Consider the following 72,089-nt stretch of genomic DNA (forward strand, 5'->3'; position numbering starts at 1 on the left):
TGTTATATTTACTGTAGTACTGTCATTGAATTTTCTTATATTTTAACAGGTTCTACTCGATATACGGAACAGTTTACTCTTGCAAAAATGATTATATTATTGTATATCTCAAATAATATTTAAATTAACGTACAATATTTCTATGGTAGTACCTATGCTAAAAAAATTGAATGCATACAATGATAGCACAAGAATTGAGCAGACAAATAAAAATATTCTATAACAATGTGTACATAAAATGTCATTAAAAACGAACTGTATGTACTAATTATGTACCACGTGTCTTATAACTACCGTAGGTTTTTTCTGAAATCACAATAGGCGTACATACTGAAGTACTGAAATAGAATAGAAAATAATACACACTACACGAAACTGATATACGAGTAATTATACTCACGTTGAGATTTCTTATATTCCCATAATATTATTTCTGTACTATTGAGCTATAAAGTTAAAAAACAAACAGATTATATTATTGTGATCGTAAAACACAATATACATATTATTATTTATGAGTATTATGTATGGTTAAATGAAGTCATTATTAATCTTTGTTGAGATCGTGTTGGACAGATTGTCACATTTACTGTTGTCTTCTTGAAAACGACACGCTCACAAAAACGTAGGTATATCTTAAAGATATTTATAAGATAGTTACGTATGTCGAACAAATGTATGTAAATTATAGATATATCTATATACACTCGTAAATTCGTGTTTGTTCGTAACGTACCTTTTATGAAGAAAAAATACAAACCTTAATTAGATTTTAACAGTCGAGTGTTATAAGAGACAAATGGTGACAAACTTAGTGGCTCGTAAAATGATAAACGATGATCGATGGCTGAATACTACTTTATATACAGTTTAAACGTCAAACGGCCGTAAACAATGTATCGAGCGAGTTTGGCTTGACATACCTTAACGTGTAAGTTTTCTATGGTTCTTATTTATATTTATAAGGCACATAATATTATATTCCAAGTTTATTATAATAGTGCACGACACTTCAAGGGCAAGGGCGAACGCAAATATATTGTTAGGCGATAATAACGCATAAAATGTTTACGCCACACGATTGTATCGAATGTATCGTAGATGGATCGACAAACTATGATATTACGACCCGTTGACGTTTTCAAATATTGACGATTAACAAATACTTCCTCGGTATGGTCGAACGCGTTGTTGTGTCCGATACCCGATACGAACTATCGTCGCATATACGTAATTGTACATCATCATAGGCATCAGTGACTAATACATCGTCCGAGATGGTGATGCTCTTGTATTGTTGTTAATTTTATCGAATCTGCGAGCCGATAATTGAATCATTTGAACAATATTATTATTATTATTATTATCATCATTTCTTTTTTTTTACAAAGTCACAATTGACATGCATATATTACTATGACAATGTTTATGTATGAATATTATTAAAAACACTACAGGGAAAAAACACTTCAATTTAGTATAATTTTTTTTATTTTATTTTTTTTTTTTTTTTGGTTTTCTATACACAATTTTATTATTACTCTAACAAAGGATATACGTTACGACTATTACCACTATAAAATGTAAATTAAAAGGTTCATAAATATTAATCACATATTATAATATGAAGGACGGAAAGAATACCGAAGAAACGGTTTACCTACTCGTTTTATAATTTTAAACATTCAAATGATTATTTTTTTTTAAAAACGTTAAAAAGTGACTTGACTCATTTTCTATACATTCAAAGTTGTTTACGACGTAGCTTTTTTCCATTATATCTACCGGTGTCTAGACACTAGCATAAAAATATTTAACATACAATTATATTTTAGCGTAACCGTTGGCAATAACATGTTTTTAAAATCTCCTTGTGTTTGAGAAAAAGATGTTGTTGGATAACATCAACTACGTACAAAGTTAATCCATCTTAACCAACAGTTCCCAAAAATAAAAGGATAATACAAAAACGGTACCTAAGTGGCAACTCGTATACTTGGACATGGCCAACGATAGATTTGACTATTCCTAATTCACTCGTTTGTAATAACCGAAATAATAACATAATTATCAGTCAGAAAAGAGTGACCGCAACCTAAGCAAACACGTATAAGGGTAGAAAAGCCGCATCGCCCTCTCGTCGACACTCAATACCGGAAGCGGACGTCGACCGTACTATGTCCATATAGTCACCACCATCAGCGTTTCCGGTGTCGCCATCTTCACTCGACTGTTGTGGGCCACCGGAACACCGGACACGCGCCGCGTCCGTCGAACGTGCCTCGCAGATGGCGCTAGCCGATATACTGTGCGACAACGACCGTAACCGCGTTCGTGGTCGGGCGGGTTTTCCACTCCCACTGCAACCTTAGACCGACCGAACGTTCGCGTTTACGAGAGACGGTGTGCTTGTACGTGCGTACCCGTGGTAACCCGTTAGTACTGTTAGTAGACGATGTAGATCAGATGTAAAAGCACTGTTAACGCTGTTGCCGCTGTTATTGTTGTTATTGTAGCGTCGATATCACACTAATAAACAATATAATTTTTATAATAATAGGCTAACAATCGTTTTATTTTTTGTTTGGTTTTGTTGTTATTTTTATAATACTATTCGATTATCGCAGTGAACGCGGTCCGCGTACATTTCCGAGTTTCCGTGCTGCACGTAACTACCAAAATATCGTTGACCATGCTCCCGTCGAAAGTCTGACGTTCGGTGGTATATTTATATACATACAACGGTTTTATAGTAAGTACACGCAAAGACGTATAATACAATTCACTTAACAAGTACATAAATAGCTATATATATATATATATATATCAAAATACTATCAATACACGCTCACGTCATTAGACCGAGTTTTACGATCGATACGGCGCCGCGCTAAAACCGAACTTTGCCATAGGAAACGCACACACGGCTGACGTACGGCCGAGTCAATGGCGAAAACGAAGACCGATCATCGTTGATTGTGTTGTATTTTATATTTTCGTATAACAATAACTCAATGCCAGAGCATATGTATATAGTAGGTATTTACATTCGTATCGGTCGCATACAATAACATTATCATATCGATTCTGCGTGTACCCCCGCAAATTACGCAACAGTGAACAAACGAACAACAACAATAAATAATAATACTCGGGGGGCAGTATCGATTTTTGTAACCCTATACATTATTGTTGTAATACATGGTGTTTTAACTACGCGTGCATAATAAAATATTATGTTATCGTTGTTGTTATTATTCGTATTACTACTATTGTCGTTTCTTATTAATAGTGTGTGTGTGTGTGTGTGTGTGTAATGTATATGATACCTGAAGCACCTGCAGCCTTTCGATATTAGTATAATATTATAGGTAACGATCGCCCGCAGTGTATCTGTGATCTAATTTTCGAGGCCGATACACGTGTTGTGTTTGACCGTCAATTTTCGCGCCGACGTCATCGAACCACTCTGTAATATCATACAATCGCATAAGTTGACTTACGTGTATCGTTCCAAATCCCGCTTCATATTAATATCGAAGAAAACGTTTTGTCGTAGTCAAAATGTGTCGTGTATTGAATATTCTATGGATGTGCAATTTACAAATTAAAAGTTATGTCGCTTAAATTACCTACGTAGTTCAACTATTTCAAATAGCCATGTTTTCTGTTTTTAATTAAATTTAATAGATCCATAGGGGATATATTATATGAAGGGCGAAATCTACCCTTTTCACAATCAGATAAATAATAAATTGCATACCAGCAGAACTTGCTCAGAATAATATTGTCGGCCGGCAGAGATGTAATCGACGTAGATTCTGTGTGAGCTTTTGGCCATTTTTGTTTTATAGTTTAAAATTTTACGAAATAAGTGCGGACCATACAATGTTATCGTATCACTTAACAGTAACACATTTTGAACCTCTACTAAATGAATTTAACCGTTTGACAATCATATTTTATAATATTATTTATTAATTATCATATCTTAAAAACTGAATAACATATAATTTAAGGAATGAGTTTTTACAATACATTTTCTAAAAATAAGCGATTACTATTTAATAAATATTAATAGAGAATTGATTAGCACATCAGGTGAAGTCATGTCAGTTTAAAGCTGGTATACAGACATTATAAGACATGATAGGCCATCCAGTGACACGATCGTAATTAAAAATAATTAATTTTTCTATTAATTAACAATTCTATATTTACAACGACTACAATCAAAACAAAAACGAGAGATGAATAAAATATTTTCATCATAACTGCTTGAATTATAATTTATTTTATAACTTAAAATAAAATATTTATGATAGACGAAATGTAGTGCGTACGAGTATGTATGTTACTTATTCTTTGCATAGTAAAATATTTTAATTTACAACGTAAAACAATACATCATTTTTTTATCTTCTAAATTTGTTCGGTTGTAAAGGAAAAATAATTAATAACATTTAATTGTAAATTATAATATGGTAGAAAGATAATATTAATATTAAATAGAATAAAATAAAATATAATAGATTGTTTAACTATTTGATATAAAAATATTAAAAAAATAATATTTATAAGTAGCACAAATGTACAGCGTTATAAACAATATTTGAATGCGTTGATTTGTCAAATATTTTATTACGATTATTTCATGGTGAATTATATAACTATTATACAATTTGTATGTAGGTAGTAAGTTAATTAAATTAGCAGTTCAAGTATTAAATCGAGATATAAACAACAAGTTAATCTGTAACCACCACACGATATGTGTAGTACATGATACTACTAATTTGTTTTCAGTATGCAGTATGGGTACCTATAAAATGTTTGTTACAATTGTTTAAACGTCAATCTGGACAGGTAACTCAAAATATAGTAATCACCAAGACAGTTAAATAAAAAAAAATATTTTAACCTTTAATTATTTGAAACTTTTCAAAACACAGTTGTTCAGTTTCTAAAAAAGAAATATTTAATATAACAATAATTAACAAAAAATTATAATATTATCTCTAAAACTAAATTAGTTATAGTAATTTAAAGCTTTAAAATATGTTAGAACCTTTTTTTCGTTTTTCTGTAAAGTAGAATAAGTTGCTAACAACAAATAACCTTTTAAATTTCAAATAATAAATTATTATTATGCAACTAGTGTATTTTTATTATTATTATTGTTATTATCATTCATTACTATTAAATTGCGTTGGTCCTAATTATCGATAGATTGGACCCAAATGTCGGAGACAATTGAGATGACGAACTGTTTGTTTGTTAAAAGTCATCAATTATCTCTAGTGCATATAATAATAATAATAATAATAATAATAATGATTATAAAATGTTTTCTCTGTACTCAATAAAACCAGGTCTTCGAAATAAAAATGTATTGAAACAATAGTAACGAAATCGTATGAAGAGGTGGCAACAAAGAATATTACATAACATAACTGATTTCTTTTCATGCATGAATAGCGTGTTATCTATTAAAGTCACAGTAATATCCTGGCGAAAATATCCGTTTTTATATTACCTCTATTCTTAAAACACTACGGATACTTATAAACCAATTAAGATTTTATTTGTAACAAAGATGTTACCTGGTGAAACTATTTTTCTATATATAAATATGCCAATATAATAAAGTACAATAAATTATTCAGTCGTATATAACTGCAATCGATTAAATTATCAGATCAAGATAAAATTATAGGTACCTACCACACATAATATAGTAAATACCAGTGACAAGGTATTGATTATTGGACATTCAAAGTTGCTTTATTTAATAAATAAAAATTGAACTAAAAATAATCAATAACAATGTAAAACGTAGTATATAATTTTTTTTTTAAATCCAGACGATGTACATGTTGATGTCGATGGCCTTCTCTCATGTGATACGTTTTGTTATTGTCGATTTGGGTTAATTAACGTTTTTTCTTTCTTTTTACATTATTATCGTCTCGTATCTGGAATAATTAAACCACTGAAACTATAGATAATCAAACGACGAAAAACCTATCGTGGACAATATGTAATTTCTTATTATCTTCTATGTTGCGCGACAGTTTATACGCAAGTTTGTGTTGTACCTATTTAATATTTTAATATTAACTTTATTGCTCAATCAATAATCACTTATTTTTTAACGTGGAGCTGCAATGATAAGGGATCGTGGTCCAAATTATATAGTATGCGGCGTACGTATAAGATATATTGCTAATAGACCTATAAATGTATATCGATGAGAGCTCATCGAATTACAATTAAACTATTTCTATATATTTTTTAATAACCGCACAACCCACGACGATTGTTAATATATATATTAGTATACATATATTTATAAATTTAAACGACGAAAGCGTGTATTAAAAACACGGTCCATTTTAAGATTTGATTCTGCAACTGCTGTTTAGTCGGGAAATGTTCGTGCTATTTTTCGTCATCAAATCGTGATATTTAACCGATAAAATGCATAAAATAATATTATACATAAATTCCTCAAAATTTGCCGTATCTAATATATTTTATACTATAACATAAATTGGCCTTAAATAGCCGTCTCGAAATGTCGGTTGAAACTGTTTATAGTTTATGTCATATCATATTCCATTATACTTTCTACAAGACAAGTGTCGGAAAAATTGTCCCGTAAATATTTTTTATTAGATTAACACTCGATTTGTTTGCTATGTTGTTATTATTTGTATGAAATTACGATTTGTCATTTGCAAATTCGTATTGCTAAAATAGTATTTTTACAAATTATGTTTCTAAAATAATATTTAGGTAGAAAAAATAAAAAATACCATATTGACAGTAAAATAATCTAAATAAATAGAAAAAATTAAAAAATTACATATCTACTAAATGAATAATACTGTATTTGTGTGAATGTGTTTCTATTGAGAACGTTGTGATTCGTACACACAAAAGAAATAGGTTATGGCGCCCAGTCGGACTATGATGAAACGAAATATAAATCACGATCTTGTAATTAGGTGCACTAGGTCATGTTTTGCACGAAACGATAGTGTAAACATCGATTTTCGTTATTTTGTCCATACGAATGAATTTTGACTCCACGCCAGACATTTACACGCAGAGACAATGCCCTATAAAAAAAATAAAATCCAACTGGCAAAATTATGTTTTTTGAGTTTATGTTACATACGTAGTTTTCTACACATGACTATAATAGTGAGTACGACACAATACTGTATTGATATGTACGGTAGGTATCATGAGTAAATAGTAATTTAAACTAAAACAATGTGCACATGCGACGCGTGTTATGTCATATGTGTTTCGTAAAAATGTTGATGAAAACAAACTCCCAGGGATATTTTTAATATAATATTATACAATATAAATTTAAGAAAAAAAATCCAAACAATGGAACGGAAATTTAATTACCTAAAAATAAAGATTCGTGTGCCTGCGCTCGTCACGTACAATTTAGCCGCCAAATATCAAAATCTGTTTCATGCGGTTGGCGTTATTTATGCGTATATAGTATGTGTATATACATATATATAGTATCATAATTCATAATATTATAAAATTGATATATGCAATACGATTGATGCGACCTACTCCAATCATATATTTATATAAACAGCTAATAACATGCTGTAGGATACCAACTGAGCTATTACCTGTATTATTGCTGTGCTTACATTTTTTTTCGGAATATATCACACCTATGTGTAGGAAATGGATAAGAAAAAAAAATATATTATATCAACACGTACATCGTCGTATTACATTGTTGCGGTTACGACGACGGTTTTCCTTCTTAGTTTTTTTCCGCCCCGTGTCTTTGTTCGCAGGATACATATAAATATCTATATATCTATACATATATGTCTCTATTATTATTGTGGCAATAGAAGAGAACGGGAAGATTCTGCAGTTGTTTCATTAAACTATTATTATTATCATCATTATACGATGCGTACAACACGTCTTACGCGGAATCGTTTCACGGTGTGTTGGCGTTGGACAAAAATTGCACACAATTATAATGTTATAGGTATATTTCAACGTAAATAGCTGTCGTCACGATAATTTTACACCCCGATGACCACGTGGAACAAACTACATCTTTGCCGTCAGATCGTATCGACTGTTTTAGCATCGTGAAGAATATAATCGGTGTACCCATATAAATGCATATACAGGGTGATTCAATGAGCCGACTCACTCCGTTTTTTTTTTAATAATAATAATATGTACTTATTAAAAATCTGTTTTTTGAAATTTTTAAACATACTTGAAAACTGTATTTTTGATTTTTTTTACTATACATGGAGTTATTTTATTTATTTCGTTTGCCCTAACCTAACCTAACATGGAGTGTACTGTGATAATATACATTTTCGTTTCTATACGAGAACTACACTTAAATTAAACTATAAATTATTTAACAGATATTTTTTATTTTTTTTAAATTGGGATGTATCTAAATTTAAATTCAAACGAGTAGTTTCTGACTTATTAAACTTAATGTACCTATACTAAGGATATTATAATAGCCCATGGTAATTAAAAATCAAATAATCTATACTATATACTATAATTTCTGGCTTATTGAATCTCTTATCAATTTTTTTTTTTTATAAATATTAATAAATAAATATTGAATAATATTGAATTTAATGTTATGTGTATTGTATATAGGCATATATAATATATTAATCTTAGTATAGAACTATAGGTATACTCTTTAATAAGTCAGAAACTGTTTGTTCCAATTTTGATCACGTAATTGTTAAAAATGTTTAAAAAAAAATCATTTATTATAAAAATAGAAAATTTAAGTATTAACATGTTTCTCCGCCGTATCAATCAAAAGTTGGCATAACAGTAATCTATCATAAGCCATGACATGAGTACATAGGTATTACAAATAAACCTAATATAATTCGAATTCAGCACTACACAGTAGTTTTGATGTCGATGGATATAGTTTTCGTATATTTTTCTTGATATACTACAGATCACAGTTAAAAAAAATAAAAGATAGTTATCTTAGCACTTTTAGCAACACACATCCCTTAAAATAACCGAAGTAGGTATAACTATTGTATAAAAATAATACTCGACAATCGAGTAATTGAGCCGTTGCATAACGTACTACAATAAACGTTATATTATAGTGTGTGTTGCGTCCGAAATAAATGGAAGATTTTGACGATGATATTGATATTTGAATTTCTCTCTTATAATAGTATTATTATAATATTTTTCGATATTTTTTTACTTCCTCGGACACGCGCGGTGACATTTGGACAAGTCGTTTAACTAGTCATCTTGTAATATTAACTGCCAATTTAATTCGTACAAACGATTGGTGTCTTCTTCAGTTCTTCCTGTGTCATTAAGAATAATGTATCGTTTTTGTTTTGTTATTTTTTTTTTCGGAATCTTACTAAAATGACCACGGTAACCGAGCGTATAGGCCGGTTCCAATAACCACTACGATCGATGTCTTGTAACGGATATATTATATGTATAGAAAAAATAAAACGATTCCAGTCTATTGAATAACCGCTTCCGGCGGGCCTGTTATGGACGCGCGCGGAATCGTAGGGCAGAGCAACTACATAGTACATATATTATATTATTATCATCATCCACAAGCAGGAGTACGATAGCGCAGCACTCGGCAGCAGTGTGCGTCTGGTTTCTCTGCGCGCGCGATACCGCCGAGACTTTCCATTATTCTTCGTAATTTTTTTTTATGATTATTATTTATTTACGAGAAAAACAACAAAATAATATACTGTTATGTTCTCTTTTGCCCGTACAACGACTGCTGACACAGCTGGTATCGAGACCGGTTTGCTTGCGATCCGATAGAAAACAATAATATGCTTGCCTATAATAGGTATAGCAGTGTATAGGGTTAACGATACACGCTAACGATATGGAAAATTATTCTGTTGCCTCTTTCACGAGCACGTTTGCATTAGTTTTGATATATTTTTTTTTGTCATTTTCTACGTCGCGACTACGACAAACTTCGAGTGATTCAATTTCGACTTACCCAAAAAAATTGACATTTACGTATAACAAAAATATTGATTGAAAATTATATTAGTCTAGTACTCTTTTCTATAACAAGGAGGTGAAGTTTTTGTTATGTATTTGAGTGTTTTGAGTTGTCTATTATTATTTACAAATAAAATTTACATGACTAAATTAGAACTCTTAGACATATTTGAATTTGCTCCATTATATAGTATTATTATTTATATCCTCAGAAACAATTTAATTAAAAACCTGATTTTAATACGATCATAATAAGTTGAGTGCTTTGACAATATTTATAGTACTAGCTAGAAGTCATTAAATATTATGTACATAAATAACATATGCTTTATGCTTATAATATTTACATTTTTACTCGTCAGTGCAAATCCACAGTATATTCATATATACATATCATTATTATATGTTTATTATGTGTAATGTATACTGTATAATGAATAAAAAATCTAGGAATAAAATAACTTTCAAATCACTGGAAAGGAAAATAATTTCTTCCACTCAAAAATTATATCCATTATATTATTATTTTTGATTATTATGTTCAGTGTCAGTGTATATTAGTTTAAAATAATATATAGTTATATATTATATTGGTGCCTATAATATATAATAACACGGTTATTAAAATGACGCCGCGTATCTGTAAACGAAACGTATTCAGTTGCCGTCAAACAGAAAGTATCATAGCAACACAACGATGTAATAGAATAGATAGCGGAACGGTAAGCAACAATAACCTTGGCATTGATAATGACTAAAAATAATACTTTTGTATAATAATCAAAATTATTGTGCCACTTTTTTTTTAATTTCCATGCTATAGTATAAACTATATTAATTTTCCTAAACAACAAATTTAACTAGCATAACATTATAATATTTTATAATATACCTACTTGGTGAGACCTAACCGGTCTATGATGGAGTCCAGCAGATTGACTCGTATTTATAGTGTTACTAAACACCGGTCAATATCTAGTGAAGTACTAGAAAAAGGCAATAATTACAAACCGCTGTAACTATTCCTAAGTTACGCAACAGTTAATTTTGTTAGATATTTGTACAAATCAAATTGAATACTTAAATCACAACAAATGTTAACATGAATTCCACACCTTAGTCCGTCGAGTTAAGATGTTTTTGAATAAGTAGAATAATACATATATATATATACAAAATCTAATCTAATATTAATAATATTCAAGCTTCATAAACGCAAAACAGTACACGCCTATATTGATTTATATATCATTTGAGAAATCAATTTTCTTGCAAAAATACTAAACTCTTTGCAAAGGAGCAGTTCGTTTTAAGTTATTCATTTTTCCGTAAAAATCTGTACTTTTCTAGGACTTTTAATTCTTTATATACTAACGATAATTAACTTAAATTAGAAATGTTATTTTAAAACTATGACTACATGAAATGTAAATTGCAAGATGAGGTATTTCATCGTGAAAAAAATTTAAAAGTAAATATACTAAAAGTAAATATTATATTTATTTATTATAATATTATTATTTAAAGATGTAATTATAATACGATATATGTAATATGATATAATAATAATACATAATAAAATAAATAATTTTAAATATCATATCTCGCAATGTGTATTTCATAGTTTTTAAACATTTTAAAATTTCATCTCTGGGGGGTTTAATTATATTGGTCTATGCAAAAACCTAAACAATTGAATGCTGTTTGGAAAAAAAATGAATATTTCGAAAGAACATTGAGTTTTCGCGAAAAAGCTAATTTGTAATAATTATGTTCCTAAATAATATCATACTATTTTTTGATAGTATATCAAACTGTTTAAAGTTTAAAAACATTAATATAAGAGTACATTAAATCGTTAATATTGTGAAGGTAGATGAAAAAAATTGCAGTAATAATGGTTGAATTGAAATAACTTTTGCTTGAAGTTTGAAATCTAAATTTAATGAACGGGAATTTAAAATTTTAACCACCCTATAGGAATATTATATTATAACAGGTCTTGTATGTTTTACAAACAAAACGTTATTTTAATAATAATGCGTATACATACGTACCATCATTGTTGTTGTCCAAAATACGTAAATACAATTTATGCGACTATAATGATATAAAATAATGTATCTATACACCTGCATAAATTGCATACATTGATACATAGCAGCAATAACAGTTTCGTGTAATGGAAAACAGAATTAGAAAATTACAGACACAATAAAATAATAATAATAAAAATAATCTGCATCAAGTCCGTTTTGGCAATTAAGTGCAGTACGTCATTGTTACACTCAATGAATTCGGCCTAATAAAATAATATGCGAATGTATGGATACGTTTCGAACCCCGCAGAATTAATAATATTTAAAAAAAAAAAAAAATAAAATAATGCGGTTGTTTGTATCGTTTGGATTTTATTATTAACAGTTATAAAATAAATGTTATAATAGTCGTACACTGATGAAATGAGGTTTCTGGTAGAATAAAATAATGGTACTTTAATAATACCTATACTGGCTATACTATATACCCATTACTCACTCTACAGAAATAAATAATAGATATACGCTTATAATGTCATTCCAAAGGTTAAACACGATTTTTACTGCAATTTAAGTAATATACATTTTCTATTTATAGGTTACTGCAAACTACGTATATTTGATGTACACATTATTGTTTTAGGTTAATTTAAGTTATATGTATTTTATGGACATTGTTTGTAAAACTATGTTTTAATCTTAAACAGTTGCGTAATCACGGTTTTCGTACGACATGCAAAATTTAAAATCAATGTCCCTATAGCTTCCTATACATAACTGATTATTTACTAAAATATAAAAAACAGATTTTAAAATCAATGATTTGCATTTTTGTTTAAAGTCTGAAATATGAAATGTAAACACCGTTATGTTTTATAAACAATAATTATGATCGAATGTATAAACATAGAAATTGTAAAAATCATTGTAGTTTTTAACCTAAAATACATAGGTAAGTATATAGTTTGTAAGAACTTTCACGCAAAATTTGTTGAAACATATTAATTATAATTCATATAACTAACTTTTAAACGTTTGTGCAGGAATTTCATTTTTACCACAAAATATTTGTACATTTGCATTTTATTTATTTGTTTATGTTTTGTCGTACAATTATGATATTTATTTATTTTTATAGTAAGATTTCTGATGAAAATAACAAAAACACAATATAGCATATATCGCATGATAAAACCTCGGTCGACAATATTGCAGCAGTTGGCGCCTTCGTGGTCATAATAATAACTATAATTTCGACCATTATTATTATTGCGTATACTTAATATTATTATTATTGTTACGATAACGCGTTTAGTCGGGATAGTTGTCGAGTTTGACAATATTTATTATGTGGCTGTATATTATTGTATACGCGCGCGCCATGGTTACGTAATGATTCATTCTAATATCGCAGTCGTGAAAAAGTTGGCGCATAGCCCCCCGAAAATAAAAACTAATGGTTCGTACCATAGAACGCTCCTGCTTAACGAAGTGTCCAATCATTATTTTCGGTGGTTTTTTTAGAACGAGCGGATTTCGATAAATACGTGCCGCTTTGCATGTTATAGGTAAATACCGTGTAGATAAGCTCTAATTTACAATCGCATCATCTGCACGGTGAGGAGCAGCGTCTGTTCGTTCGTACGTATTACGTATACGATAATATATCCATCGACGAGTCGAACGCGTGAAAATGTTGCTAGCTCAATACACTTATAATAATATATAATATTATTTGTGCATGTCAGGTAGTCCAGTAATCCCAGTAATCATACATAAAATATAAAGCCCCATATAGATATATGTATTATATGCTTGTCATTATAATAATTTGTAACAAGTAATTAATCTACAGCACACATCCGACTACTGGTTCTGAAATACAGGTTTGCACGTCACAAATCATATATTATCGAGAATATTGCTACAAACTGCAATAATAAAATGGTCTGTCATTTACTCTGAAATAAAATCGGAAAATATAATTCTTATTGCGGTGGATAGCGTCTATAATAGTTGTGACTATAGGAATTTTTTTTTTTGTTTTTTCCGTGATGATTTTGCGGCGACACATCGGTAACCGTATTCGCGTGTTATGATACCGCGGTGTTTACAAAAGATTACGGAAAAAAGAAAGAACGAAAAAAATTTTTTACTGTACGGTACTTGCGTGTATCATTACTATTATTATTATTATTATTATTATTATTATTAGTTATTACTACGTGAACTGCAATGTAATAATAATTACAGTCGACCGGTTTCTCGTAAATGGTTTTAATTAAAACGCGTTAATGCACATAATAATAATATTATTATGGTACAGTGAAATTGCAACGATTATCAATTACGAGTTTTTTTTTCTTTTTTTAGCACATGTCTATGATAATACGTAAGTACGCTTATTATCCCGTGTATATTAAACTACCCATATTTAAATTGTATTTGTTATTATAAAACATCGCGCGTGTAGCTTGTAATAATATTACCATGTCCTCAGTCCAAACTTGGTGAAAACCCCCGTGTTTCGACCGCCACCTACAGAACGACAACGGAATATAATCATATTATAGTATGTAATCGACGTGATTCCGGTACACGATTTTCAGCCGATCGTAATTATTATTCATACATCGAGTTCCGTCGATATTTTGCATCGAACGTAACGTTATACGTATAGAAAGCCGTCCGAAGACCGGAGGAGCTGAAAATCGTTCGATACGTTGCAAAAATAACGGCGCCCGTAACAATATATACTTATATACTTTAGTATATTCCACAAGGAACGTTCGCATGAACAATGCATATTTCGGAAATATTCTCAGAGCCGTTGGAAATATTTCTTTGGGAAAAAAATTCAATTTATACGAACACGACAGTGCCTTTTATAGCTGGGGAAACTTTATTATATGGCACATCAATTTAAAATCTTATCTTTATGCTGACAACTGTCATTTAAATATACAAGTTGAATATTAGTCTTTTAGAAAAATATGTCATGTATAATTTATTTTTGTTTTTGGAATCATTGACCTATAATATTTTTGGGCATAACTTAAATTATAAATAATTAAACATACGAACAAAGTGTAAAAACAATTGAAAAATTATAATTTTCCTAAGAAACTTCCGGTTTAAGGAATACCTAACCTTATACTATACCTTTATACGTATTTACATAATAGGAATTACAATAAATTGCATTTAAAAAGCGTGCGTTTTTCGACTCCATCATTGATGGACGCTTGATCGCAAAATATTCATTAGGCCGGGTCGATACCAATTTTATTTTTCTTATGCCCAACAAACAGTTAATGTAATGTTCGATCGAAATGAATCCACTAACCTGCAGCGTATCTAATTGTATAATATATATATATATAGTATATTATATATATATATATAGGTAAACGTTCGAGTTTGAAGTAGACCGATATCGCCTGCATGATACGTTGGGTGGTAAAATCGAAACGATTGAAGGCAGCATCGTCATAATATAGTTTCATTCGGTAAAGCCTCTTTTTTGTACGAGGTACGATTATTTGTATATCGTTTGAATAATGATTTAAATAACGAGATGACATCGTTTTGGGTGACCAATTGTCGGTACTCGGTCGGGTCGAAGTATTTATGGTTGTTTTACAGAAACCCGCAAAACATGTATTTATTTATTTATTTTTATTTTTTTTTCAAGAAGATAATGGTCGCCACTGAACATGTTCATGTGGGAACCCATGAGTTTACAATTTTAAATATAAATTTATTAATATTAGTTGATATAAAATTAAATAATTACACTTTGCAATAAACATTTCTCACATTATTAAAATATCAATATAAATATTTATTTGTTCTTTATTTATATAATATAATATTTTAATTTAGTATTGTGTAAAAAATCGTCTGGGGTAAATAATACAATATTTGGCAACTAAAAAAAAAAAATAATTAATCAATAATAACTAATACAAGTAAATAATAAATTAATCACATACATTTATTATGAGTCTGTCTATAATTTATTCTTGTAGTAGCCAAAATATGATTTTTTTTTAAAGAAATTTCTAACGGTAATATATTGTAAAATTTTGGACCTATATATAAGTATGTAGATTGTGTTACATTTTGTACATAGTTGGTACTTACTACTTTTATATCAAATATTAACAATAGTAACGTATACTCGACAACAACATATCGGTTATCTGAGTTATCTCACAAGCACAGCCTAGCAAGTCAACCACTTTTAACTGCAGTCCTTTCAATGCCATTCATATTGAGTAAAAAAAAATCGTATGACACGACTCCACTTGCAGTGGCTGCAGCTTTCCTACATAAATACGTCAGCAGACGAATAGAACCGCTGACGCCACGGCCGTTACAAGTTACATAGAATATAATATTATAAGCTGTCTAATGTAACGAATATTAACAGTGTTTAAGACAAAATCATTAAGATAACAAACCGTATTTTATGCGATTTTTTTCCAATGAAGTTTTAAATATATCAATATTTGAATATATTTTTATTTTATTGATTTTTAATTAAAAATCACCAAACCTTAAAATAAAATATAAATTAATAATATTGAACAACATAGCAGGATTTACATTTAATTTTTATTAGGTACTTTTTAAAGTTTTAAATAAAATAAAATAATTTCTTGGTTATATTATTTAATAATTAATAAGTAATCGGGGTCAAATAGTGAATTTTAGCAGTCAATAAATTGTCCAAATCATTATAGTCGATAGTAGTAATAATATTAGTATGCATTTTATAGATATTAATAATTGAATTAAACAACATATAAGTACCTAACGGTTATTACCATCACAACCATATAAAATCAAGTTTATGTGGGTAATCTGCACGACTGCGCTGAAAATTTATTTTGTTTCGTTCATATCATTTAGCTGATTCCGAATTTTATTTATTTTTTTAATACTACAAAATAATAACAACGCTTTGTTTTCTCTGTATACTATAAGTAGTATACACTTCATATTTTATGTTATGCTCTTAGAACCGGCACAGTTATGTATATTTTTTTTAATAAATTAGGTGCGCGCGTTTCGTCTAAATCCGTTTTGACTTTCCGGTACTTTACTCCACATGGTGCTTACCTTTATAAAAAATAAAACAGTTTTTAAATTACAATATTATTATCATAATGAAATACACACACCGCTGTTGCGATTGTTTCATGATTTTCCCTCCAAATAATATAAATCAAAATCACTCACATGGCTGCAAAGAGCACACACGTTGCATTTCGATGAAACCAAAGTTTAGCATGTGTATTGTGTATCTATATATATAAATATTTAGTTTAAAAATAATTATATTATTTTCTTCTTTGTTTGGACCGACCTACATTCGTAACTTCGTTACACGAAATCGGTAAATAATAATTTACGAGTGAAGGGGAACGCGCCTGTGAGTGTGTGTAACGGTTCACGATTTTCAGCCAATGTTTTTAATATGGACCTTGGAAACAACGACCCATACACGGCATACGACGAGTCTTTCGCGAGATTAAAAATATAAACCAATCTTTACTGCGGAAAATCACCGATGTCTTCAGATAATTACAAATATTTGTGTCTTTTTCGTCACTCATGATATTTTGTATTATTCTAATATTGTAGTAGTTGTACGTCTATAACACGCCATCTGCACACAGAATAAATGTATGTCTATAAATGCGAGTATTATATAATATAGTATACACGAAATGATTTATAGTTTGATCGATTCGTGGAGAACTTCAATAATAATAATAATAACACGAGTAGAGCATTAAACTATCGATAATCTCTCAAAGGTGGAGGTGGATAATATATCGATTGATATCAAAATCATTTTTCGTTTATAATAAAATATTATCTTACCAATAATGATAATAATAAATATTGAATTTCAAATAACTGTGTTAAATTAATTTATTAATATTACCACCCACTTAAATACTTTCTTGTAATTGTACAAGAATTGTATGCGAATCGTCGCATGCCAGGAAAATATATCCATTATAATGTACAATACTATAGTGTATACTAACGTAAATAATAGGAAAATTCTTGTTAAATTTCGACAGCTTTATTTTCTTTTCAATTTTCAGAGACATATTGTCGTATTACTATTATTATATTGTTATATGATTTACTCGAGTGTTAACACCGATCGCCCACGAACATCTATCATCCTCAATTTCTCATCATACCTATATTATTTGATTTAACAATTCCTCACGCTTAACTGAAATCTAGGTCAAATCATTTTCCGAGATTAACATATTTTAGTGTTCTATATTTTTTTTCATTCATTTTCTACCATACAAATTTTTCTATTTTAAATTTTCACACACATAAATGATATTTCTCTGTCCAAGTTCGCTTAATTTATATAATACAAGCACAACGAAATCAAATTATTTACAAAAACAAAGTTTTATAATTTAGTGTTTTTTTTTTCTGTATAAATATTTCAATCCATTGAAGAAACCTTAAATACATAAATATAATTTTATTTACATTATTTTTGAACGTTTAATTTTGTTCTTTTTTTTATTATCATTATTTATTTAAGCTAATTATTAGGATGCTTTATATATATTTACGTGAGAATTTCTTTTCAGACCTCATTATGAAATATATTTTTTGTTTTGCATCGTTTTGATAAAATATTTTCTCGTTGTATACTAATATTACTGATAAAGTCTTTAAATTGTCATTTGTCGTATAGTTTCTCACGTTTATATTAAAAATAAACGAAATCATTATTCAACGAAAAAAATACATCTTCAACCAATGAGGCCAAGTTCTCTTAGTATATAATTTAAATAACATTATTTTATGTATCTAATAATAATACAATTAATAGTCAGGCACACAGGGTTAGAGAAAATCGGAAATGGCCAATTGTGGTCCGAATTCAGGTAAGCATATCGTGTCCCAAATAAAAGTATCCCGGTGGTTACGTCCTAACACATACAGTTTCAAAAATGAATGTATAAATAAAATATGATCTCAATACAATATCACGGAAAAATAATAAAATGCTGTAAATTGTACAGATGATTAAGCATAATATCAATTAGTAAATATAATATGATATTATTATGAAATTTAAAAATGCGTTTCTCATGGAACAATTTTGTATAAATTTACAATTAATAATTAATTAGGTACATATTATGTTTAAATAATTTAAAAAGGCATAAATAAAAATATTTGTATCCATTAAAGCGACATTTATCAATTTTTAAGTTTTTTCTTTTGAATTTAGATAACATTATGTTTAGCTTTTCTTTTGAATGTGCTCTCTATATATAAATATACAAATATGTAAGACGGAATCGGGATGTTAATTTAATTTCAAATATTTTGTATTATATAGGATCATGTGATTTTTATTAAAATAAGTCGTTTATATAACATGATGTTATACTATATAATAATTAAAAAAATTATAATATCAGTACTTTTATCATAATATTTGAATATGATATTATATATTCAAATTTAGTCTAAGATAAAATTAGAATAATTATTGGAATTTTTTTTTTTTGATCAAGACTAAAAGTTTATTTATTATTTTCAAGTTTGTTACATTCCCAAAAGAGCTCGTATAACAACAATATTTTTTATGTCTAATATCCCTGATATTCTTTATGCAATTTGTATTTAAGTAATTATAATCACTTTAAAAATGTACTATAATCTCGTAATTAGGAAGTTAAAAACATTATTATTATAATAAACAGTTGCATAAAAATAAGTGATTATTAATATTAGTATAAAATAATATTGTATTTGTACATTTAATTCGTTGAATGATAAAAGTAAGTTATATTATCCACAATGATAACTTCTTATCGTGGCGCTAGACCGAATATTACGCAATATATGTGAAACATAATACAGATTTTATTTTTCTAATATTACGAACACGCAGCGTTTTTCGCGTTTTATGCAATCCGGCAATCGAACATAATAATATTATTATTATGTGGTGGCGTCGCTGCACATGTATATACATATGGACCAGCTGTATTACCTAATACAACAGTACGCGACATTAAATCGATATAATATACGACATTATATTATTCGAATAAGTTTTCAGGTCAAGTAATCATTAATTTTCCAATTTCCTCTACGACTTACTTAAGACTGCTTACAATACACTATAATAATTATATTATTCGGGACATTGGGACATAATAGTTTAACAAGTACCAACGTGTTTCGTATCGGAAGACGAAAAATCGTGCATCGGCCGATTCGGCCGGAAGGCAAACACGCAGGAAAATAATATAATATACTACGACTGAGCTGTAGGTATAGTCATTTTTCTTTTAATTCTTTTCGGACACATTCGTAAAATCGTAAATCATATAGACACATTTATATTATGCACCGCTATATTTGTTTACGCGTAAGTATAGGTGGTATAATATAAAATTATAATAATATATAATACCTGTTATACATACCGTATACCGTATATATATATTTAGGTACACTTGACGTCTTGATGGTCGCATCGATTTAAATGTCAAGTCGTTAATATCCGGCCTGGCGTGTCCGTCTTGACCTAAATATATATTTTATGCATTCACGGTGTATGCATGTATTCCGATCCGTTTGTTGCCGCGATGTGCATGCACGACGATAATATTATTATAATACGCACACTGGGCTGACGTGTCCGAACGACTGAATTCGTGATCCACGATTGTCTGTTTAGATGCAATAGGCAAAATAGTAGAGTACAAATACGTAGGTACCAACTATAAATTGTACATTCGAGTCGCGTAACACTCGTGGGCCTAACATAAAAACTTTTTCACAGTCCTACATATTATTATAGTATGCTTTGCTTCAAAAAACACTCATTAATTGTATATTAGGTACAGTCAGATCTTTATAAAGGTGCAATTTTGTTTGCAACTGATATCTATTATATTTTTTTTATACGATAGTTTTTATCGAGTCTAAGTAAAATAAAATATTCTATAATAATCACATTATATATTTATGTGAGTATAATTACGAACTTTTATAAACTGACGTATACATTTTCGAAAAATTCCACTTATTTAGACCATCGATTTTTCATTTAATATGCGAGCTAAAATGACTGTGAAACAACTTAGTCTTAAATTATAATAACTAATATTATTATATTATATCATGCGATTCGATATCGATTTTCCTATTCTACATGACTGTATAATAATAATATTACATAGATGCGTTGTCCGACTGACGAGTTCGCTTTTTCTTATACGCCGGTGGACGTGGCACGTCGATTTCCATTAGACTTTCAAAGCCAATACCATGGGATTATATAATGCGTGCGACGAGTGTGGCTTTGAAAGTGTGTACCTATTATGTATAATAATATTATAAAATAATATATATACCGTCTGATGTGACCTTGAAATAACGACAATGAATAATTTTCTCTACGATATAACATAGACGATCATTCGTCCAATACGAAAAATAATACTATTAATACTATATACTTGTATATATATATGTGTGTGTGTGTGTGTGTAAAAAAAAGTCCCAGTAATTTGGACGGTCGAAAAAGAATTCCTGTTTTGTACACATTATACCATGAAGGCGGGATGGTTTTTTCTTTTCGTTTTGTGCACCATTAGTATAGATTGTTTCGGTTAGTTCCAATGCCATGGAAAAAAATAATAATAATAATAATAATAGCGCAATGCACTATAACGACGTATTGCCGCGCCACCGATGGAATTCGATTATAATAATCGTCGGCGTTTTATTTAGATCCAAAATCGACGTGAAAAAACATCACTTGAGAAACGTCGAAAGCGAACAAAAAATGTACCGTAAAAACAATATTACGGTCTCGCTTGGAAAAAATAAAATGCAGAAAACTCAAAATATTATCATCAAAAGGCAGTTCTGAAGACCTAGTTGATGAATCTACCTTAAAACTAGAACAACCGCTAATTTATTCAATAAAATATAGGGCGTATATTTGCATGTCATCGCAGTTATAGATGTTATAATTAAAGTTTCAAGGAACGTGACTAGGGCTAGGTAATAGTATTAGCAATATGATAACTAGCAACTATTCTTAACCTATTATACAAGTCGATATAAATTTAAAATTTCACAACATATTATTCTTTATTGAAGTTGAAATTTATAGTTAATTCTTATTATATTATTGTCCATCTATTTGTTGGTTTTTTAGCAAAATATATAAAGAGATTTAAAAAATGTATCTATTTATTTGACGTTTTATTCTATTAGGAAAGGTTTTTTTTTGAATACGTAATGTAGATATTAAATTTATAGTAACTTTAATAACAAAACAATTTTTGAGCTAAGTCCACTATGAAATTCAAAATTTGTCGTTACAGTTAGTTTTAATAATCACACAACTATATAATAAAATAAATTATTTAAATGCGATTTCCGTATGATTGTTATTAAACAATCAAAACACAGAATAATTGTAACTATACGTATGATAACACATTTATTTGTTGGTGTCTACAAATAATACTCTAAAGAGGTATTTTAATGTGACATTGTCCCTATTTTATGTGGCACTCTATTGTAGTAAATTTAAAGGGTCATTAAAGGATAATCATATTATAGCGCGAAGATCGTTCAGAAAATGTTGTTAATATATTATATAATAAAAGTATAATATCTATGTCTATCTATCGCATGTTGAAAAATATTTATCTATAATAAAATTATATCTATTGATAGTGTTAAAATTTACTTATAAAACTATAAGCAGAATAACACCCATTTTTTAAAAAAAAATCTCAAAATCGATCGAAAATTTGAATGTGATGATTTTCAATTAATATGATCTGCTCGTACTGCGATAATTTATATTATAACATTGATAATATATATTAATATTACGATATATAGTGCTGCGCAATAGTATTTTAATGTTATAGTGTAGGTAATAACGGTACGCTAGCACGCGTTTAACTGCGTTACGTCACTTATACGAGAAAACCTCTATACGGTTTGTCGGAGAGCGCGCGCGCGCTAATTCGACAAGACGTGGTCGTAGGTCGTATGACACTGCATTGCGGCTTATCGATTAACGAATGTTTGCTGTTACCGAGTCGTCCACATAAACGCAATACGGTGATAATAATAATAATATGTACAGTATACTATTACCTACCGTGTACACGCGCTATGGTCGTATACTCGAACAGCTGATGTTTATATCATTATTATGTGCGCGCGATCGACTATTATAGGAGTCTTAAAACGCATATATATTATCATATTTTCGTGGTTTCGTTACAGAATGGGCGCCTCAGAGGCACTGGAAGAATTTCCGCCGCCCGCGGTCCCGGACGACGGGTCTCCACGGCGGCGGGAACAGCAGCCGCAGGAGCAGAATCAGCAGCACGAAGACGGAAATGATGCACACGACGATGAAGACGTGTTGACCATCGAACAGGCTCGGACCGTGATAAAACAGCTGCGAGACAGATGCCGGTTCCAGACACACCAGACGCTGTTGTGGAGGAAAAAAGCCAAAATACAGGTACTATAATTATGGCGTACAATAATAATATGATAATCGGACACAAGAAAAAGGCTGTTTCTTAGGTCGCGGAAGTCACCCGCATATTATTTTGATTTTGTGGTGTTGCAGAGGAGTACGGGGAATAAAATTTGTCTCCGTGTTAACCGTTAGAAGTCTTGTTCGATATCCAACCGGGTTTATCGGTTTATTTACATATTAGATTATATATTGTTTTTTTAAACACTAAATATTAGACGAACCACGTAATTTCAACATAACTCTCATTTTATGCACTGGTGTATGCGTGATGATGTATTCATTAAGCAGATACCCAATAAACTGGTTAAAACACAATCGGTTACGTTAGTTGTTACTTGTCTTATGGCTAGTCGAATATATAATTTATAATATCGTTGCAACGTACGGTTAAGTCTAAAGATAAAAAATTGTAGAATAAGAAAAAGATTTAATTGCAGAAAAATAGTGAATTCTTAGTTTACAAATATTCACAAAAATCAACCTTTTCAGAAGTTCTCTTTCTTCCTAGTCTTAATATTACAATTAAACTATTATGATTCTCGAAAAAAATGAATAAAATTAATGTTGTTGTATGGCTTACAATGACTAAACTTGAAATTAAATTATACATATTTTACCATTTATTTATCCTCTCACGGGGTGGGAGAGCACTTCACCTTAACCCACCCTTGACACTGCTGACCAAAACTTTCGATTGTAAAATGAAATGGCATCAGCTGTGCTCAACCGTATGATACCACAGTCACTTGTAAGGCGGTGCGTGCAACTCGAACGGCAAATTGAAAACACATGATATTTATAGACATTAGAAATTATCGTTTTTACTTCACGAGTTGATTTCTTGTTCGACATAATATCTCGCGGCGTTTTATATACCGCGCTCATATTATTATAATATGTAATAACAGTCACCGGATAAAAATGCTCATGTCTCCCGCTCGCAATACACCGCCACCATTGCAAGTGGTAGCTAAAATAATCGCTGTGCACTGCTATTAGTAAAAACATTTTGCTTTAATGACTTGGCGAGGTGATCTATTTATTTGTGAAAAAATTTCGTCTTCATAATGATATATGTGTCATATCTCATAGCTAAGTCATTTATGAGTTAAGTGTATTAGTAAAGAACCAGCCGATTTGATTATTTTGATTTCCTTGAATCAAAGAGCCAGCTGAATTGTTGACTTATTGCAAAAACACCACATTGGTTTGACTCTTTATAACATTTAGTTATTGATAGTACACTATAATTTTTAATTTATTTATTACAACAAAACAAGTAATTCAATTATTTATTATAATAAACTATATAAAATATTAAATTTTACTTTCTATAATATTATAGTAAATACAGTCAATAAGTTCTTTATTATTTAAATAAATTTCCTCTTCTTTCTCACTATCTGCGCTAGGTTTAAATTTACTTGTATAAGTGTTTCGCTACTCCTTTAAGATATTTTTAATCTTAATTGATTGTAACATATTTTACGTAAATTAGTACTAGAAAGTCCAACTTTTGGGTCACCATCAAATTAAGTCCTTCGTAGGCTTATATTAATTTTACGGTGTTTAGATTTTGCCGTTATGTGGTTATTAAGCTATTCTTTAATTTCCCGTTGTACAATAATTTTATCATAATATTATTAATATATATATAATTAATATGACAATTAATAACGCATTGTTGTAATTATTAAAATGTATAACCCGATAGTTACGCAATTATTTAGATTCGTATTGAATTCATTGCAAATAAAAAAAAAAAAAAAAATTAAATAACATCTAACCACCGTCACGTTTGACCTGTAATCTCAATATGCATCGATGTATTCCGGAGTTTCACCACTACCCTATTTACTATAAACTATTATTGAACACAATGTTTGTTTAAAACTGGAAATGTTACTATTATTTTTCTTTTTTTTTTGGCACACCGCTGTCGAAGCAATCGCCAATCACTTTGCGGACCACTGTTCAGCGGTCTGTCGAGTGAAATGCGCGATCACCAAGCCGGGTGCTAGCGTTTAACCTCCACCGCGACAAGTTCAAGGCGGGCGCCACATTATTATTATAATACCAACAACTCTCAAGTTGTGTAAAAAATCGTGCCCACTTCCGAGGTCGTCGCTAAAATCGTAGGCGTCTGTTTAAACTATGAGAATAAGCGCCTATAGTGAATGTGTCTACTCTGCTATTATTACCAACATTAATAATATTGATTGATAATACTGTTATTGTTATTAGTGATTGACTGTATAATTATATTATAAATATTAGTATAAAATAACAATCCTGTAAATGTAGCTTAACTGTTTATTTTTTCAACGCTCTCGTGCTTAATAAAAACACAGTTTTCATCCACATTATTTTATTTTTTACCCATCGCTTCATATAATTAATTATAATTTATTATTGTAGTCAAAATAGAGACATTATTTTCGTTGAAATATTAAAACTAGTTGTGATGATCAGTACGAAAAATAATCGCTTGCAGGTACTTACACATAATTTGAAATAGAAAAATTACAAAATCGTTTATTATCTTAATGCAACGGTACTTTATGTGTATTATATTATTATCATTTATTATTATTATTATTGTTAGGCGTAATTGCGTTGTTATAATAATATATGAATCTGCCAAACTCGAATTACTTTTTTGTATTCTAAGAATATTTATACTTATATAGTATATATATGCATCAAAGCAATGAGTGTAGGACGTAAACATCAAGTATTATACGGACCGAAACGGCTGGCAACTGTACGATGTCGACGGTGTACCGTTAAAAACCCGCACACGACTACTGAGGAACAAAATAAAACGAAGAAGAAAATAAAAAAAAATAAACTCTTCAAAACGTAATTCAGATTCGTTACCCCGCGTTTTTCCCAGTTAATGTAAAAAAAAAAAAAATCTTCAAATAACCACTGAAATTGATTGAAGATCTAACGGGAAATCTTTAGTTGTTAATAACCGTAGTACTAATGATAATACTAATTATCGTGTCGATTTGACTGGTGCAACAGTAGTATTGGTTTGCACCATTGCCTTTTTCCATAACAATATGTCATTTCAATTGATTGTGTTTTCTTCGATTAATTTCCCTCTCCTGACCTATCGTCATTTAGTAGCGATGGCGTACACGTTGGTTTTCTCTTATCTCGTTAATTTTATTTTTTTTTCCATTTCATCCTAACCTTATGCGGTCGTTAATAATCCCGTTTATTACGCACATTACCTAACTTGGATACATCACAAATCGACTTGATTTACTTTTAAAATGTGTCCGTGGGTTTCCTGTTTTCTAACATGTTTTAAACAATAAGGTATTATTTTTTAATATTACCGTTTTTATTTTTTGCGAAATAATATGTTCTTACATAACGAGCGGACGAGTCAGGAGCGTACCACTAACATAATAGTATAGAATAAAAAGAAGATTCTCTCAAAACGACAAAACGTATTCTTACACAAATAAAATAAACAAGCCGCGTAATGATAACGATTTCCTTAATGCTGCACCTAAACAACCTTCTTGAACGGGTCACGTAACAGCAACGGAATGATATAAGTATAACTATTACTATTGATAAATATCAAACGTCATACGAGTTTAGTATAGGAAAATATTGATATATTTCATCGCCATCAGAGAGTTATAGTTCGAAATCCGAAGTCGTAAAACAAATAATACGTGGTGAGAGAAGTTTCGCTGATGATTGATATAATATTATACCCATAATATAATAAACATTAAACGCATTGCACGTATGTACAATATTATTACACCGTTTTAATGGCACTGCGGAAACTTAATTTACAATATTTAATATTTACTTTTCACTCGTATGTTGAACGATCACGATACGGCGCCGCGAGACCGGTAAATCGTTTAACGCGTTATTTCTCCGTAGTTTGACAACTGCTAAAATTCACATTACCTACCCCGGTTTAACATGGATTAATAGAACATTTACTACACACAAGTTACACGTAGTAATTTCTCAGAAATTAATCGAAAGATTATAGTATTTGTACAAATAATATTTTTCATACGATATCTCAAGATTTAATTTAACGTGTACGGTAATATATTATTCGAAAAAAAAAAACATTAAAATATAAGAAAAGGAAGACTTCTTGGTGTTTCCAAAAATATATATAGTTTCATGCAAGTTCAATTTAAGGTACAGGTGCATACAAATATCAATCATCAATGCAGAGATTATGGTTATAAATTAATGGGACACGAGTTAAACGGTTTTATGTATATCTCCAGCGTCGTATAAATACATATATAAATGAAATTGCTTGTTTGTAGGAATATTTCCAAGAGGAAGAGAAATACCTCCGAAATATTCCTCGTTCTTCGCAGTAACGTTCTTCGAGGAACGGGTATACGTATAGTGTAACACGCCATTTAGCGAAGGGAATGAAACTTTATTTTTCTCAATACTAAATTTTACCGTTGTTTTAGGAAGAACGGCTGAAGCAGATGAGTTCAGAGTACGGGTCCCGGCTGGAGTCGTTGACTTCGGACCTGCTGTTGTTTGAGTCTCGGCTGAGCCGCAAGCAGCGGGCCATCAGCGAGCTGCTAGACCAGCGCGAGGCGATCATCGAGCGGCAACAGCACGCTATCAGGTGTTTGCACTCGAGGCTTGCCGACTTCGGCGTGACCGCATCGGTGCCAGGATGCTGTGGAGGTGGTGGCGTAGGCGGCGGTGGTGGTCCGACGTCCGACGACGGCAACGTGGACGACAGCGACAGCGCCGTGATCATGGAGGAGGACGAGTCGGGCAACAGCCAGGAAGACGCGTCCGAACAGTCATCGCATTCGCGGATGGACCGGCGGAGGACTTCGGTGACGTCGGCGTCGGACTGCTCGGCGGACGGTCGTCTGCCGACGGAAGACGGACGGGAGACGGACGGCCGAGGTGCCGAGAACGAGACTGCGACCACGTACAATCGGGTGATGAGCAACCACCGGTCGGTGACCAAACCGAAGGACGTCAAATACAAGCGCATCAATAAGGCCAAGTCCAAGTCTCTGGAAGAACTCCGGGGCCGACTGAAGAACTGGGTGGACCGCGGACAGCGCATGTCGCTCACAGTCGACCCCACGTACGGGTGACCGCGGTGGCCGGCCGTCTCGGGCCTTTTGGACAGACTGCGGCCAGCCCGGAAGACTGCGGCAGCGAAGACCTGCGACGAAGTGTGACTTGGCGCGGCACACTTGAACTAACTACCAAACGAATCGTATCGGCCTGCTTGGAAACAATATTATATAATATTATTATCGGGGCTGGAATTTTAATGCCTATATAGGAATCTCAGAAAATATTCTAAAAATTAAATGCAAAAATGCTTTAAAAATCTCAAAAAATACACTATAAAATATGTTTCAAAGTGTGTTTATTATCATTTAAAAAGTCATATAATGGAAATGCGTTGTACCATTATAATTTTTTTTTAGCATAAGAAGTGGTACAAAGTATACTTGATTTAGTTTAATTAGTAACGTCTAAAACATTTTTTCCAATTATGGAGCTACCATTTAAAACAATTGAAAAAAAAAATTATATTGCATCAAAATCTCAGCCCTAATCATAATTATTATCATACACTCGTTTCAGTATTAAGAAATAGCGATGTTTATCATACTAAACAAATATTTGTATTGTAGTCATTATTAATACTACGTAAAATCAGAACAGAAATCGTTTAAATAAATAATTATATTATATCAAGTACCTATGTATTAGGTAGTACATTTTGAATAACAACAATAATGTTTCTTTATAAATATAATTTGTCTAAGTTGGTCGACATTTTTCAATATGATTCTTTCCGATAATGTTTCAAACGTGTTTTGCACTATAGTTGGACCGTTTGACTATTTCGAAGACTATTTGTTTAGCCCATCCGTTATAATAAAGGTCGATGAGTGCGTTTGAAAAGTTAGACTTTACGTCTTAATACGTCAAAATATAAAATGTATTATACCTATTACCTATTATATTATCGGCTTTGGATGATTCGGAGTTCCTAACGCGCTACCACCCCTCGGCGACAACATGTCGCACAGGAAGTGATTTCATTATTACTAGTATAATAATTTTTATGTTTTATTGTTGTATTATGTCCACTATTATTGTTAAAATCGTTGAAATCTTACACGATTGTCATTTATATAATATACTATTATTTATAAAGTTATGCAACGCATACTCGTACATGTACAATGAAATAAATAATATTATACTTAATTTTCAACGATAAAGTGTACAATGATATTTAAATATAATTAATACGAATATAATATATTTGGAACATGTATATTATTACTTACGTTGCATATTTTTGTTTAATTTTGTTGCGTTTAAGTTTGCGTACACATTTAAGCACGTTATATTATTGTGTTCACGAAATATTTTATCATAAAATCATATAATTTATGTAATTTTGTATTTATATAAAGTATTGAACCCAAGTAATTATAGTTAATATTAAGTTTTAACGATGATGATTAAAATATAACTCAATGATATTAATATTATACAAATGCCCAATAATTGTAAGGTACTAATAAGTTTATTCTTATTCGAGCCAAAATCACTTTTTTTTAATTCTTAATAATATTATATGTAACTATATATATATATATATAGTATATACTCTTAACATACCTGTGTAACGACATAAAGCCGTCCAATATAGGTGCAATCTTTCTATTATTCAAAACAATAATATACTATTATTAACGCTAAAAGCTTATAACGTTCGAAAATTTTTATATTTATACTTAAAAAATACTAAAATTTATATATTTATATACATTATTATATTATACATAATGCTTTAATCAGTGTGATACTTGAGCTCTATTTTTGATTACCCATTAATGTAAAACATAACTTTTTTGTGTATATATGAACCAAAGATAAACATTATTTGTAATGTTTGAATACTTGTACAAAAAGTGGTCTTCAAAATGCTTCATACTCGTATATTATTAATTTATAATTTAAGATATTTATATTTATGCTCTATGGCTGACGTTCAAAATTTGCATTTTAATGAAGTTCAACAAATTATGTTATAAGCGAGTAAAATAATTTTTGTTTTTAAACACAATAAATTCAATATAAACAAGTCATATATTATCTAATTTTGAGGCTAAACATAATAAAAAATATTTATAAGCTAATACTTGTGTTTTATTATTTATTATTTATAATTAATTAGGATTATTTTAATGTCAAAGTGGTTGTCTAAGATTCAAGACATAAATTTAGTACCTAACCTAATCAGTACATACCTATATATTTTTTTCATTGCAATGTAAATTAAAGTTTAAATTTTAATAAAAATGATACTCACAAATATATACTTATATTTTTTCAACTAGGTACATGTGTACAATAAGTTCTTATAAAGTTTTGAAATATCCAAAATAAAATGCCTAACAAAAATACACATTTTAAGTTAGAATTTGATATATATTAAAAACTTACCTCCCAATGAACGTAGAATGCCTAATTAATATAATTATTGAAATTAAGTCTCTATAGAATATATGTTATTTGAAACAAATTCATATAACATCAAGCATGAAAGTATACTTTTTTATCAACAATATTAAAGAAAAACTTCAAATATTCGAAGTTAATATGTGATTATTATAAGCAAAATTCACAATTATTATTAAAATTAATGAAATCAAATCATATACAATAAATATTTAATACTTACTAACATCACATTCAACAATATATATAGTATATAATGTAAATATTAGATAAAATTATCAATGTTTATGTTTTTAAAACGTTTAAAAACTATGATAAATCATGAATCATCTAATTAAATTGATAATAGATATTCCTGAAATTATTATGTTAGTATCTTGAATTATCTTGATGAAAGAAATAGTATTGAATGTACAAATTATAGTTTGCTATTGTTTATTTGATAGTAAAATAACTTAAATTTTAAAATATCTTTTAAAGAAAATTTAAACGTGATAGATACCTATTAACAATATTAAAGTAAAAATTTAAGTTCAAACCTTTCTTGTTTAGAGTTTATTTTACAAATAAACAACTGAATAGACTCTTAGAATCATAAATTCGATTTGTGTTTGAATTGTATAAAGCTTCTACAATTTGCCTGATTTTCTTTAATTTTTGGCAATCAGTTAGTATGTAACAAGCATATTGCTATAGATATAGTTAACTCACGGTGCAATTAAGGCGTAAGGTATAAACTACCAATCTTTAGAAATTTAGGATACAGCAGACGTTCTCTAAAAGCGTTTTAACCGTAATATGTAATAATAATAACCCACCAGTAGGTACCAATAAATATGTTTGATGAGTATGATAAATATGTAAAGTAAGATTATGATTATTAAAAAAACATTGATAGATTATTATTGAAACAATACCAACATATGTAACTACGTAACACTAGTATATTAGTTCACAACGAAATCTTATAGGTGAAACATGATTAAAATTTATGAGTTATTATAACAAGAGTTTAGGTAATTACTAATAATAGCTAACACGTTACTGTTACTCCGTATTTGGAAGGTATTGCACATATTATTGTATAATATTGTCAACTAGCTACCTACCTGCCTACTAATCTGACAACGATTATCCTTAATAATTGCAAAACAACGTTGAATATATAAACTACACTAGTTACTAATAGTTATATAATTTATGACTTTATAGGTTACTCATAATCTTATTAGTAATTTATCTCAAACTGGAACTATAAAATAAACAACCTTTATAAATTATTTTTCACAAATATGTGTCATTCAAATTGTCTTAACAATAATATTAAAACAAACCAACGAAGTCTTTCTGTTGTATACCAAAGATATTTTGAATATACCTCGTAACTTCAATGGAAGTGTTGAATATGCAAATCAATAATAACCACTGCAACAAATATTATTCTGACCAGAGATGGTGTGTCAGCCTCTATTTATAATGACAATAATTTTATAATTTATTTATATAAGGTACTATGAGTTATGTTTATTTTTTTCAATTAGTAGTGTAGTTTAAACTAATTTCTTCCAAAAAAAAATCACATAAAATATTGTATAAAACTATTTTTTATTACAGTTTGTAATACTGTATTATAGTATAATAATATATCATATGAATATATTACTGTTATTATCTTATAAGACAATAACGTTGCACCACACAATGGTGTGAATAGATTTATCGTATACCTAATCAGATTAAAATTAGTATTAATATTTATTAAAATATGTTTTATACATTTTAGAAAGTATCAATGTTTATTTAAATAATAATAATTTACATAAAGATAATAAAGATTCAAGTCTAAACAATAAATAACTTTTCAATAACAATAAAAGAACTAAATTTATAAGAAAACATTTTTATTTTTTGTTAAAAATCAAATTTTGTCAATATTTTAGCTTAAAATATCTAAAAAATAATTATGAATATATTTTTTTTTGTACCAATACCTATTTAAAATTTCTATTAGAATAATTTATTTTGTATTAATTTTTCAAGTTTTTTTACTGAGAAAAATGTTTACATTCATAGAAAACAAACTCAAAGAATTAAAATGCATATAAATAAGTCTTATTTTTTTCAATTTCATTCAAAATATATTTCAAGTAATAATGGAATAAAGTTCTACGATCATTAATTTTTGTAGATCAACACAATAATAAAAATAATTTGAGGATAAATCGTTATTATACGTTTCTCAATGTAATTACAATTAATTTCAATTACAAAAGCTCATAAAAATGTATTTGGTTTTATGCTAAGATTATTTTTTTAAATTCTAGTAAAAGAATTTATGAGGAAATTCATTTCATTTTCAAGCTTATAAGTATTAATATAACATTTTGTTTCGCTTAAGACTTGTTAACTATCTGCAATAAAAAATTTAAGAACTTTTTCAAATACAAAAATTTATACATACACACACATCATTGATTGTTGTTAATCTAATATATTATCCCTCTATTCAAAACCTAAGACAATATTAAAATCATGTAGTTTTTCTTTTAAATTATATTTTTTCATTTGTTACAGAAAAAAAAAATTAAAAAAAAACGGAATATTTATATCAATATTAAGCTTCATAAATATAAAACTAAGTAGTATCGTTATATGAAAACTAAATTTTATATAAATATGTCAACAATAAAACAACAATTGTGTTAAAAATTTATATTTTTACATTTTTGTAAAAGATCATTATTACGTACAATTGATTGAATATTATAATCCACGAACTTCCCAACATATTATGGTTGCAATACTTTTATAATCAAAACATTTTTCATTTTTACTAAACAATTTTTAACAAATGTATGTTGTATAATATGTCTTACACTAAAACTAATTATTCTTTTTCGTCCATACGAAAAGTAGTGAAATCATTCAGTGACGTACCTAGGCTTTTCTTACAGTGAGGGGGATATTTTCACCCACTCTAAAATTAGAAAGTTACTTAGAAAAGTAACGTCACAGCTACAATAGTTTTATTATAGGAATAGAGCTATTTTATATTTGTAAAATATGGCATTGTAATACATAAATAAGAAATTTTTATTTATTTAAATAATATATTATAATGCATGTTTATAATACAATATACGGTCCGCGGGGGAGCGTCTCCATCACACAGGTACGGCACTGAAATTTTTCGTTATGTTTTTTATTTTCCAATAACAATATTATTTGACTGTTAATCGGTATTCGGTTTAAACGTCACGAAATGGTTTCAAAATATTATTATCACATATATGGTTAAATCGGTCACTACAAAAATGTCGATTGCAGCCACCGAGTGGAGAGCTGCAGCTATATTCATCCGAAGTTGGTCGGGTGAAGTTGACACGCTGCCGACCACTTCACCCGACTAACTTCGATTCTTCCGAACCACTCGTGTGGCATCGCGTGGCGACCGCTCAATGTTTTCACACAGAGATAACAAAAAAAAAAAAAAAAAAAACAGAAAATAATGCACTCCACACATCGTTCGAGCGGAAAAATCATTCCGCTTAGATATTTATTTTTTAATTCAAAAACTTGAGTTTATGACGTTAACACGTTATAATTTTAATGTTTGATTATTTGACGTCAACCACAGATTAAAATTATTTCAGTGCTTGGTTAAAATTAAACATAATAATAATTAAAATAATAATAATAATAATATAATATTTCGATTAGATCACAATGCACAAATTTATGCGCAATAATGATCGTGTAATAAAAGTCCAATATCGATAAACAACGCGTATATATATATATAAATATTATACATTTAAATATTCTCTCAACGCAATAAAAATTAAAAAAAAAAAACATTCAATAACTTAGTACTATAGGTATGTGCAGGTAAATAAAGTAAATAGGAAGGTAACTATATTTATAATGGCGGCCGTCTCATAGATAGGGTTCCGTCCAGTACTTGACGGCGGCCGGGTACGCAGACTTGCAGTCAAACGACGCCGACTTGGCTCGATTCCTGCTCTTCACGTCCTTGGGCTTCTGCACGTTCCTGTGCGACCCGTACGCGTTCCTGTTGGGCTGCACGGTGATAATGGACTTCTGGCTAAGTCCGGTCACTTCCAGGAACGACTCGTAGTTGACCCGGCCGGCGCAGCACGCGCCGTCGTCCCCGGCAGACCGCAGAAGGACAGCGGCCGCCGCTGCGGCCGTAACCGCCGCCGCCACGGACGACGAACCGTGCCGACCGTCGCCGGGTGGATACTCGAGCCCGTCCGCTTCGGGTCGGCCACAACCGTACTCCTTATCTAGGTCGCTGTCCTCGAACCGGAACTCTTCGAAGTTGTTCCGGGGATCCAGGTCGCTCAACGACACGGCGCAGCCACCGCCGCTACAAACGTCCGGTTCTGAGTCGGTCCTCACATTCAGCTCGGCAGCCGTCCTCAGGTCGGCGTCCGCGATATAGCTCCCGTTGTTTCCGCCGTTGTTGACCGACAGAGTCGGTGACCTCATCCTGTCTGCACTGCCGCCGTTGTGGTCCGCGCCCCGCGACTCCGACCCAGTCGCCGAACCAGAAGTCGTGGCCGCCGTGGTGCATATACTCTCAAACTTCCGGACCATCTGCGACACGCTGGGCGACGTTTCCGTGGACGCCGTGCTCGACGTGTCGTTCTCCGATTCGGTCGAGTCGCCGCACTGCTGCAGCAATAACGTCTCGACCGTCTTCACGATGTCCGTCTGTCCATCTTCGTCGGGTTCCGGTATGTGAGTCGTCTTGCCGAAGTGCACGGTTTTCGGCGACAGATACTTGTCCGCCTTCTTCAGGGCAGACGTAATCACCTTGCCATTTTGTTTCACCGAAGTTATTGCCTGCAAATCAATTCAAGACGTCAAAACGGCACGACTATACACGTAATATATATTTTTTTAATTTTAATAATTTCCAAATTATCAAAATGTATATCTTTATATCGCTTAACAAAAAGAGAAGTGAATATTAAATAATATTACTGTAATTTTGTAATTATTATAAATTAATTATATTTAATATTATTATAAACAATATATTAGTCATAATACGTTTTAATATTAATAATTGATTAATATGGTTACAGTGGAAATTGATTATAACGACATCGGCTATTACGTCACATTTATAACGCGATTAAAATATGTCAGTTCCAAATATTTTCCTATTATTTTAATGTTAAATAATAAAGTTGTAGTGTATGCTATAACAGTATAACGACGAAACTGATGTAATGTAACTGTATTATCATGAGATAATAAATATAATTATTTTTATTTCGTGATCGCGGATAAGGTTTATAATTTATCAGTAACCCGATAGGTATAATTTTATCATGAAAATATTAACAATTAAAATAATACGGTTGAGATGTATCGCCACGTATTTTACTTAAATTTATTTTAGTCAGTTTGTAAATGTCAAAATGATTAAACGGAAAATATTTAAAAATACATGTCTCATTATTATTGTACCTAGGCAATACATCAATTAAATAATGATCATTAATTTATTTATTTTATCATTATTATGTATGATACAGAAACATAATTTTTGATTAAAATACATTATAATTTGACCAGAATGTACGTTTATTTGTTTTTAGAAATAGCTACTTTCAATATGTTTTACCGCCTAAATAACAACAAATTTATTAGTCCCTTAAAAGTCTGTAACTGTATAATAACTGATTTCCGCTGTAATTAATAAAAATATAGATCAAGGTAAGCATAGACTCAGACTAATATTATACTTCAAAAACATAATTTTAATTAAATGTTTTTTCTCAGTTAATGCCATTCTTTTTATTTTTTTAATTTTATCAGAAAATAAATATCCTCGTGCAATTTGAGTCAATTCATTTGTGAAATTTATACCATCGTATATTTATAAAATATCGATAACAATTCATCAGAGAATATTTACGGGTGGGTAAAATTTCACGGTGGTATAGCCCCATTTATAGATTTACCAACTCCTGTTTAATTCTTTAGACACAAATCGAATAAACATTAAGGGTACCTAAGCGCAGATCGAAATATACTGAGTTCACACTACCCATGCAACAATTTACGATGTGAAGATTGTGTGGACGCAATAAATCTCATAGAAATAATTGTAATATACCTGGGAAAATATATTATTTTTTCAAGTTGGGAATATTTTCAAAAGTTGGTGTTTACGTTTGGGGAATAAAAGTTAGTGTTTTTAGAAATATCGATATACTTATTACACATCAGACCGCAGAACTGTGTATGCCAATTTAAGTACGATAGACGAATTTTATTTTCGATGTGTAATGACAAAATGTAATATTATAATGTACAGCTACGCAATACGCACAATCGTCCAGAAATAAATAAAATGTAATACGAACATTAGTTAATGAGATGATAGTTTGATCAAATATAAAAATGTAATGTCATTTTAAATATTATTGCTTAATAGTTATTAGTTTATTATGTTATTACATTGTCAAAAAAAAAAAACAAATTATACGCGAAACGTTCTATAATTGTATTATGTACAACTTACGGTTTGTTATGAGAACGTATCGAAAAATGTAATTTAAATATTAAAATTTACAATTATCGCGCCTATAAAAAAATGTTTTATACTAATTATAACGTATCATTGAACAGTATGGACGGAAATGAATACTTCCTAGCCTAGTTTAATAATTATTTTTATTGATAAGGAATAATTAGAACCTAACAAAATAAACTTTACAAAAGAATATTACCATTATTAATAAAATGGAATATTCCTCCAAAACAATATTTATATAATATTTAAATAAGTTTACCTCTTTAGAGACTTCATTATATGTGAACTCGTTTTTCGAGAAAATCGAGTTAGACACAACAAATAAGTTGTTATTGGGTGTTGGGTTTGGAAACGACGATATGTCATTGAGAGATAAGTCCGTAACAGTTTTACTGTACACGTTCTTATTAAAGTTTATATTGTTTGAATTTTTCTTAGTTCGCGTGTCAACCGGTAAGACATTTTTCCTCGGACCTTCCAATTTGGGTGGTATCGCTATGAGTTTTTCTGAATTGGACGAATCTCCATCGTTATTTTTTATGGATTCAGTTAAATGTGATTGTGAAGAGATAGATGTGATCAAGTCGGGCTTTGAAATCGAAATTTCCGTATCCTCACGCGTCTCATTTTTATGACAGTACTGCGCTAGACTCTGTCTCAATTTTGCAATTTCTATTTGTTGTTGCCTTATCACTGAGTCTCTCTCTCCTAATTGTCGTCTTATCTGCTGTTGTTCTTTTCTCAATTTAGACTCGAACACATACAGTGACCTCAAAACTTTGCCCAAATCGTTAAAATTCGAGCGTTGAAATTCTTTTAGCTGATTGTTTTTTTTGTCAACTTTCAGTGACAGTTCTGCCACTAGCTGATGTCTTTTTATAATTTGACTGGTCAATGCATTTTTTGTTCTTGAAAGTTCGTTTTTTAATCTGATTATTTCATTATCGATCTGAAACAGTAAAATAAAATAATTAAATATGATTATTGCTCATACATACAACACTAAAACTTAAGTTTTGTATTAAAAATCCTTATGATTAAATACATATATTTTAAAACGTTTTGGACGAGAAAAATTACTAACTATAAACAATGAATAGGTAGTTTTATTTATGAGTTGCGTGTATATTATAAGTACATAATATAAATGATTATTATTTTGTATTTAAGTCAATACAATTATGTTCTACTTTACTTTCTATTTTTTTGTCGTCTATGTATTATTTTGCATTAATATTAATATCTGAATTGAATTCATTTATTGATAACTAAGTAACGTTTGATTTATTAATATCTTGTGATTTCAAAGAACTATGCGCGCAATTAAGCTGTTGCCAAGAAAAATCTATATAAATTATTGTTATTTAATATTATTGAAAAATATAAAAATACGCTAACATAAATAAATAGTTACAAAGGTTTTCGTAATGTTCAAAACTATAAAAATATTTATTTAAATATTACATATATCATTATAAAATACATTATTATAAATATATTTGTGCAAAAGTATGCGCGTGTACCCTGCCTTTATAAACTACGATTTCTCATACAGTGGTAATAGTTGTATACACAGATAATTGCTTTCCTAGAAAACTTAAGAAGACAACGGATCGCATTCCGCACTCGCAAATACAATATTCTTTAGAACCGCGTTCTTATTAAAATAACAATCTCTATCAAACAATTATCTAACATGGGTTTTCCGCTGGCATTACATCTCGATTTTTACAATGACACAATGTATTCCGAATCGTTTGTAGGATATGTATATTATTTGGACTGTGACAAAACATCTGTGAATCATTATTTATTCTGAAAATCAATTACGATATTTTGTATGAATCATAATTTACACGTTAAACACATTGGGAATTATCAATTATACTCTTTTTGTGTTTATCTCCCGATGCTCTGTATGATAATGCGATTTAAGTTTCTCTATAAAAAAAAAAAAGTACAATAGTGTTCGGTGGTTTTCTTTCTAAGTTTTAAAATTAATCCCTTGAGATACATACCACATCGACCAGACCAATTCCATCTTAATACAATGTTTTTGCGGGCGATTGGTTGCCATTCCCTTTTAATACAAAGCCGTTTTTCAAATAATCTAAATTTATCGAGCAAATAAAATATATATAGATACCATTCTATAGTAATACGTATTAAATACACACAAAATAGTATGACACGCACACACGCACGTCACACACTGCGATAGTAACCGACATATTTATTAAGCTACAATGTACCGTGAACACACACATTTCAGGAATACGCGTATAGTAATGTAGATGTCAGTATTAAAGTAAAGTATAATATGATTCAATGTATTCGGTAGGTCCTATACCTCGTAAATTTGATTTCAACACGATTTAACCTTAAATAGCATAGTCCTTCGTTGAATAAGCAAATTTAAAATAAAATTGTATCATAACCGAAATGATATGATGGACCGGAGATTTGCGATAAACCATACTGCCGAACTATATATATATCATTAAAAGCAGAGGAAGCCGCTCTGTTGTACATAGTACATTTTGAGCGTTGTTAAATTTAAATTAAATTATAGCAATCGCATACGAAAAACGATTCTACACAGAGTAGAAAAAGCCTGTATTTCTAATGATATTATATTATTTAGTAATTAATTTTTTGTATTATAAAACCTATATGTAGTACATTAAGTTTGTCTATTTTTTTCTAAAAACATTGCTTCTATTATATTATTCATTATTATAGTATAATATCATAATATATATTTTTTAATAGCTTATTAGTCAATGTACTAATATATTAGGTATTTTCAATTGTAAAATGTAGCTATGTATAAAAGTAATATATACTTTAGCAAAAATTTTATAAGTCCGAATTATTAATATTTTTTTAATACAAAATAACTAAAATAATCTGAGAACATTTTCTTATTTATTTTATTTTATTTTTTCGTTTACATAGGCATCTAATTTTATAAAAATTAGAACTTCAAATGTCTTTAAAAAAGTTTTACACAATATATACTTTTGATATTTTTAGAACGCTGTAAGAACAACTTACAAAAAACCTTGTCATCGTTTTCCAAGTTTTTTTACATTCGACATTTTTTATTATCAATATTATAATGTTGAAATTTTCATTGTGAGTATAGAAAATAATAATTTAAGTTATAATGGGTTGTATCAAAGTTTTATACGATCAGTATTTTTTGAATTACAACGAAAATCATATTACGAGTACGGGGAATCGTTTTTTTACGACAAAAAATCATGGATTAAGATGTTTTTTTTTAATGCAATTAAACTAATAAAAACTTATAATGAATCTTGTATTTAATATTTAGACCTTAGATAAAACAATTGAGTTAAATTTTTAACTATAAAGTAATTTGCAAATGTTTGTTTGTTTTGATAAATTTCATCAAACTTTTAATTTTTAAACCTTATAAAAAATATTGTGCCTATTTTTTTTAAAATTATATTTTTTAATTTCCTATATAAATAACTAAAAAAGATTTTTGTATTATATGTTTAAGCTTTTTGACTTTGAAAAAGTAATTGTATTACTAATATTTATAAAAAAAAAAAAACTAAAAACTGTCAAAAATGTTGAATAGTTAGTATACAGGAAAATGTAGAGAATTGTTGGACATACTCTGTAAGTATGAATTCCCACAAACTAGATCTAATTTTCTGTCAGAAATCTCTGTCAATATTCAATATTTGTCTGGTATAAGTATTTTCAGATGCAAAATAAAATTACATCATTGTAAAATTAATAAATTCTTGTTTAACACAGTATCGAATATTTAAAAACTTATACAGATATATCATTGATTAACGAATACATTCGTGGCTATGCTCAAAAACTATATTAACATTGTTTTAACCTTTTTAATCTCATATCTTTCAGCAATATTCTGCCTACGAATAAATATTACTTCTGGGTTACTTGTAGTGTGTAGTGTAGATGCTGGGTTTTCGAGATCGGGTCGAGCGTAATACTACGTTACAATTATTATATTGTATAGTCTGTATCAAAAACCATTTTTTTTATTTTATATATAATATATAATTTACTGTAGTTTTATTTCTGCGAACGGTGGGACAATACAATTTTCTGATAAATTGCGTTTTCAACGAATCTCAAGCCATAATACCCAACTGGATAACTTGCCACACCAACGTCCGTTACCGAGAATTTATCTACTTGGGATAAACGATGACGATTTTGTGCAGCGGTTCGCGTTGAAACAGCATTTCAAACTCTGTTCCACCCATCCCACCAACATCACCAACAACTATTGCGTTTTTCAACGTTAAACGAATTCCAGAGTCGGGACGTGTCGGCTGTAGAATTTACCGGTACACAATAACTGCACTAGCAGCACGACTGTATTCGATATGAAAAAATAAAACGATGTTGATAAACACGAATAACCCGATCCCCTTGCAAAAGACTGCCCGTTTTAACCCTTTCGATTAAAATATTTTTTTTGTTCGCGAGTAGTCATGAATATGAAATTTGTATACTTTTTAATTATTAATTTATTATGCTTACAGTTTGGCAAATGTTATATTTTTTTAATTAATTTGAATAATATATCAAGGTACCTACCACTACTACTACAACTAAATTATGTCGGTACTGCGAAAACTCTACTTGAAATTATTTTTGAAAGTTACCTAGTTGTACCTAGAGTAGGTCAGTTACTAAAAGGTTTAAAGAATTCCGAATGATGGGTCAACGGAAGTGAGTAAACAAAATTTACGATAAAATATTATCAATTACTGACCGCGAAACAATAGACCGGCATCGAAATTCGATAAAGCCTTAAAGGTGGTGGAGACGAAGACGAAAACCCAATCGTATATTAAATAAAATACCGGCCCCATCGCCGTGCGTGTACCGTACAAAAGCGATAATCGTCGGTGAAAAACGGTAGGTAAAAGTTAAAAAACAAAAAAAAAAAAATCCAAAACTATTTTAGTCGTTCAGCAAATCGGCAGACATAATGAGATATTTTTACGTACAAATATATATATATATGTGTATATACGGCGGCGGGATGTTCGCTCAACGATTACGGGCAGATAGAAATCCATTTCCTGCGCACGTGTATACGACCAGTGTATATACGAAGTGAGTGTACATGGTACATAGAATTCGATCGCTGGAAAATAAATATTATCCACGTTATATAAAACCAACGCCATTGTTCTTGCCGTCATATTTTTGTAACCGATTGTTGTTATAGATTCGAAGAAAACGTTTCGTTGTACATCCTTTTGTTCCGCAAACTATAACGCGCATTTTCAGTAAGAAAAAAAAATTATTATAAACTAATACAATATGCTTATTACCTACGCCGTTTTCCTGAAAACGCAAATATTTAAACTATTCTTGTTATTAATTCGATATACGAAGTGTGTAAGATTCTCTAGCTAAATTTTATAATTTTTAAACAAATTTTGCATGCAAGGCGTTTAAATAGCATTGTCTTACAAGTGGTGGGATAGCAGACTAAACCCCAAAAGTTTATTTTAATAATTAATTTAATTATAGTTTTTGGATTTTGTACACACTACGCATGCTCTTCAGATAGGTTGTAGGTCTATCGAAATGTTCAAAAAAGTATTACGCTTGAAAATGTATAATAAAATAAAATAGGTTGATTTTCTATTAAAAAAAAAAAAAAAAAAAATAGTTATAGGAATAAGTATTTAAATATTTGAAAAATATAAAATATACTTAAAAATTCCAAAAATCAGAATCTAAATTAATTAATTACTAAAGAAATATGGGTGGTGAACATGCTTAGTTTTCTATAATCACTTGGTTAAAAAAAAATATATACAAAACAATTTTTTTTTTTTTTAAGGACATATAGTAATGGCCGCGTGATATATCTTCTAGGTTCTAAGTGACACTAAATGGCTTCCAAAAATTGTTTGTCGGTTTGGTTAAAATGAAAAATTAGTAATATTAAAAAAAAAAATAATATATTTTGTAATATAATATAATATTAATTTATGTATACCTAACAATATTAGTTTATTTAGTTTATTACATATGTTTTTTTTTTAATTGACAAATAATTTTAAATAGAGTAATTCATAATATAATATATATTCATATTATTCTCGTAAACCACAATGGTAATACAACATAATTTTTACACATTATTGAGCTTTTATAATATAATTTTATACTGTTTGACATATTTTCAATCAATCAAATTTGTTTTTATCAAATGTATTTAAAACTCGTATATATACATTAACTTTTACGTACTTTTTAAATTGTAGATTAAATACACGTTTGAATTTCACATCAATGAATATACCACAGTGTTTAAAATGGATATCGATAAAAATAAAGTCACTTAGATAGGGTATTATTGGTTTAAATTATTATACCTGTATCAATTTTAGAAATCGAAAGTGTCAGGCTAAATTTATTATAGATTACTCTTTTTACTACTTGTTTACTGTGGGCGCAAATGCGCATTTTACAAAATATGCCCATTTCAACTTAAGATATGTATATATATATATCAAATGACCCCATAAAAAATTCCTCAGCGCCCCACTGCTCTGAAATAAAAATGAATATAAATGTATAGTATTTGCAAAGTTTTACCTCAATAAGCACATGAGTTTAGCACACGATCTATTCAGTTGAATTTAAATCAATAATGTTGTTGTATTCAGTATGTATACTAATTACTAGGGTACGCAATGTTTATAATGTGCCCGTAAATGTTCGGAGGTACTTTTAAATAAAATAATTGTAAATACAAAATACTAGCTTCATTAATTAAACTGATCTTAGAAGTTTAACTATTTAAAACGAACAATAAAAAAGATAATGAAAATGGGTAACTCGCCACATATTAATATTATTACCCACTGTTAACTTGTACCGAAACTTAACTGAGGAAAAAATATTTACGATACAGTTTTTATATTATTTTTTATTAAGCTTCGGTAACTATAGCCATTAGCTGGGGGATATTTTTTTGTTGCCGTACCCTACTATGGTAGGTTTTAGGAACATGTTTTCTCGTATGTGGGACATGCCTTCGTTGCTAAGAATCCGGGCGATCGCCTATCCGAGGCGCTAACACACGACTGCAGCCAAACAGTATAGGCATGCACACCACGTTTAGGATACAATTCGTATTCAGACTGAAGTTCATTAATATGTATAACGCGCTAATATTGGTAATTTGTAGTGCCTATCTATCAAACTTTTCCGGGCATATTGCACATTATAGTTTTTATAGCTTATAATAAACGCTAATACCGTAAAAATGTATTAACATTTTTGATAGCGTATTAGCAATGTAATAACGATACATTTTCCAAATTATTGGGAATTATTTCCTAATGACTCAATTGTTTGCTGCCTGCTAAAACGATATCGATTTGAACGAAACTACAATATATATATATATAGGTATACAAGTTATGCTCTCATGCGCGCATGCGATTATATTTCTCGATAACTACAACGACGCGTATTTTTACCGATTTTAGCTGGAAATGAAAACGAGTGAGAATAAAATTATTAAAACAGTATCAAAAAAAAAAAAAAATAATAGGTACGTACTTACGTGTACTTAAATACGGATGCGTGTCGGAACAAGGTTCCGAAATTACACTATTGCCGTGTATCGGTCTACGAGTAATTTCTACAAAACCCGCAATGACGATGCATTACATATTATTATTTTATATACGTTTGTGTACATTGTTAAATCGAATTATTTAGAATTTCATTCAATTATTCGGATCACCGATTTTTCTTTTTAAATATATAACAATTTTGTTTTAATAATATACCACGAAGAATAAAATACGCAATAATAGGTATAATATAGCGAATTTCCCACGCGAGAAAACATTTACGCACTGTATCATTATAATAATATGCCGCTCGTACACGTGATACCTATAACAGTACGTCATAGATACAAAATATATCGAATTACGCGTATACTGAAATTTGTACACCCGATGTATTATAATGTCATATATTATTCAGGCACTTACACGTATATATTATAAACACAGTACCTATACATACACAAGGTAATTGTGTTGGTAAACAACAATTTTCTTGACAAGTGTATTAACGTTTTCGGAAATATTTTGTAGGTATAAATAATTTTAATATATTACAAAACGGAATTTTTGAAACTTTTAGTTTCTATTATTTTTTATCATTATAATTGTTTGATTCTTTTACGTTTTTGAATGAAAGCGTACATTTTTAATTTCATATTTCAAAGCAGAATATTTTTCTGGGAATCTCAATAAATAAAAAAGTACTTTTTTTATTATGACTGAAAGACGATAACAATAAAAAATAATTCTTTTCAAAAAATATGTTCTGTACACCTTTACACAGACAAATTCAACTTTCAAAATCGTAAAGAAATTGCACTTTTTGCCGTGGATATTTCGTAGTCAAATTGTCCGTATCATCACTATGGACGACGGACGCAAAAAAAAATAAACTGATTAGATAATACAATTATCACACTCGGATGAGTAGCATCTACGAAAAGTCACACAACCACGTCATCTCAATTCTACGTCTTCGTAGAAAATCAAAAAAAAAAAAAACAGTAGTGTTTTATAGCCGAAATACAGCAAACGTCAAAATAACGGCATTATACAAACCACACGATGACGGAATTATCATAACACAGCTAATATAGATAGGAAACCACTAATCAGTGCCGGTGTCATACGATTGTATTACCCTCTATAATGATATTATACTGTTGTACACCGTCCTATTGTTATCACAATATTAACAACGGTGTATAATTATTTTTATTATATGAGTTGATTGTAAGCTGCAGGATGTGTCGATGACGATAGGTACCTTCTAGAACGCGTAAACATCCTTTTAACAAGTCGAGGATGACACGCGAAAACGATACTGTTTGGTGCAGAAGATGCTCATCGTATTTCACGTGCTCGTACGTTGGACCGGCCGTTTTCGATAGATGGGGAATTTCACGAAGAGTCCATTATGGTATAATGTTTTAACAATGCGTACCAAGTAATATCTCATTATTTTTACATCTAACAATGAATTAATTCTAAGAACCATATCTTCAAATATTTAGAGTTCTATATCATTTAAGGTATCCTGTGGAGATTTATAAAATTATTATTGCTTCTGAAATATTAAAATTATTTATATACTAAAGATAATAATCCTTCAAGATGGTAAAATAAAATAGATTTAATATTTATTCTATACTATAGGTTAAATGTTAAATGTTCATAAATTATGAAATATTGATAGATAAATATTATTTACTATTATTATATCAAGTCGTCATACCATTATAGTCACCATTTCATCCAAATCTATTTATGGTGGGCTTATTCTTTGTACACAAGTCAAATAACAAAAACTACTCAAAAAAATAACTACTTGTTCGAATTTTTACTTTAGATATACATCAACATTTTCTTAACAAATTACAGTAAGAAAAAATGGATATTAAAAAAAAAGTTAATATTACTACGAGATACTCTTAAATATGGTATAAAAATTTAAATAATTGAAAAAAATGGCCATTGAGTAAATTACAATATTAAAAAAGCTCCATTATTAACGGAAAAAAATGGGGTTGATCATACTTAGTAAATTATTCTGTATATGAAATTACACTCAAAACGCCATTATAAATACCTGCGTCGTGTCGTTCTCTACCACGAATGATATTTTACTGTATGTACACGTTTTGAGTGAGTGGTCTCGTCGTTGTGGATGATTTGATATATCAGAGATATATTTGGCATATATAGTCGAAATGTAAGTTAAACTCATTCAAACAAATATAAAAAAAATCACCGATGTTTGTTAATAAATAAAATCGAAATCCGATAAAGTTATTCGTAGAATGTTTTTATGGTATAAACGAATTTATTACAAATGTGATTTAGGGATTAGGTCAGTATATATGTAATTGGATTTGACAATATTTGTGTCAGTATAACATTTCCTATTAGAATATTAATTGAAACAAGAAAATTAATTTATAGTTGTTTATCGAACAGATTATAAATAGTTTATTTTAATTTTCAAATAAAACGACATGCCATAAATTCAAAATCATTATTTTGTATTTTATAGTAAGAGTTAGTAATATTTATTATAAAGTATTAAACTTTTTTGAAATACAGCTAAACAGTTTCAAAGAGTTTCAAAGAGATATTAAAAAAAAAGATATTAGTTCAAATAAATTGATGGATCGAATTAATACTTGTTGGATCACGGCTTATTAGATAAAACAATAAATATCTTAGTTATATATGGTCCTCAATTCATTAGAAATTATACGACAATATGTTATTTATCGATTTACTATAATACATGTCAATTAAATACAGGTGAAAATAGTAGAAACTATTTGTTAAAAATAATATTTTATTCAAAGTGATTTACAAAGTATGCTTACCACCATATTTTTCTTTAATAATACATTTACTTAAATTGGTTTTCAAAATTGTTAAGTATAATAGCCAATAGGTACTTAAATACCATACATTCAAATGACAAATTCTTAGATTTTTTTTATACTATTAAAAAAAATGCGTCTTGTTGTGATACTCATACTTATTTTTGTTAAATAAGAAACACCCTTTTTTACTATACATTTTTAAACGCATATTTTTTTTTTAAATTATGATTCGTCTAAATCTATATTCAAAAGAGTTATTTCCAAGTTATTGAAATATAATAATAAAAGATAATATTTGCATTTACAAAAATTATAAATTATTAGTGAAACTTTAATCTAGTATTTATACTCGAACCGTTTAAAGAAATTATAAGATCTTTAATACATTAATTCAAAATATAAATGCATTTAATTTTCCAAAAATTATAGCCGTTATCAGATTATTAAATCGCTATAAATATATATTGTAAACCTATTATTATCGTAGATAATTATTATAAGTATATTTAATGAAGATTAATAACTAATAAACTACTCATTCACATTTCGATTTATGCTCATCAATATTTAAAAATAATCATCTGCTTAAAAATGTATAGTAAAATAGATAGGCACACGAGTATCACTGTATTGTATTTTAGGTATCTAGGGGTAATGTGTTAAATTTGAATTCAATAATGTATCATTATTAGAGCACGGATTTCTATGCAATTGCATATTTTTTTTCCTTTTAATATTTTTAGATTTTTGTCAGTTATCTCCACGAATCATCATAATTTGAAGCTGATGGTGAATTTTTTTTGCATATTTCTGCATATTTAAAGGTTATTGCATATTTTTGCATATTTTGGCAAAATTCAAAATTTATTGCATATTTAAGCGAAAATTTAAAAAAATGTAGAAAATAATATTTTGTCAAGTAGAAAAATTAAAACCAAATTTCATAGTCACTAAATAATAATTTATATATATATATTTTGTTATAAGATAAATAATCGATTACAACGTAAAAATTAATTCAGTTTTATTAGATGAAAACGTTCAGCTCGAAGATCAAAACCCGAAATACTAAGTTGCTTCAAATATGCCCCAATAACTTCGGTTGACGTCGAACGTTCGTTCTCAGTCTTTAAAAATATGTTAATCGATAAGGCGATAAACGACACAGCTTCACAGAAGAAAAACTTGAAATGCACATGATTATTCATTTTAATAATAAATAAAATTTTAAAAATAAATTAAGTTCAGAAAATTCCCTAATTTTTTTTTTATTAAGTATTTAAGTAATTAATTATTATAAGTTTTATTGTAAATTTTAAATAAATAAAAAATTCTTGCATATTTTTTTTACATATTTTCATAATTTTGACTGCATATTTTTTATATATTTTTATAATTTTTACTGCATATTATATGACATATTTCAATACTTTTAAGTGCATAAAAATCCGCGCTCTAATCATTATATACGAAATACGATTCTGAGCGTATATCAGTAGGTAAGTAAATATGTTTTTTGATATTTCTATTAAAATGATTTATTTTACTATTAGCATTGCGATAACTTGATTTGATTTTTGTGGAAAACATTGCATTTATTATATTATTGTTATGAACTTTTAATCATAATAACCCTTTACTCTAAAATAGTGTAAATAGGCTCATTGTATAAATAGGTTATACCTGAAAATTAATCTACATTATATTTTGAAAATACAATTCTATATATAGTAAAATGCATGATAAATGTAACAGTTTTAAGTTCCCACGAATAATGTTTATGAATCATAATATAATGATTAACATTGTTATTCATTATTAAAATACGAGTGTATAATTTCGTTTAAAATTCAAATTAAAATAAATGTAAAAATAATTGTGATAAATATTTCTAAGAAAAAATTTGAGTAAATATTTTAGTTTCAGCATGAACTACTTAATTGTATTTCATTTTTAAATTATAGTTTAGGTAATGGTTGTGTCTAAGAATTTTAACATTTTTATATAGGTATATGAATAACTAATGTGCGGTTTTTTAATTAAATTTTTAAGAACTATTTAAAAAATTAAACAAAATCAAAAATTTCAAATTTCAAATTTCAATAAATACCTGAAAAAAGAGTCAAAATATTTTGTAAATGTTATAATTTATTAAAAACGTCAAGCATCTATAGTTATTTGTTTTTGAATTACAGCGAAAATTTCCATTTTTCCTTAATTTTGTAATGTTTTTTTTCGATTATTTTCATAATTTCTTATTATGTTTTAACTTTTTTCTCTATAAAGTATAATTTAGTTCCAATTTTCTGTTAGAGGGTACTTAAAGTTAAAAATTGAATTATTCTCTAAAATACTTATCGTATAAATATATAATATATTTATACACAAAAAACACACATCATTATAAAATAAATACATTTATCACGCCACTCGAATCTAAAATATAGTTTTTATTTGAAAAAAATAAGTTTTTTATCTTTACATGACACTAATAAATTAAAAAGTATAAAAAAACCTAAATACTTGAGTATATAGTTCAAGTATATTTAAAAAAATTCAATATTTTAAATTTAAATAAAATAGACATAAATGCATAATATTAAAGAAAGCAATTGAAAATGTGTATGTCTGGCGAATCAATTTAATATAATATATATTATATTAAAAATAATAAAATAATATGAAATATGAGATCAATAAATCTATTTTGATTTATTCAATTATATATTATGATAAATATTTTTATGTCAAATAATTTGGTGACACAACAAAATAGCCAGCGCAAATATTAATTTAAAATTTAAACCTTGTCTATAAAAGATGCTTAGATATTAATACAATACAATTATTATTAACATTTATAGAACACAAAAAAATTAATTAAACAATGTTTAAATAAATATCAAAATATGTTTTTCGTCAAAAATTAATAAACTTATTATAATACCAAGTTATATGCTATTGATATTAAATATTTATTTTTATTAATTTCATCATCTCATTTAACAACAGCATTTAACGGCTCACTCAAATTTTTATATTTTCACCTTATTTTGATCGAGATACTCCAGCTATTTGCTATTCAATTTTAGTCTCCTGCAGACCTTGTTCTCGTTTTAACATATTACTTCTAATCGCAACTTTTATAATAAAGGTTAACATTCTGAATTATTATTTACTTCGAATAATTTATCACTGAATATTTTTGCAAAAATATTTTGTCGTGAAACCAATAATTTCCTTCTATATTATATTAATGTAACTATAAAGGATGTCTTATTGTCTGGAAATATCTTACCAAAATAATAAATAAAGTAATATAGCTTTAATAATGATTTATAAAATAAATCTAAAAAATATAAAAAACCCGTAGGTCAACATGACGTACTGTTATTTATAAACAAATAGTTTTTATAACTATTGCATTAACCATTAAGACATAAGAATATTGTTTTACGAGTTTAGTTAAGTTAAATTATGTCGTTAATATTTTATTTAAATATTCTACGTAACATATTATATTATTCTAAAAGTAAATTAAAATAGTTTATTTTTTATTTAAAACTCTAAGTATAATACTATAATAATATGCATATATAAGTATAAACGGCTTGCTGTTAGAATTAATACAACACTGTACCATAATTTAGTATTATATTATATTCATATTTTTCGACATTAAATCATTTTAAAATGTTAAATATTATTTTACATTTGAAAGAGAACGTTCAACGTTCTTGCATATTTTTTTATCATATACTTCGCAAATATTTGTTTAAGTTGAATATTCATAACACTCAGCATTATGTTAATTACTATTTTTTTTATTTTTTTTTTTTTTTGACAAAACATTAATTGTCCTTAGGTACGTATATTTTGTCACAAATACAATAAAATAATTTACGTTAATTATGATATAGTCAAAAATTCATAATGAACCGCGATTTGTGTATTAATTATTTTGTCTACTTATTTTGAGGGAAAGCTAAATTATTGTTTTATTACTACCACTATTTTAGTACTTATCATCTTTTCGCAAATTATTAATTAATAGTTTGAACATAACAAATAAAACTAAACAGCTGCAAAGAAACAAACAATTGCATAAAAAACTAAAAACAATAGGTACTCATTTAACGAAATTGCTAAAATAAGTTTACGATGAGCCATATACAACACCTGATAGATCATAATGTATATTCATTTATAAATATATATTGTAATATGTAGAATCGTTAGATCCTCTTGATAATCTATTTAAAACAAATAAGACACACAATTATTGTTTAAAACTCCTAATAAATGTACTGATGTCCTGAAATTAAAACTCCATACACCAATCGTTCTGTATACCCGGTATATAAAAGTTTTAAACCTTAAATTAGAAAAATAGCATCAAGACTCGACAACTAAATAGATTGATTTCGGTTTCGATGTTTCTAGTCAGTGGTAACAAATCGTCACAGGGAAATTATCGAAATTTGTAAAAGTGGTCGCGAGTCTATTGAGTTTACATTTTAGCATGTCACTAGACTGACGGAACAACCTGTCACATACGAATATAATTTCATAGTTATTTAGTACGAGTACGAATTTCGTAGATTAATATTAGTTATAGATGTATACATGTCTACGTACTGGTGAATGTAAACATAATTAGTTTACCCAATTGTGTTTTAAATATAGTGAAATATTGTTCATGATTAGTGCTTATAGGTACTCGAATAAATTTTAGTAGCATCGAAACCGTTGTAATTCATTCGCTATTCGCTTTGTAGTTTGTACAGGACGTACGTTACAAAAGTATCCCGCGAGTAGAACGTTAAAAGAAAATAACTAGACTGTACATAAAATATCGCTCATTGTCACGCGTTTTCATAACCGATTTCCACACACTGCACTATCAGTGTATTCACCATTGTGTAATATAATATAAATTATAATAAATAATAATTTCACCATAAAACAGTAATGTCTCCCGTTGTCGTTAAATTTTAATTTTAATGTTACAAATAAAAATTAGGCGATAATATGATCCATCATAAAATTATATTAATTTAAAAACAAAAACAGCTAGGAAAACAATTAAATGGATTTTTTTAGAGTCAACAACGATAAGACAAAAATCCTCACGTTTGATTTCAAGGTTACCAAACGTTGTAATCTTATATAATTATTATATACAAATTTATATTTGATTGTATTAATTGTAATGGTATTTTTAAAAACAATTCATATTTTCTAAAAAATGAATGAAAAACCTTATCCTAGATAATAGATAACATTAACAAAGCAACAGTGAGTTAGATAATAATAAAAAAAATATAATAATTTCATCAAAAAAATATCATAAAACATCATTACTGTAGTCACATTTTAACGTATCAGCTAATATATGGATGTATATTTTATAGTATTGGTAGTTAAATAATATATAGAATTTGTGTATTTTAATAATGCATGTGAGGTGCCAATACAAAATAATACAGTACAATGTTATAAAGTATAAACATTTCGATTTGCACTGTTAAATTAATAATAAGCAATTTCAATTTTATTTTATTAAGGTCAAAACAAAATTTCAAATAGTTAATAACCTACGCCATTTTTTAAAATTGTCGATAAATCCAACTGGTAACTACAATTTCCTAGAAAAGTCAGTATAACAAAGCTTATACTCCAGCACAGCATTGACATACTGGTAATGCAATAACGGTAATAATATTCAAATTAATATTGATTATAAAATTTGAAATCCTTTTAATACTTCAATAATAATTGATACAACAATATTATAAAATTTTCAAATATACAAGATATAATAACCAAAAAGCATAATATTAATTATTAATAACACAATCGTTTAATTTAATTACAATGAAAATTCCTGATAAATTGAGGTGTATATAAAGTATCAAAACAGCTTAACACCGAAAAAATTAAATTAAATTTGACTGTATTAAATGCTTTAGAATAATTTGATTTTACTGAACCAGATTGGCCTGACCTTAAAAAAAAAATGATCAGCTAAATGATAAAATTTAATTTTTTTGCATTGATAAATTAATAACTTATTTCAAAACTAAAGTAGTATAATAACTCAATGACATTGTATAATGCCTTATTAGCCGTTATGAATTAATTGTGAAGTTACAATAAGTTAAAATAACTAAACCAATATAAGTAAAAAAAACAAACTAACTAAAATTAAAAGTATATATATTATATAATATTCAAATGATATTATAGCGGAATACTATTATTTCTTAACAATAATTATTAATAATAGAAAAATCTTAAAAATCAAATAACTATTATTGGCTTTAATTAAAAATAATGTATTGATTGTAAGATAAGCTCACAATACTTACTATTTAGTTCTGTCACCTCAATTAGTGATAAAATTGCAAAGTTTTAAAATAACTATTGAACATTTGGTTTTTGTTATTTCCTTATTTATATACCTACACATTTTTTTTTAATTATAACAACATCAAATAAACTTTTTATTAATTAAATTTAAAATCTAAAATACCAATACATATACATTTATATAGGTTATAACTTATAAGTAACAGCTGACAATAATTGCAGTTTGTTTATAATTTATGAATAATTCCGATTCGTGGTAGTCTTTCTGAACAATGCAATCTGATTAAAATATAATATACATTTATAAGTGTAGTACCTACTCATTCATTAGTTATTGAGTAATTAACTAGACAGAAGGTGTATTTATCATTTATCAGTGTACTCGATATCTCTATAATGATTTCGAAACTATGAGCAATAAGTACTTACTACAAATTTGCATACATAAAAGTATACTATTCAATGATTTACCCATAAATGATATTTTAATCATTATGTAGGTATCTATTAGATATATCCATATGTTTTTACTATCTATAGTGGATATTTATTTTTCTTGCTAATAGATACAGTCAAGTTGAAATTAGTCATCTTTTAAATTTAAATGGGTAAAGTTTTGCAAAACAAACATTCAATCATTTAAATAAAACAATTTAATTTATGCAGCGAACAAATACTTATAGATACACGTCATAAAGCTGATCACGGTTAAAATTAAATTAGTTTTATTAAAAAAATTTACATTTTTTGACATTTTTGAATATCAATTTGTATTTATAATAGAGCAAAGAAAAATATTCACGAAACACACAAGGGAAATTTATTATATAAGCGATTAAGATCCATAAAGTTAAAACATTAAAAATAAATAAAAATTGTAAAAAGTAATTGGTACACGTAACCACGTAACCACGTGCTTAACATAAATAATTACGAATGATGCCAAAATCAGTTTCTAAATACAGTTATACATTCAGATAGTCTTCATTAGAATTTACAAATTATATAATATATATATATCACATAAAGTATAAACGATAGTATAGAACTAAATTAAATCAAGTAGTTAATCGTTTTTGAGTGAATTATATTAAAGATATCTGGTATATAGTGTAATATATACGTAGTTTAATTTGTAGGCACAGACCGCCACAGACTATATTACTGGCATAAACTTAACTAGTGCCATAATGTATATTGTGTCTAGCTTAAACTCAGGTAGATGGAAGTTTAAAGGCTTACCGAGTAATTGGCTTACAATTGCAGCGCACCAATATTATCAGCAGCCATAGCTATATATTATTATAAAGAACCTTGTTTTGTAAATAATACATTTAACTGGAACAAATTTGTAATAATTCTAAAATTTATTAAGGACAATTTCAAATCGAATTATTTATGTACTTGTTTGTACAGCAACCACGGCGCATATTACTACGTACAAGGCACAACGCACGTAAACTCTGAAGTATAAAACATTAATAGTTAATACGTATACGTATAATATAACATAAACCGATATAAACATAGGTACAACACACGTTTTATTGTTGCGTTTAAGCTCGTCGTGAAATACCTCTATAACACTGCAATATCCTATACGTGTCCTGTAAGTTTTATAATACGACTATAACAGCATTAGGTTAGGTTAGGTTAGGTATTGTTCATTAATACTACAGAGACTTTAAATACTTTACAATTAACTTACTATTTAATAATACAATGGTCCCGGTCAACAATAAAAAAATCCCAACCTAATTCAGTTTACATCCGGTTGAAATTCACCATTTATAAAACGTTAAATGAATATAAAACTGCATACAAATAATATGTAAAAAAAAAAAAAAAAGAGTATACACGACTAAATTGTATTTAAATCAAAAGCATTTTATTGGTTTAAAAAAAATTAGTGCGAATGAATGCAAGCAGGTTTAGTAATAATATAGTCGAGATCAAGTGTATATTTTATTCATTTCGACGTAAATAAAATATCTAATAAAGATTTCAATCGATTTTTATTACATTTTTTCAATACAATATAGATAGTTGTATGAAGTATAATAATATTATAGGGTATGGTAATCCAACTCGACTTTTCGTGCCGTAAAATGCGTATAAAATGTACGTACAACGATCCGCATTAGATTAAAACGTATGGATTCTTATAATTAAATGTCAACAATTCGATTTGTTGTCACTAGACTGGTTATTATATTGTGACATGGCGTTAAAACGAAACGTTACAAACAAATTCGTTAGTAACGTTTTAGCGGAACGCGGCATGAACTATTAAAATGCTTACTGTAGTAAAATAAAGTAGGTATGCGTTTAATATAAAGTGCTAATAACTATTATTCTCGTCGTCACGTGAGATTTTCGTGAGATTAAGAGTAGATACCTGCCTACACAATGAAATATATTATTACTATTATTAAAGTTCCGACGCGGAATAAGAAGAGTAGAAATTACATTGGGCGCACATGACCCTAATAAATTCGATCGGTGCTCACTTTCTTCTAAACACCTGCCGCAGTCATTGCTCTCGGAGCGCGGCGGAGAGTTTAAACCGCCTTATCAAATTCGTCGACTAGGCCGTTATCTCGGGGTGTTCGAAAATCGGGAAATTGCTGAATTTCCTTGATTTATAGATTTTTAAAAACCGAACGATCAAAACATAAATGCATTTAACACACCCGAGAGAAACTACACACAATTTCGGGTCCGATAGCGTAGGTAGGTACAATAACACGGACGTGTGCGGGTGGACGGTCGGGCCGGGCAAAAGAGAATCGCGTAAAACCTGTACCGCCGTTTCCTCCGGCGGCGGCGGCGGCGGTCTGGAATGCGCATGTATATATAATAATATACAATACGTGATATGAAACCGAACGGCATACCAGGGAATAACCGTCGTCGTATCCCAAACTCGACGAACAAACCGGAATCGACCTGAACGATAATAATATTCGAATCGGACGACGTCGTAACGTTCAATCGCGTTATCACACCCGTCGGTAAAATATAATGATATTGTATTACCGTTTCCGTTTGTCGTCTGGTCGGCGCGAGAAGAAATGCCCACACGCCCGTGATATTAAATTATGTATACTATTACAATATTGATTGTTCGAATTGTTGCGATACGAACGTACCAATTTTTCTTCTTCGATGTTCCGGCAACGCGCTGATAACACAACATAATGTAATTTTAAAAACATAACGAACTGCACGCCAATAATGAGACTACTGCGATTGGTAAACGAGGCCCTGGGAAACGTGTGTTTTTCGCGCACCTCCCCGTATGACGTTTTGACTATTGACTAATAAGTACTGGATCTGTTATCACTTTAAAACTATATTATTATTATATTGTACATGTATCGTCGTTATCCTACGCGTCGTCACGACGTACACGGACTGAACAACAGGTGGAACAGGTATACAACACGCGTTATCAGTCGTGGGGTCGCGGGTCGTCTGCAGTGGAATGCGACGTCGCGTCCGGGCGCGTTTTATCGTTTCTAAACGTAAACGCACGATGAGCAATCCTATCGTCCTTTACCTGACTTATGTCGGAGGCCGTGTCCATGTTTCGTCCGGACGCTCGATGGCAACACCATGAGTCATGACAACGTCTGCTGGGCGAATAACGATTGTTACGTACTGTTGCCGACGTAACGCGACTAAACGGACCGAAATTCGTCGAGAAAATCGGGTTGAATAAAAACGGACCAGCCGGCGGACACCTGTACGATATCGTTATTGTATTTTAATACCGAAGCCGGTCGCACTCGGTGCCCATGACGATATACCGGCCATACCACGATATTATACGCGCGCGAACCCGTACCGCGAGAATAAAGAAACGACGGACAGCGTCGTGTCGTGTTTTCGAACGCACTCGGCCGGTTGGTAGCGAGTGCCGACCGTACTACTACAGCGACTGCGATGCACACACTCACACACTCTCGGCCATAACCAGTCCATCTCGGCCGTTTGCACTCACACACGACGCCGGTCGGTATGTGTATACACGCGGGCGGTACGGTAGTGATATTCAGGCCATACCCACTCCACAATGCACACGATATTATATTATTATCATATACACAGATGTGTGTGTGTGTGTGTGTGCGCGCACGCGCGCGCGCGAGTGTGTGTGAGTGTGTGCAGTGTGTGTACACGAATAAATATTATAATAATAGTATATATGTATATTCCGCTTAACCCAAATATAATAGTTTTATACGCGCATTCGACCGCCGAAAATTTTGGAGCATTCCCCGACGGTGTTCCCCTCACGGATTCCGTGTACCTACATCGTGCACAATATTTATATTAGTCACCTGCGATATCATGCCAATTCAGATGATTTGACTTGCTAGTCGCTATGAGTTTATACCGTCAGTGTGACAGTGTGTATATGTGTGTGTGTATATCGTATGAGATATGAGTAACGGCCTTGATTCTTTTTTTTCAGCTCGAAGACTTGGCCGCAGAATCGATAATGTCATGTGACGGTTTGCCGGTAACACACATTGAAATATACATACTATACACAGGTATAGTAGGTAGGTAGGTACTTGAATCGTACGATCATTTATATTAACATAATATACGTGTATTCCCTGTGATGTAGTTGATCATTGTAATACGGATGGCTGTTAAATAACGGAAAATAAAAACCGCTAGATATTATACCGAAGTTTTTACCCAAGAATATGATGTGAGTAAATTTCAGTTCGACTTGAGAACGATTTCGTCCTCATCCTTTTACATGCTATACAGACAGACGTCTTTAGTGAACCTGCCTAACATATGCCTTTGTTTTAATAAAAGTATGAAGTGTATAAATAATACTTTAAAATTAGTAGACCACATAAAACACTATACTATAGGGGCCCCGTATAGCAAGTATACCTATCTAGTCAAATACTCAAATATATTTACATAAACTAACGGTTTAATCCGTGTACACACTTATTTCATTTGAAAAACACCTGCCAAACATTTTACAATTCCGGTATATTTTATAAGGATTAATATTTATTTTGTTTTTAAGAACTTATAGTATCATTAATATCATAGTACCAACTTATAAACTCCAGCTAATTTTGTTTTAAAATTGCCTTAATTATTGAGTACTAGTCATGTAGATTCTAAAAGGAGTGATATTAATTTTACGATAATATTTGTGTTAATGTTTTGCGTTTATGACATCACCATAACTTTATTTTCAACTTTAAGGGTAATTCTTAGTTTTAGACTTTTCAATGAAGATACCTCTATACCATCATTTTTAATTTTATAACTTGTAAGTTTGATAAATTAAAATAAGATCTCTCAAAATATGTTCTAGGTACTTCGTAGTACAAGTATAAGATTGCGTATAGTACGTAGTTTTTATAATAATTATTTAAAAACGTCAAAAATGCAAAACTCATTTTTTTATAAACGCGCACCTATTTATTCAATGGTGAAAAAAGTTCGTAATAGCAAAGTGACACCCACATTTATTTTTAATATAACTATATTTTTTAGTGTCTGTCGACTGTCATAAATAATATTTATATAGTTATTAGGTATATTAACATTAATTGAAAACAATTTATATTACCTTTCTCTTGCAGCTATTTTTTATTAGTTTAAACCAACTATTATGAAAAATACTGAGATTTTTCTATTTTTTCTTTTCCAATGTAACAATATCAGATCATTTTTTTACTAGAAACAATCATAAAAATTAAAGATTGAATTAAACATTCTTTCTTAAACGTAATACCAGGTACAAAAACATTATGAAACTTATATATCTGTACGCCCACAAAATATGAATATTTTTTTGGGATCGTGGTAAGTTTTTCTTTTTATCAATTCGATTATCAAAAATGCACAATGTTTTTTTATAATGCAAAAGAGATTTTTAGTTTTAATTTTTTTTTTTTTTTTTTAATATCTAAAATAGTATGCATTAAAATGGACACAATCCATACCTAACAAATATGTAAACTGTTTAAGGTTATGATTATTATAAGCCATATATTTTCATATAAGCTATGTATTATTTGAGTAATATCAATGAACCACACTCCAGTTGTTACAGTAAAACAATCTTTAATATTTCATTATTATATTAGAATAATAAAATATGCATGCCTAAATATTTAATAAATCGTTTTTTTATCAATGTCAATTATGTTTTAAATTATAATCGAAATATTGATACTTCATAATGATTTATTATTATAACTAGGTTGACATATAAAATAGAAACATTTTCAAATGGTAAACTACTGAAAACCACATTTAATGTTATTTATTTTATTTAAAACTTTAAAATGCATACAATATTTAAAAACTTAAATTTTTTTTTTTAAATAAATACAAAAATAATATTTTAATTATAATGTGTTTATGATTTAATATTATATTATATATCAATAGTTTAAGATTAAATTCCTTACTTTTTATTATGTATCACAATATACCGTAACCAAATCGTGTAAAATGAAAAATTGATTTTTGTTTTTTTAATTTCATTCTAATACTTATTATATTACATAATATATACATTATACGCACATAAATATTACTTTGTATTATATTTGAAGTAGGTACATCGTTTATTCAGTATGCATATGCGTTCTATAAATCTAAATTAAATCTTTATGGTCATAATCTGTGCTCGACAAATATAAATAACATAATATAATATAATATAATTTTGTATTCCGTCTTACATATTATATAATCAGTGATCACAATAATTTTAATATTATCTTTACACATCACGTCGTATTCTAATCGTAAGTAGAATGACAAATTGAAGAATCGTAATTTAATAAACTTGTATTATATTTGTATACCAAAATAAATAATCTACACAATTGTTAATCAGAATTTAATCTACACAAATACGCAATTTATATATTTTAGTTTTATAATTATAAAGTATTACGATTCATCAATCCATCATTATCGTGTACTGTATGCAGAGTCAAGGACATACTTGAACATAATTGCAATTTTATTGATTAGTAAGTATACTTTATTGAAGCATATAAATTGTATATAGAACAGTTATTAATTGAAAATTATAGGATATTTAGTTGGAATATAAAAAATATATAAAAAAATAAATATATATTTTTTAAAATAATTTGAAATTACATTATTTTTTCTTTGTTTAATTATATTGTAATATACATTTCAATAATTAATTTATTTATGCCTAGTTGGTTCTATAACTCACATTTGTTCTCTATTTGATATACCTATATTGAATCATGAAAACTCGCATTTAATAAAAAAAAAATGAAAGTCAGCATAATATCATGTCAGCATGGCCTAGTTTTTGAATATTATGATAAAATCAAAAAAAAAAAAAAAATTAAAGTTAATTATATTCAAAAATTGTTTTTAACTCGTGTACACTATAGTCTTACTTAAAATATTATTATTAACTAAAATTCTCGGTCTGTTTCTTTTTTATAATTAACGAAATCGGAATTAACTGGTCACAATGTCTGAATAATATATATTCACTTCCGCAATAGAACGCGTTAAGCGCGAAATTCATACTGTTATGCATCCCACGCACCTCTCCCACACTTACACTCCTTTTTAACCACACACGCAAAAAAAAAAAAAAGAAATAACAAAAAACTTAGAGGTTTGTAAATAGATATGTAAGTGACCATATAAATATTTATGTGATAAGCATATATTTAAGATGTAAACCACAGGCAATTGTTTGTTTTTAAATAAACGAAATTCTACCGTAATGGTCCGTGTAGAGAACGCGTATATAGGAGCTCTTTTCTTTTTTCATTACTCTACTAAATTCAAATTACCGAGTTACATAAACGTGGTACCTGGTATAAAATTGCTAGCTAATTATTATCTTTGTTTCATTTTAAACATCTACAATAAATAATGTAACGTCTGCAGCTATTCAATTTTAACGGAATTCAGTATTTGATTGATAACATACATTAATAGGCTATGTGCATTGATCACCCGCGGGCTACCGGAGGATAGCCTATGATTAAGATTTAACCTGTTATTTTACAGTTGACCTCAACACATCACCGGATATTGTCATAACGAACGATTTAAGACGTCTTTTAGGAATTTTCGAGTAAACGATCCGCAGCAAAAATAATTTCTTTTTGATATTAAGTATATATTATACACGATATAGCTAGTGCTGTGTGATGGAATTAATAATTTTTGACGGGCGTTCTATTCAAAAACCATGCAGTGATTCGAATAATGTAGTATAATAATTCATAAACAAAACTTTATTGTTGAAAAAATAATTTATTTTAATGTTCTAACCAAACTAATAGCCCGAAACATGAAAATATCTTAATTATATTCATTAATCTACAGAGATAGGTATTACATATTATTATTGTTCCTTTGCTTTTTTGTATAGATTAATAATATTAATAATAGCAACCCACAAAGCGCCCACGTAATATTTATTATTAAATAGGTACTTCTCTTTTGCTAGATATTATTATACTACGTCGACATTAAAGGAATTTAGGTTATTAAAATTATTATTATTATTATATTCTTACCAATAATGCGCTCGTTTAACTTTCAATTTTTAGGTCTCCAAACTCCATACGTGTTGATACAAATAAAACTGTACTGTGAAAGTTTGAAACGACTAAAAATATTTACTTCTATTAGTTTATATCACATATACTTCCTATACTTTTACCATCGTACTCACGTATAGTTATTTCATCTAGGATTATAATTAATCACAAAGTACAACTAAGAATTTTTTTGTTTTTTATTTTTTATTTTTATATAAATTTAAAGACATATTGTATAATCAATCTTTTTATTATTGAAGAACCGTAATTTTTAATACGTAGGTATCAATACCTATTTATTACAATGAATATTTAATGGTTGTCGTACATTCTATATAATGTCATACAATATGTGATAGTACTATGATTATTTCTAAACTCATTAATAATGTACTGAAATCAGTAGTTTAGATAAATTACAGAATCAAACTATACGAAATACGTATCTTATTATTTTATTTACATTTTACATGAATAAATATTGCATATAAGATAAGATAGGGAATATGATTTCTAATAATTACGTTTATATAATTTTCTTAAACTTTTCTTAAATGTATATACAATGTCGTAAAATATATAACAGTTTTAAAGGACTTTGTATACGATAAAATTAATCTGGACCAAAAAGAGAATATTTTTTGGTCTAAAATTTTTGTGAATATCGATTTAATAATAATATATCAATATGATATCATATATTTCTAGTCACAAAATAAATAGCGTCGGTGCCCAATTGTATTGAGCAATACAATCCAAATTCAATTCCCATAAATAAATTTAAATTGAGTTTGTTTTTGTTTTATGTGCACATTAAAAGCATATATACTATTATAATACTTGTTTTATACGGATATTATACCTAATATAAAAAAAATAATGCATAAAATAAATAAAATAATATATAAATATAAAAGAAACACCCAGTAGATATCTAATATGTTTAAGGGCCAACAAAACTGTTTTTTATATAACAAATTTGCATTAAAAGAAAAAAAATTAAAACTAAACGTAAGAAAAAGACAAAAAGATTATTCTACTCTTTTAAATGCAAAGGTTTTCAAAAGTTTAACTCTGAAAACAATGCAATATGGTAATCCTGGCCGACCACAAGCCCTGGAGTGTTTCCTACTTTCTGATATAGATATTTTATATATTTTTATATTGCTGCTACAGTCTTATAATTAGTATTGTAATTTTAAATAAAACAAAAGACAATATTTCAGGATTATTTTAGCAGTTATAGTGATAGTGACTAATTCAATTATCAGTTAATTTTAATGTTTATCGATTTTTTTTAATCTTTATGATAATAAATATACATTTTTTTTTGTATTTGGATATATTTTTTTTTTTTTTAAATCACAGGATTATAGTTTAAGACGCAATCGGGATAATGCAATTATCAAATATCACTAATAGTCATTTGAAGAAAAATACAAAAGTGTGGCATAAGGAAATTTAAAATTATTATTAAATACTTAATTTTAATTACAAAAACTACAATGCAACTTATATATATATTAAAACATTTTAGTCAATTATAAGTTATAACTTGTAAATATATATGCACTACTTATTGTTATAATATATTGTGTATTTATGCATTATAATATCTCTTTTATAAATAGATCGTGCGTATTTCTATGAATAATACAAAATACGTTTTACAAATCACAATGGAGAGCTAGCTTCTATAATACGATGGTGTATTGTATTTAAATAGAATAATGCGTATTAGTTTGTCTGAAGATGTTCTCTGATAAAACATTCATTACACAGATAACTCTCGAAATTGCTGCAATGATGTTATATCGGAATACAAAATAAATTCAAGAGGCTTTGAATTTAAAATTATAGGTAGAGGAAATAATAAAACATTTTATTTTTGAACTCAGAAGATTACAGGAGTTTACTTAAATAGTCTTGTACTCTAAAGGAATTAAATAAATGATAAGATAAAATCTAAGTGATATATTAATCAAACCAATATGTAAAAAATAAGATATGTAAAAACGTTTTCTTTTAAAAAAATAATTTTATAAAGCTTAATCCGATATATTGTTTGAAATATTTATGTTTTTAAATCATGGGCGAAAAAATGAATGTATTTTTCATTGATATTACAATATTTTTATAAAAATATAATTGTTTAACTATTATAAGAATTTGTATACACTGAATAAAACTATTTTATACTAACTAATAACTACTTATAGTAACTATTTATTTTTTCTGTATAACATGATGTGTGCTTGAATTTCTTTATTGAGTTTGATATTGGAAAACTATGTATACAAATATGTACCTACTATTTTTGTTTACTAGTTTTGTATATCTTTTTTGTTTATTTCAGAGATATTATAATACTGACATGTATTTTAAAATTAATGTAATTTATAAAAGTCGTATAATAAAAAAAATATTTTAAAAAATAAATACCTTTTTTCAAACAAGGTAACAACACTTTTTATTTTTTTAGAACACAGGTCGATACAAAATGCTTACAGTTTAATAATAATTAAAATCAAAGCTACATAGTATACGCAAAGGGATCTGCGTAAAAATTAATATTGAATAATAATTATTATTACGTATACAAATTTACGTAAAGTAAAAATTATCTTCTTCTATGTAAAATGATAATGTGAAATAAATATTGACATAATGATTTGATAGTTTTTATTATTTTAGTAACGGGTTGCATGTACAATGCATTATTTTTAGTTGATCAAAAGTAAAATACCATCAAAAAACAAAATTAGTGTTGTACATTCAAGAACAACACTTATAAATACTTTACATTTAATTTTTTTCTCATGAACAACGAAAATATTTAAATAATAAAAAAATAAAAAGAAACAAATATATAGGTATATTAAAAAAAAACTATTTATTCAATATTAAATTTTTTCGTGAATTTAAGTATTGAATTACTATACATATTGTATATTTGTAACAAAAACAATTAAAATCATTTTTAAAGTACTTACCTATATTTTGTCATTATTTATAAGTGCAATTGTTTAGATTTTATAGAGAATTAAATTCGGACTATAGACATTATTATTATTACTACTGAATGTTAAAATAATTACAAAGATTTTATAGCATTGTCACAATTAAAGTATTTGATACGTTTTAATTTCCGATAAATTAATTTTAATAGTTTATACATTTAGTATCATTAGAGAACATTAGCGTGGTATCAAAAAATATTTGAAAATAAAAACAGCGTACATCAGTGTTTTATTTCAATTGATGTAATGGTCCATAAAGAATCTAAAATATTATTTTGTTCAGTATAGCATTATATAACATGAATTTTATTTAATAAATCATGGTTTAATATTATATAAGTGCATATATACATGCATGATACATAGATAAATGCATACATACACTACATATAGTATCAATGTACTAAGCTAAAACAATAATTTCGTATTATTTTTAATATGATGGCTTATGATTAAAATATATTTATTAGTTAACATTGAAAAAATATATTAATTACATATACCAAGTATTATAGTATGTTACACGTAGAAAAAGTACAAGAATAGTTTTGATTATTATTGAGTTAATTGATAATGTCAAATTTCAGATCATTGATAATTTTATATTGTATAGAATTTTAGTATATTTATAAAATATATAAATTCCTATTAATTAAATATATATAAACATTTTATTAACACATAATTCATCTTTTATTTCCCTGTCGAACCATCACATGTGAGTAGAACGCGTAACATTATTTTTCTTAGTTAGAATTATTTCCTCTACATATAATTTACTTAATCCGTATAATACATGTAAAATTACAACGGCTTTGGCATATCAAATTATATAATTCGATTTTACTATTTTTTTTTTCATTTTCACTAAATCGGAAATACAAAAAGTAATATTATCAAATACTATCAAAATCACCAATTCAAATAAGACCCTAAACTTTTCAATCCAAAAATGTATGCCTATAATCCCCAAAGTTTCTTAATATGCCTCAAACGAATCAATTTACAATGACTTTCATGGTGGCATAGTGCTATATACCTACTAACAGTCAAAGAAACTATAATCCTACATTCCTCCACTATAAATTACCGTCCACCAAAATCAGGCTAATCCTGTTATAAATACTCTGTTTATACATATACTATTATAAGTTTCTCTCTCTCTCTCTCTCTCTCTCTCTCTTCAAGATAAATCCTATTTAAAATAATTAATTATATTACTTAAAAAAATCAGCTTATGTATATTAAATTGTTCGATGTAACTACCTAGTTAAACTAGTTATAGTATGTCATATCAAAACACTAAAATGATCGATTCTAAATTACTATACTTATTATTACGATTAATCTAGAACAATCTATACAATAAAATTAATAATATAGGCGTTTATTGATGCTGATATTGTAATATTATTTTATTGAATATCGATTAGGTTAGATTGGTTTTTATTAAATGTATTTTATATTTAAAAAAAAAATCCCTAAGATCAAAATTATTGACTTTTGTATAATTATCATTTTCGTAATATTGTACTATGACGAAATTGGTAAAAGAAAAATTAAATTTTTATTATTTTCCATAATAATAGCACAATGTTTTAATTCAATCATTGATCAAATATAATAACATAAATAGAAAACTGAAAGTGATACCGAATTTGTTTAAGACACTAATAAATGTGGTTAGATTCAAACAATGATTTGAGTTTATTGTATCAAAAAATAAAAACAAAACGTCCGCTTTCATATAGTAAGTTTATGAGGTTGAAAATTACTTGACGATATTTCACAAACAGTCAAGTATTCACCATATCTTTGGTATATATTATTTTAACCTTTGTTATTTGTTGAGAAATATAAAACTAGTATTGAAATTGTTTTCATTTATTTTATTAAAAACACGAAAATATTTTGATAATTACTAACATCCCGTATTTCCGTTCAATATATAATTTAAATAATATACGAGTATAGGAACTAAACCAGTGACGTTACACAAATTGTATTTAAAATTAAAATTATCTAAATTGAACACATGATTAGTATGTCCTTTATTTCCATATTAGGACATATTCATTTATAATGTATTTGAGTTCAATCATCGTAAAACGAAAGTGTCCGCACCATATATAAGCATGTAGGTATAGTCAATTTATCTCATATGAGATATTTGGCATCATGTCTATCATTTATTATTTTTGGTTTTCAAACAAAACACAACATCATGACCTACATTAGTCCGTGCCATTCGTTTAGAAATCAGCTAAAAAAACACAATACATATAGAAAAAATATATAGTTTTAACACATTAAATTAATCAACATGCTCCAACACCACTTACATAATGCATAGTTTGATAAGTAATATTACTTTTATTCATAAGTAGCTAAGTTATTATAAAAGCGCGACACTGAATAAATCAATAAATCAACAAATAAATTATATATATGAATCTATTTCTGCCTAGTGCTAAGTCTAAAATATGTATTTACCTCAATTGTTTTATTTTAATGAATACCATTAAACCATAATACTTTACCAAAGTACGTTCATTTAAGTTCTACTTATCTCGAACAAATGTCAAATAATTATTAGAGCCGCAAGTTGGCGACCCCTACTGTATGTTAAAGTTAAAATAGTACTTTAGAGAGAAATATATTTTGGAATTTCCCATAATACATTTAAAACAAAAATTCAACAAAAAATATTAATGACAATTTAAATAATAACTTATCACGATAAGCTCATTGGTTTAAAATTTTAAACAAAAATACGAAAATTTTAGCGAATACAATATCATAAATATTACTATAAAACTGTAGCAGTGATGGTATATTTATAATATACGACTGTGACATCAATAACGTTATACACAAATGTGATATTTATATTTTATAACAAACATAAATAATATATAATAACAATAGCTCTCCAGATGAACTGACTGATTTTTTCGTAGGCACAATAATTATTACAGAATTCACTACGAAATAAATTCTGTATATTTCGATGGTTTATAGTTTTAGACAGAGGTTGTATTATTATTATTGTTGTATTACCAAACTACCAAACACGAGACCGCCCGCACTCCGTCGCCGCCGTCACCGTGGTGCGAATAATATTTCACGCGAAAAACCCACTCGAGAGATAATTTGGTAAATATGTAAAATGCGGGAGTGTAAATTCAAATTTATACTAACGTTCTCAAACGAATTAACTAACGGGGCGACGCGATGATGTGACTCAATAGTCACATACAGGTAGGTACACTGACACCTATTGTGAACACGTCTTGTGAACCGGGACGCGGTAGGCACGCGACATAAACCGACTTCAGCAAGGCGGCAAACCACACGTGAGATTGAAATGAAAATTAAATAAATTGAAATCCCGATGTGTTTAATTTGCGTCTAATTACCAGAATGCCGGTGTGTGTCATGACGTAGGTATGCCATGCAATCGTGTATGGTCACGCCTTCACTAAATTATACGATGGACCAAAAACTACCAGAAAAAAAATATATAATAGAAAGAAAACAAAGTAACTATATAGGAACGTGAACTTGTATATGTCCTGAAACGTCAGGAAAAAAGTCCCCTTTGATGTTATTTGTTGAATAAAAACAAACATCGTTAGCTTTCAATACGTGCAAGTTATACGTACACAGTGAATAGCATTGAATCAAAAGGATACGAGTCCGATTAAAAAATAAATATAATAATTATAAAAGACCGCTACGAGAATTATATAGTGAAGAAAAAAAAATACAGTCCCTTATAATATTATTATATGATATCTGTACTCGGTAAACCAATTTCAGTCATGGTAATTTTTTTTTTTTTTTTAATTATAAATGAAAATTTCTAATAAAAAATACTACTACTACAAAATCGGTTGTACAATTTAAATATGAAGTGATAATAATAAACAACATAATTTTATACCACTATCATTATGGTGCAAAATATACAAAAAAACATGACATATAAATTTAAGGTTAAATGTTTCGATCAATATTGCTTAGTAATAATATCTGCACTAAGAGTTGAAGTTAAAGAAATTTAATATTTTATTTAAATTATTTTTTTAGGCTATTTAATATGGTTTTAGATTACATATTTCCCTTTAAAACTATGTTATGACTAGTATATCAAAAGTGTGTGTAGAAGTATTCGAATCCTATATAATATTCATTACAAATACTTGTTTTGAACTTGAAAACTTGTTTCTAAATCTACTATTGAACTATTGTGCAAATTTCCGAAGTTTTTGATTTTGTTCCTTTAAATAATTCTTAAATAATAATTGCTCAAGAAAATCTTGTATAAAAATTATTCAATCCAAAATGTTTGGTATCAAATTCTTATTAACAATAACCTTTAAACAATTTATTACGGTTTGAAGCCCGAGCCGAATAAAATACGAATAAAACATTCAAGAATACAAACAGCCACACTACAGGACAAGCTGCTTATATAGTTATATAAGTAGTAATTATACGAATTTTGTAAGTTGAACAGAGGTATTATTATGAACGCGAAACTCTCCTAAAAGACTAAAGATTATAGTTAATAACTAAAGTTCTATAATTATATAGATGACTATTGCATTATGCGATATATATAATTGAATATTTTATTATATTGGTGTGTTTTAGGTATATCAAACTTATTATTACTATAATCTACAACGCCATTTCTATTATGTTATATACTTAAATATTTTATGCACTACTATGGTGTTTACCTTCTTCAATAATATCTTATATAATATTATTATTTGTTACGGGAATCACATTTAATATTTTGTACCGTGTGATTTAAATTGAAAATATCAAATAATATAGGGTATTAGATTACAATTTGAAAATAATATTAAATATTAAATTTAATATTGTGCACTGCTAGCGAAAATACGAAAACATAGAATTTTTTAAAATTAAATTTTAACAACTAATCTGCGTGGCTTATGGTTCTTAGATTATTTAGTAGCTTAAATTTATGATCGTGAGTTGATACATTACGTTAGGGCCAGTTTTCAGGCCAATTTTCTTGATTTTTATTATTATTATTATTATCTTGAATCACACAAGGAACGTGCCAAAAACATATTTAATCGGAATTCTTTGCCTTCTTTGTGAAATGTATTTTATTTAATGAAATCTGGCGTTTGTTGTTCATCACAAACAATGCATTCGAAGGTTGAAATAATCGGTTTATAACTTAGGTGAAAATTGAACGTCGTTATATATTTTGATTATTATGGGAATTCTCCAAGTGAACGATTTTAGTGTATTTACAGTTTGCGCGTGTTCTATTGTGATTAAATAACACATATTAGTATATATTTTATATCCCTGCCATTAGTATTAAGTAAAAATGAAGCTTAATCCTAAAAATGTGTAGTTTTCATAGCAAAAAGATTGAAATAAGTAAAATCAATTTCAATCTATAATATTAAATTTGTAAAATTTTTAAAATTATTACAAAACATTAGAATTTAATTTGAAAATTATTTAAATTGTTTAACTGTGTAAGATTTTGAAAATAAGTGTAGTTGATGAATATGCAAAAGAATTCTTCCACCTCCTTAGGTATTTTAATATATTTAGTTGCTTAAACTGAACTTCTCAGAGACCACAGCCTGTCAAATATTTTAAATACTCAGTGTGGTTAAATTACTAAATTAATGTAAAACATCAAAATCGTGGAAATTCTTTTAAGTTTGCAAGCATTATATAAAGCATTGTATAACGAAATAACATTTTATTTTTGATTAGAA

At 28.4% G+C, this 72,089-nt stretch overlaps 2 protein-coding genes across 2 annotated transcripts; one reads left to right on the forward strand and one right to left on the reverse strand.

Moving 5' to 3' along the window:
* Window positions 1-2,430: 2,430 nt before the first annotated feature.
* Window positions 2,431-30,811, forward strand: LOC113549675. Its single transcript, XM_026951082.1, has 3 exons — window positions 2,431-2,752; window positions 23,442-23,685; window positions 28,188-30,811. Exons 2-3 carry the CDS (start codon window positions 23,443-23,445, stop codon window positions 28,839-28,841), a joined length of 897 nt encoding a protein of 298 aa, XP_026806883.1. The 5' UTR covers window positions 2,431-2,752; window position 23,442; the 3' UTR covers window positions 28,842-30,811.
* Window positions 30,812-34,761: 3,950 nt separating this feature from the next.
* On the reverse strand, window positions 34,762-58,698 carry LOC113549820. Its single transcript, XM_026951292.1, has 3 exons — window positions 58,237-58,698; window positions 38,073-38,762; window positions 34,762-36,108 (listed from the first exon to the last, which is right to left on the reverse strand). The coding sequence occupies exons 1-3, from the start codon at window positions 58,261-58,263 to the stop codon at window positions 35,176-35,178; spliced, it is 1,650 nt and encodes a 549-aa protein (XP_026807093.1). The 5' UTR covers window positions 58,264-58,698; the 3' UTR covers window positions 34,762-35,175.
* Between the last annotated feature and the right edge of the window lie 13,391 nt (window positions 58,699-72,089).

This window comes from Rhopalosiphum maidis, chromosome 1 (assembly GCF_003676215.2).
Source record: "Rhopalosiphum maidis isolate BTI-1 chromosome 1, ASM367621v3, whole genome shotgun sequence".
NCBI lineage: Eukaryota > Metazoa > Arthropoda > Insecta > Hemiptera > Aphididae > Rhopalosiphum > Rhopalosiphum maidis.

What these genes read in the sequence shown, in the direction of transcription:
- LOC113549675 (XM_026951082.1), top strand. Translation starts at nt 23,443, where the DNA reads ATGGGCGCCTCAGAGGCACTGGAAGAATTTCCGCCGCCCGCGGTCCCG. An exon ending in GGAAAAAAGCCAAAATACAG is followed by an intron (nt 23,686 to 28,187) that starts GTACTATAATTA and finishes CCGTTGTTTTAG; the next exon opens with GAAGAACGGCTGAAGCAGAT.
- LOC113549820 (XM_026951292.1), bottom strand. Translation starts at nt 58,263, where the DNA reads ATGGACACGGCCTCCGACATAAGTCAG. An exon ending in CGGCCTCCGACATAAGTCAG is followed by an intron (nt 38,763 to 58,236) that starts GTAAAGGACGAT and finishes TTACTGTTTCAG; the next exon opens with ATCGATAATGAAATAATCAG. An exon ending in ATAATGAAGTCTCTAAAGAG is followed by an intron (nt 36,109 to 38,072) that starts GTAAACTTATTT and finishes ATTGATTTGCAG; the next exon opens with GCAATAACTTCGGTGAAACA.